Genomic DNA, 72,089 nt, shown 5'->3' on the forward strand with positions numbered 1-72,089 from the left:
TAAATATTTTAGGCTTTTTTGCACCATACAGTTGCTATTGCAACTACTCACCTCTGCTGTTGTAGCATGTAAACAGCCATAGCCCATACATATATAAATGACTGTGGCTGTATTCCAGTGAAACTTTAATTATGAGCTGAAATTTGAATTTTGTGTAATTTTCGTGTCATGAAATATTATTATTCAATTGATTTTTTCCCAGATCATGTAAAAATGTAAAACACATTCTTGTTTCACAGGTTGCACCAAAAGAGGTGGTGAGCTGGATTTGGTGCACAAGCAGTAGTTTACCAAGCCCTGATAGAAGGGACAGGCTCAGGAGTTAAACTTAGATTTTCTACCACAGTCCATGTTCTTTCCACTACACCATATGGATTTGTTTCATAGTTGAGGAGAGGCCCTAGTCAGAGACTTGAAATCTGGAGAGTTTTACTGCTGTTCCTACTTTTAAAATTAAGTATAAGACTCAAACATTTGAAGCTTCTGCATCCAAAAAGAAAGATAGAGTAATCACCGGCAGTAGAGTAATTACCAAAGAGAGAGCCAATAGCAAGCCCAGCGAACACTTCATTGTCGGCTAGAGGGTTTGGCTAAAAGTAAATTTAATACTCATTAAGAAATGAACATTGCTTTAATGCCACTTCAGAGGCTGGTAAATTGTAGCTAGCTCTAAGCAATTCAGGAAGCTGGCCCATTACTTTAAGGCTGACATGCACTTACAAACAAATCCTTCAGAAGGCAAGAAGATCAGGAGAAGCCCCATAGTGGAAAGATGAAGTGTCCCCTGAAACAGCCCAGACCTGGAATTCTACCGCTTACAAAAGCAATAGGCATGGTCATAAGTAGAAGAGGGAGTGGGTGTTGACTGTACTGAAAATATGGCACCCAAACTTCATAAAGTACAGCCCCACAGAGGAAAGATTTTGAGAATTGCACCTGTCTATGAAAATAGTGATTAAAAACACACTCTTATCAAGGTACATTTCATCATTTTTATATTTGTTTTCCTCCTCCCGTATCATGATTTATTACAACCCTCTGAAGCATGAAGCTGAAATTCGTCTCCTTAAACCTCTCTTCCCTGAGTGATTTTGTTGGGATAGAGTGGCTCATAAGAACTTAGCAATTGCTGGTGTGCTATGGAATAAAACTGTCAGTGTGATTTAAAAATACATATTGCAGAAAATAAGAAAACGCTATTTAAAAACCTTGTCATTTCATCTTCTATAGAAGACAAAGGCAATGAGGGAGAGAGTTCAAAATAATAAAAAAACTTTGTTAATTGTGAGGCATTTACAACCTCAAAATCACATCACAGTGCCATGGGAACTAGCAGGTATCCAAGTGTCTCAGATCTAAAATAACAGGAGCTAATTGCCCAAGTGATAGATGACTTTAGAGAAACGTACTTAGATAAGTAAATTAGCGAATGAAAGAAGGCAATGAATGACTAACTACGTATATGTCCTTACATATACTTTTGGGGATACTTTGGATTTTGTTTTTGAATTTTGGAATGCAAGGAGTTAATCATCTTGACTATTCCCCATTTCCTTTTGTTCTGGCTCTTCTGTGACATCATGAAATTAAAATGTAGAAATTAACCCAAAATGCTGGCGTTGTCTTTAAGTTGCTTTTGGTTTTCTGTTTGCCTAAAAGTTATACTTGATGAGCTTCCTCATCTATGGGTTTGGTAGGTGCAACATATGAGCTTGTCGGAAAATATTTCATCAGAATAGCATTAATATATCTTTGCTCAGAATGAATATTCTCTGCTGCACTACCCTTTGAAAGGAAAATGCATATTCATGCAGTATTGTGAATGGATAAAGAGAGGAAGAAGGATTCTAGGCAGAAGAGAGATGATTTTACTCCTGCCACTTAGCTAAATAGGTACAGAGATAGATATTTAAGTGCATCCTTTAAGCATATAGACAGATATTTAAAATTTTATAGACAAGTTCTTGCCAACCTTTTTCTTTTCTTTCTTTTTTTTTTTACAGAGTCTCACTCTGTCACCTATGCTGGAGTGCAGTGGCGCTGTCTTGGCTCACTGCAACCTCTACCTCCCAGGTTCAGGCAATTCCCCTGCCTCAGCACCCCCTAGTAGCTGGGATTACAGGCACACACTACCACTCCTGGCTAATTTTTGTATTTTTAGTAGAGACAGGGTTTCACCATGTTGGCCAGGCTGGTCTCGAACTCCTGACCTCTGACGATCCACCCGCCTCGGCCTCCCAAAGTGCTGGGATTATAGGCGTGAGCCACCACGCCCAGCTGCCAACCTCTTTTTAATGAAACATATAGTAAGTATTTATTTGTGATAACACTGTGGCAAACAGCAAGGAGTGTGAAAACAGTTATTTGGAATTTGCTATAAAATATTATTTTACTGACATTGTAAAATTTTGGCAAGAAAAAGAAAATGCAACGTATTAGGAAAGATATAGATTATTTCTAAAATAAAATTTCAAACACTTAAAGAGAAATTTGAGCTTGCTTTTATAATACTGGGTTTTAAGGTTGAAATGGTTCTACTTGATTCCTAGCCAAGGTGTTACAATGATGATTTCATCAAATTTTCAGTATTTGCTCTCTGAAATATTTCCATGTAAGTAAATAGTGTATATTTTAAACATTTCTGAAACCACTCATTTATAATAATTGTTTTTTTAATCTAATAATTCTTCCTTTTCTTAAATTATCAGCTACATTATTGAAATTTCCTGAGATCATGTATTTGGACTTTAAACCCAGGTGAATTTTTTTTTTCATATTACATGTTTCAGAAATAATGATGAAGTTTCAATCTGCAAAGCGTGCATACATTTGCTAGGACAGCCACCTGGCAGCTAGCTTGTATGCTAAAGAGCAGATCCAGCCAATGAACATCAAGCATATAGTTTATGTAAAGGTAAGGATTCAGGGGCTGTATAGCAATGCATTCACTGTAGCTCCCCTCCTCCCATCCCTGATTTCCCACTCTCTACCTACAGGACACCTTTGGGCTGAGTGCCACGTACTCTGTCTGTGCACTTTGTACATGAAATCTAGAAGGCCTTGTACCCTGGTTAATAGTGGGCTACCACAGACACTGCAGCTGGTATGAATACATATGTCCAGGTGCTTAATCATCTCCTTGTCTTCTCTATAGTGGGGCTTTTCTGGTGGGCCTGTAAAGTGTTCCATTGGAGAGTTCAAGAATACAAGGAAGAGACTGCATGTGCTTACCCAGACCAGACCAAGGCTCCATCTATATCCTCTAGCTTCTTGATTTCCTAACCAAATGGACCAATGTCTAGCTTTAGAACACTGCTTTTCTGTCCACAGATAAACTTGGGACTCTGAGGGTCTAGAAGCCACCTGACAGAATCTCTGTAGAAGAGATGTGCTTCCAGCCAGCGTTAATGGGAGAGGAGGGGTTTTCCGTGCAGCCCGCAGACCAGGACCTTTTTTGTGTGTAGGACAGGTCAACTCCTTTCTAGCAATTACATCTCACACTTACCTCAACTGACCACAACCTCAACCAGGGAAGCTGGTTACTTATTCCTGAGATTTTAGTTACTTATTCCTGTTACTTATTCCTGAGATTTCTCACCTGCCTGTCCCAAGCATAAGGCAATTGTAAAAACAGAAAAACAGAGCTTGATCAACATCAGATATACAACTCAAAGAACCAAATATAGTTTTTGCTTTACAGGTAAATAAATATTAATGTTAAAAAATTCCCTTCTGTAAATCAAAAATTTTTTTAACTTACTGTCATAGAAACTGTGATCTTGGTGAAATCACTGAATGATAAAGAACTTTAAAAATGTTTCTGAAATAAATCACACCTCTTGCCTAGATTTTGCTTTATCCTGAGATTTTTCATAGAAATTTTACTTTGACTTTGGTTAACATGTTAGGATTGGCATTAAAAATACAGGTTTTGCATGAGATAAAATTAGATCACTTGTAATTCCAATTTTTAGTGTTTTCAAAATAATCATTAATATATGTAAATTACTTGTTAAAATGGTCCCCATTCTTTAAGGTATCTAAACACCTAAATAGTCTGGTGGTAGAAAATTTAAGGTCATTTGGAAAGTATAATATTTGAGGTATAATTCTGTGAGACCAGGGCAATTCACAGGCAACAAATCAAGCATTACAAAGTAATATTTAGATAGCTACTTGTCATGTCTGGGTAGACATCACAGGTACCATGAAAAACAGCAGAAAGAGCCAAGACTACAAGGCTACATTCTAGTTATTTGGTTACATAGATGCAGCCATGGTCTACCAATTTAAGCGGTAGTATTTAATAAAAGAGAAAGCAAATTACAAAATGAGTTGTATTGATAAATGTGATTAACTCAATTTAAATTTCAAGGCTTTAATATTTTAATAGGCTTAGTCTTTTGTTCTTAGTCACATGCATAATTACTTTTCCTCATTCTTTTGATTTAGTGACAGAAAAATCTGAATAATCTCTGTAGAAAAATATACAGTGGGAAAAACTGATCTAAATGAGAATAAACGTTGCCAAAGTCTTGTGGTTACGTTGTGTATGACCAAGTGGAAAAACAAACCATTATAATCCCACTGATTGTGGTTAAAAATAAATACCTCATTTCTTCTAAGTGTGATGAAGCAAGAGAAAGTTTATCTAGTTAGTTTTTAACTCTCATAGTTTATGTCAAAATTGAAACAGGAGAAAAAAATTTCCAGCATATAAATCCCAGGACATAGGCTGGTTGCCACACAACTGTTTGTTTTCCCCTGTTTTCTTAAGCACAAGATACACTCAAATTCCAGAGAACAGGCAAAATTCAGTGGCTTCATAAGCAGTCTTTGAGAATATACTTCAATGGTTTATCATTGTCAAATTCAAAGGTTCTCAATAAAAGTATATCAGAATCACCAGGAGATGTCAAATTAAAAGGTTCTCAATAAAAGCACATCAGAATTACCAGGAGAATAGCTTCAAAATACATATTTCACAAAAGATAAATTATGCAAATCAATAAATAGTAAACTTACCTCCAATCCACTCTAGTTTGGTGACCTCTTAAACTCAAAAAGACCAATACAGGAATGCTATTTATGCAGGTGTATTCTGAGATTGTGTGTGTGTGTTTGTGCACGTGTGATGTGACACACATACATATACCAGCTTCTGCAGAGATCCCAGACCCTGCCTTTATGCAGAAGGCATGGTTAGAATGCGGATTTGCCAAGCATACTTTCTTCTGCTTCCTGGTTGTGTGATCATCAGTCTGGCCATGTTTCCCTCTCATTCTGCCATGGAGTTTATAAGAGCCCAGACTGGCAAAGACAGAACCAGTATTTGCCCATAATAATTTGGGAAATTCCTTGGCCTCATTCAACATTCATGGGTTTTGGTAACCCAGAGAGTGGAGTATAGGAAGGGGCCAAGATTTCTCTGAGCTGTTTTCCCAGGAAACATGGGTGTCTAAATATCAGAAATGGCCATACTGTCTTAATAATATCTCCTGTTCGTGGACAAATTCTGTAAATTTTTATTTGTCAGAATAAGTACAGTCTATGAATACTTAATTATTATGCAGTCATACTTTCCTGGTTTTTTTTTTTTTTTCCTTTTTCCTTTTCTTCTAACCTAACACTCTCCTCCAGGGAAATCAATCACCGCACTAAACATTTACTAACAGGATCTCCCACTTTGGCTACACATTGGGATCACCTAGAGAGCTTTTTAATATACTGGTACTTGGGTCCCACTCCCAGAGGTTTTACTTTGATTGGTCTGGGATGGACCTGGGCATCTGGATTTTTTTATATCACCAAGGACCTTTTTTTTTTTTTTTTTTTTACTTTTATTTTAGGTTCAGGCGTATATGTGCAGATTTGAAAGATAGGTAAATTGCATGTCACAGGGCTTTGGTGTACAGATTATTTTGTCACCCCTTGGTAATAAGCGTAATGCCCAATAACCAAGGAGGTGCAAGGCCTCTACAAGGAGATTTACAAGACACTATTCAAAGGAATTAGAGATGGCCGGTAGTTTCTGGATCCTTACCCTCCTCCCACCTTCCACCCTCAAGTAGGCCCCAGTGGATGTAATTCCCTTCTTTGTGTCCATGTGTACTCAAATTTTAGCTCCCACCTATAAGTGAGAACATGCAGTATTTGGTTTTCTGTTCCTGTGTTAGTTTGCTTAGGATCATGGCCTCCAGCTCCATCCATGTTGCTGCCAAGGACATGATCTCGTTCTTTTTTATGGCTGCATAGTATTCCATGGTTTATATGTAACATCTTTTAAAAATCCAGTCTACCGTTGATGGACATTTAGGTTGATTCCATGTCTTTGCTATTGTGAACAGTGCTGCAATGAACATATGTGTGCATGTGTCTTTTTGTGGTAGAATTATTTACATTATTTTAGGTATATACTCAACAATGGGATTCCTGGATCCAGTGGTAATTCTATTTTGAGTTCTTTGAGAAATCAACAAACTGCTTTCACAATGGCTGAACTTTACATTACCACCAGCAGTGTATAAGCATTCCTTTTTCTCTACAACCTTGCCAGGCCAGCATCTGTTATTTTAATAATAGCCATTCTGATTGAGATGAGATTATTTTCATTTCTCTAATAATTGGTGAAGTTGATCATTGTCAACAAACTAGGCATGAAGGAACATACCTCAAAATAATAAAAGTCACCTATGACAAACCCATAGCCAACCTCATACTGAATGGAAAAAAGCTGGAAGCATTTACCCTGAAAACCAGCATGAGACAAGGATGCCCACTCCTACCACTCCTATCCAACACAGTACTGGAAATACTAACCAGAGTATTCAGGCAAGAGAAAGAAAAAAGACATCCAAATAGGAAAAGAGAAAGTCAAACTATCCCTGTTTGCAAACAATATGATTCTATACCTAGAAAACCCCATAGTCTCAGCTCCCTGATCTGATAAACAACTTCAGCAAAGTTTTAGGATATAAAATCAAGGTACAAAAATCAGTAGCATTCCTATACAGCAACGTCCAAGCTGACAGCCAAATCAATAATGCAATCCCATTCACCACAGCCACAAAAAGAATAAAATACCTAGGAATACAGCTATCCAAGGAGGTAAAAGACCTCTACAACAAGAATTATAAAATACTGCTCAAAGGAATCAGAAATGGCACAAATGCAAAAATATTCCATGCTCACAAATAGGAAGGATCAATATTATTAAAATGGCCATACTGCCCAAAGCAGTTTACAAATTCAATGCTATTTCTATAAACTATCAATGACATCCTTCAGATAATTAGAAAAAAAACTATTTTAAAATTCAAATGGAACAACAAAAAAGAAAAGAACCCCCAAAGCCATGGCAATCCTAAGCAAAAAGAACAGAGCTGAAGGCATCACATTATCCCACATCAAACTATACTACAAGACTACAGTAACCAAAACAGCATGGTACTGGTACAAAAACAGACACATAGACCAATGAAATAGAATAGAAAGTTTGGAAACAAAGCCACACACCTATAGCCATCTGATCTTCAACAAAATTGACAAAAATAAACAATGGGGAAAGACTCCCTATTCAAAAAACGGTTCTAGGATAACTGGCTAGCCATATGCAGAAGACTGAAACTGGATTTCTTTCTTATACCATGTACAGAAATCAACTCGAGATGGCTTAAAGACTTAAATATAAAACGTAAAACTATAAAAAAAAAGACCTGAAAGATAACCATTCTGGACATAAGATCAGGCAAAGATTTTATGATGAAGTTGCCAAAGCAATTGCAACAAAAATTGACAAATGGGATCTAATTAAATTATACAGCTTCTGCACAGCAAAAGAGTAAACAGACAACCAAAAAATGAGAGAAAATATTTGCAAGCTATACATCCAACAAAGATTTAGTATCCAGAAGGAACTTAAATTTACAAGCCAAAAAAAAAAAAATCATTAAAATGTGGGCAGGAGACATGAACAGATATTTTTCAAAAGAAACATTTACGTGGCCAACAGCATATTAAAAAAGGCACCTGGATTTTAAAAAGCTTTCTAAGTAATTATAATGCAAAGCCAAGATTGAGAACCACTGCGCTAGAGAGAAATTATTCTGTCTGGGAGTGCAAGTTTTTTTTTTTTTTTTTTTTTTTTAAGTGAGTAAATCAAGATAATCCTGCATTCTATTTCTGAAAGAGAAAGACACCTATTGCTCTAGGGGTAAATGACGGCCTAGTCACCTTAATTTAGAATTTGCAGCTTTGTTCACTGTTTTACAGTCTCCATGTTATTAATTTTCTGTTTCATAAACCTGACAAACATAATTGTTAATTACGTACCACACACTCCACCCTCACAGTAATGGTTTCTCTCAGAACCCTCATCTGATATAAAGCTATAGTACAATGCCCCACTATATTAAATTTCAATTTAATTATCTTTATTACAGCATCACCTCCGTGGAGGAAATATTAACTCTGAGATGGACCTATAATAAGAGAGAAAGGTAATGCAGGGAGCCTTGCCCTAAAGCCTTGTGCTACTATATAGGCTACAGTTACAAGCTCAAGAGCCACAATAAAATGGTTGAAAAAGGAGCTTCTCTGCCATATCCTCGGCTCCTTGTGATGTGATCCCTCAAAGTTCCCTACTGGCACACACAAAGTGAATGGCATAAGAAACAGGTCTTACACACACACACATGCACAAGTCATTGTGCATGTGTGTGTGTGTATGTATATGCACACTTTAGTTGAAAACAGAGAATAATTCACAAATAATTAGCCCAGGTGAGACCAGGAAACTGTCCATGGACAGTACATCGGCATTACACCATAGTTAATCTTTTAAGAGTTAAACTTTACTTAGCACCATGTACTTAAAAAAAAAAAAAAAAGCTTAGGGTATTTTGCCTTAAAACATTACTTGAAGTGACTTTCAATGACTCTCTTGAAACTTGGTTTGAAAGTTAAAAGAGCTAGAAGCCAGCAAGTTCCCCAAAAGTAATTGAGTCCCTAAATTAACATTAAGGGGCTTGAATCCCATGCAACGATGACATTAGGTGACTGAGAAAAAATGAACTAGAAAATTGGATCACAGAGCTTTGAGGCTGTGTTATTAAAGCAAAATAATAAAATAAACTTTATTATCACTTATTCAGCATTTAAATAATAGGTATTTACAAGAAGTATTTTGGGATCAACTGCTATCAGGAGTGAACTGTCACCATCCCACATACATGCCTCACCTCTCCCGTTTTTGTTCTTTTTAAACATGTCAGGAAGTTCAGGCACAGAGAAATTGATTTGTCCAAATTTCAGCCAATGGAGTCCAACATAAACACAGACAATACCAGTGACACTTGAAATATTCGGTGAATTGGGTGATCAGTATATAGCTAGGACACCAGCTTTAGCCTAAGTTGAACTTATCATAGGATATTGACATCTTTTGGGGCACTGGAGACGTGGTGGGGAGAGGGTTCAAACTAAGAATGCTCCTTGATAGAACACATTGAGGGAGAACATATTGAGACGCTTAAGTGAACAGCCAAAGGGGAAAGGGTATTTTGAGTACATGCTGTGCCTTTTATTCACATAACCCCACCCTCTGCTTAGGGAGAGAGGGTTGTAATAAAGAGCAAAACTTCGATTAGATATGATACTAAAATTTCGTGACCAATTGGAGCAAAAGCGCCTTATCTATTGGGGATTCTAACAAAGTGGAAATTAACAGAAAGAACTCTTTCCAGAATTAGTAAATATTGGAAGCTAGAGGAGGTAGGAAGTGGCTTCATGGAGACACTGCAGCTGTGCATTTCATGATCATTAATGAATCTGATGGAATGAGACAGTGGAAAATGGTCAGTATTGGGCAGTAGCTGAGAGTTCTGTATTAATGGGGGAAATGTGAGGGTATGAGATGTGCTTGTTCTTATGATCAAATTGGTGTGAACTGAGTAAGGATAGCTGATTATTTAATATTTAGAATCCAAGGAAGATTCTCCCTGAATTGTAAATTGGCAGCCTCACTGGGCACACTGGCTAATGCCTATAATCCCAGCATTTGGGGAGGCCTAGGTGGGCAGGTGGCTTAAGCTCAAGAATTCAAAACCAGCCTGGGGAACATGGTGAAACCTCATCTCTACAAAAAAATACCAAAAAATACCCAGGCATGGTGGTGCATGTCTGTAGTCCCAGCTACCTAGGAGGCTGAGGTGGGAGGATCACCTGATCCCAGGAGGTTGAGGCTGCAGTGAGCCATGATTGCCCCACTGTATTCCAGCCTGGGCAAGAAAGTAATACCCTGTCTCAAAAAAATGAAATAAAATAAATGAATAAATGAGTAAACTGGCAACCTACTTCGCCAAAATATACAATCTTTCTATTCTTTATTATTATTACAACTTTGTGCAATACGTTGCCTATAGACATTTAATAATATTTGCTCATTAATTAAGACCTATCTGAACAACTACTATCAAGTTCCCATGGTTCCTTATTTGGGCTTTTCTTTGCTGTGTGCAAAGGTTCTATATGGTTTTACTAGATCCATCAGTCAGAGCTCAGTCAGGAAAACTGAAACAACTTGAGGAATTTCTAATGGAGGTAACAATGTAGGAAACTGGTTACTCAATATTGGAAGGCCCAAAAGAGCAAAAAGGAGAGGGTTTGATCAGTAACTGCAAGATGATACTTCTATCCTGTCAGTGACAAGACTAAAGAGGAAAATACTATTCAGGAGCCCATGATCTCTGCCATTAAAGTTGCTGGATAATCTCCTGCTGCGGTCAGAGCCACCACTGCCGCTACTTGGCAAGACCATAGAAGTAACCTGCTTTTTCTGCTACTCTGCTGATATACTGCCTAAAGCCAAGAGAGGAAAAAATGCCCACAATCTCTTTTTAAAAAAGCAACAACTTTATTTTAAGATCAGAGGTACATATGCAGGATGTGTAGGTTTGTTACACAGGTAAACCTGTATCATGAGGGTTTGTTGTACAGATTATTTCATCACCCAGTTATGAAGCCTAATACCCATTTGTCATTTTTCCTGACCTTCTCCCTCCTCCCACCCACCACCCTGAAAGGCCCCAGTGTGTATTGTTCCCCTCTATGTGTCCATGTGTTCTCATCATTTAGCTCTCACTTGTAAGTGAGAACTTGCCATTCCTGTGTTGGCTTGCTGAGGATAATGGCCTCCAGCTCCTTCCATGTCCCTGCAAAAGACATGATTTCGTTCTTTTATATAAAACGCTCTCAATCTTATTCCCACCTTCCAATTTCCTGTTAGGACTTCCCACTAGGAGAGTATAAGAAAGCTGCTTTGTAAGGAGCGAATCTTGTTAAAAATAAAGTTCGCAGACTTTCAGCCTGCTTCTAAGAGAGAAACACAGATGCATGAGCATGGAGCTGACAGCCAACAGACAAGTAACCAGCCCATTGGGTTACCCAACTTAAAGTTAAGCAGGAAGCCAACAATATTGAAATAGTCCTGTTAGATTAAATTCCATTGCCAATGAGAATTTGTTTGATAAAAATTATACATGATTGTCTGCTACATTAGTGTAACAGGCAACCATCAATTTTCTCCTCTTGTTTTGTGATCCATAGATTTAGCTGTAAAAGGCTTGCTTCTATTTACAAAAATTTTAGTTGAAAAACATTTATAAAAACAAGAAAATATACATAGTATATTACAGCTAATAATATACAGTCAATATACATAATATATGTTTTATTAGATTAAGAAAAAGTGCAAGAAAGGAAATCCAATGCTTGTCACAGGGCCAAATACAATATCTGAGGATAAAATTTGATGAAAATAGCATTATGAAAATTCACTCCCATTAGATGATGGCTTTTTTATGTCAGCTTGATAACTTCCAGGAAATAAATGAAGACATTTTAAAAATCAAAGGGATATAATCATATACGTGGTGCCTTATAAAAATTGTTAATGGTATAGTATACCAGCTCCAAACTATGAGAACATTAACCACAGCAGGAGAAAGTAATGAATTCTAATAAGTCTGGAGACAGGCAAAGAAATAATTAATATCTCTGAATCAATTTTGTGGAGCTATTATCTTAATTTTGTGGTATTTTGAATAGAATAAAAATATTGAGTCACAAAAGCAAGATATTAATTAAGCAGGGATGGTTCCTGAGACTTGTTGGTACACAGGCTACATTTTTTTCTTTTTATTGGAGGCTGGAGTGTTACATTTCATTTCTGGAGAAAGTAATCATCTACTTTTCCAAAGCAGGTTAGCAGTCAAGTAGAATCTAAATGACAAATACCATTTCTCCTCAAAGGTGGTATCTACAGACCACACATTTTATAAAAGAAGGATCAGGTCCAAATTATTACAGTTTCTTTATTCACACTGATAGTCTACGCCACACACTAATAGGTGGTTCAAAGCAAAAGCTATATAATTGGTTTTGGATATCCCAACTTCCTTTATTTCTAATAAGTATCTATTGTTCCTAGACCTAGGATCCCGTCATATGAGGAAGCTAGTAGTATCACTCCTCCAAGCCCCAGAGATGACTCTGGTTTGGTGGAGACAGTGGATTAAATATCTGAGCAGACAAGAGAGGCAGCCTCTAGACACACTCCCCCTACAGGAGTTTAAGGGCCTGAGGCTGGGGAACAGCTACCAGCACCAGCAGCGATGCCCTGGAGTCAGTCTCATGAAGCTTAGGAACTTTGAGCAATGTCTATCATTCAGGTGATCCCCTGCAACAAAGAACCATGATGTGCAGAGAGGGAAGGCGCTGTAACTAGAAGAGAATATTGGATACACTTGCCTTATTATGTAGTCTATTAGTAATCCTAGGACAGCCTCTAGCCAAAAAAAAAACAACAAAAAACGAAAAAAACATGTCTTAAAGCTTGGTGTACTTGATTTGGTATTTCACCTTTCCTGTGCCTGCCTCCCCAGTCAATCTAAGTGTTTATCCTGATTTCCCCTTAGAGAAGACATGTGACTACTCTTTGCAACATTTGCTATGTTTATGAAATACAGGGTGCAAATTATATATTTCATAAAGGAGAGATATGTTTGTATTAACAGCATGATCTTATGCTTATAATCTCTTTTTAATCTGGATGTATCTTATTGCCAAAGTGATTTCATAATTTAAGTTGATATTTTCTTTTCTGTCTTATTGGTACACAAAGTGATGGCATATTTTATAATCTTTGGTGTCATAGATTAGATAAAATATGTAATTCACTTAGTAAATGTGAAATATTGGACAAATTTCAGACCCCTACTGCATAAAATGTGAAGGTCAACACTTAACTAAAATGATTTCTTAAAGTTTCTTCCACCTTCAAAAGCCGTCAAACTATTTACTAGATCTTCAGCCAAAAAAAGGCATTTGGTAAAGAAATTGAGATACCAATGACAAATAATCTATCAAGGAAACTTAAATTATTACTCAAAATTAATAGGCAGGAAATAGTTTAGTTGAGGACAAGACGAGTCTGCCAAAGACAGAGAGCGAGCAAGTGAGAGAGAGAGAGAGAGAGAGAGAAAGCTTAAAAGCCCAGAATAAAACTGCATACACAATATTTAACATGTTTTTCTATTTCTTAAAATGCACACGCCATATTACCTGAGCTGCTGAAGTGTGTAGTAGCAAACACAACCCTTCTCCACAGCTCATATTTTAAAGAATTGAGAAGTTACATTCATAATGTATAAATCAAATGAGAAATTTTCTGATTGGAAAAAAGAAGAAATTTGATGCCTCCCCCCCGCCCCCACCAAATGCCTGAGAATGTATCCCTGTGGACATTGACCTGGGGAAAGCCACTTCGTCATTTCGTCTATTGAAGATATAATTATTTTGATCCTCTAAGCTATCTGAAAATTTGAATGTCTTCTGTGTTATGATAAAATGCCCTTTCCCGTTAGCCTTCTGAAACAGAGTGCACGCAGAAGGCCTGCTAGATGCATTATAGGGACACATCAGGCATTCTGCAAGCTGAAGATTCTCCACTTTGATCTCCCAGCAAGCTGACTGTGGCACAGTGTCCCCACAGAGTTGAATGCACCACGGAGGAAGGTCTTTTAACTAAAGTGCACACAGGGAAAATTTCATGAGGTTCTTATGAAGTGGTTTGTTTTAGCTCTGAATGGAGGAAAAGAAGTAGAGAGGAAAAGGGGAAACGGTCTTGTGACATAAAGATCCAGCTGGACCTGGTGTGATTTTTATCATCTTAAAGCCTGTTTGAGAAGACTAACCTCAAAGTGTAAGACTGTCTCAATACAGCACATAAAAAAAAAAATGGAAGGCAAAAAGTAGCTGGTCTGTAAACAACCCACAAAGCAAATCGCCAGTTGATATTTCCTGAACTAGAATTCTTTGAGTTACAATGGGAACAGCTTCTCGGTATATAAAGAGCATGAGTCTTCTCTTTGGTTCCAACGGAGCTTTGTCATGACTTGTAATGAGCTGAACATTGTAATGCATGTTCTAAAAAAAAAATTGACTATGACTGTGTGTGCAAAAATACAATGCACATGCACCAGGATGTTAACAAAACAGCACCTGCACAAACTAAGATTGCAACTCTATTCTCAGCTTATCTTTGCTTTTCACTCACTGGGATCATTTCTGTTTCAATGGGAAGGAAAGCCGCACACGCAAGCAGAATTCATACATTAAACTGGAGCTACCACTTTTATGTGAATCAGAGCTCAGTAAACAAAACAAAAATCTGAAAAATTTTAAGTCCAAATATTATCTGTCACATAAATACAATAAGCTTCCACAATGACAATGTTAATAGCAATAGATGATAAGTAACACAGGCTTTTAAACCTGAGGTTGGAATTTAAGAGAGGTACTACACAATTATAGGCAGTTTAAAATTGTTTTAAGTTGACTATACACATAAGAAGTATTTGTTCAGACTTTAAAACTGTTCTTAAAAATAACATCATTAATAGAGTTATAGAAATTAATGTACAGATGAGTGAAAATACATAAATAGCAAAAAATGATTATATTTATTTGTCCTTTAAAAATGCCAATAGTTAACATAGTTCTCTAAATCTAATCCAACATCTGTTCATGGTTTACAAGTGACAGGTTTGCTGATTAATTGAGAATAGATAACCCAGGTAAACAATAAAAACCACCACAACTAACAAATAGTGAATACTTTTATTTACCAGAAGTACCATGCCTTGTGCTAAATACTTATTTAGTCCTTCAACATTCTGTTAGGTAGGTACTTGTTATGCTTTGAATTTAGCAGATGATCTACCTCGGGGTTCAGGTTTATGAACCTTGCCCCTGTCGCATAGCTAGTAAGCAGCAGAGCTAGGCAGTGTGGTATCGCACTCCTCCCCTAGATCTAGTCATGACACATTTCTCACTCGCTATACCTATAATAGGAAAGAGCAAAACAACACCGAGGATGCTGTTATTTGGGCAAATGTACATTTTTCAATTGTGGGAAGTGAGAGCGCTTTCTATAGTAAGGCCGGTTGAAAGTGAACAGTGAGTATCCCTAATCTGAATCATTACAATATTACAAAATGGAGACTTGAAACAACCAAAGAACTTCATATTGGAAAGAGTATTAGAGGGCATCATATTACCCAACATAGGGGTTCTGTCCAGTGCATTCCTGACAGATGGCTGCATTTGAACACTTCCAGTGATGGGGCGTTCACCACCCACTAGGCAGCTTATTCCAATTTTAAATGACTTGAATTTTTAGAAAGGGCATCACTACATGGAGCCAAAAATCAGAGCTGCTATCACTTCAAGTAATTACTGCATGCTGTATCACTTGATCATTGAAGAAACTACTGTCTCACTGCAAAATATGGGAGCTAAAGTGTATACAAGGGGCAGCATATTTAATTGAAAGAGGCATGTCCAGGTTTGGATCTCTTCCTCAGCTGTGTCAACGTCAGTGAAATCCAACGGCAAGCCTGGATTATACTGCATAAACCTAAATAAAATTTACCAGCAAACCAAGAGCATCCCAGATCACGTAACTATTGCACTTTGTTGTATCAGCTTTATGTCCACTGTGTTGGTAAAGACACACCAAATTTCTGACTGAAGCAAGATTCAGAACTGGGCATGGTAGCAGAAACATGCAGTAGGTCTGTGAACAGGTAATTGCCACTATAAACCCTCTGAGTGAGGCGCGAAGGAGGACATGAGCTGTAATTCATACGTGTAGTGTATAATGGAGGACACACACACAGCTGATGGGTGACTGTGGCTCCTCACACTACCAGCTTGCCTTAGAGGGTAGGGCTGCTGATGGAGCAAGGCATGGTGCCCATTGCACATGCCCACTCCGCACATCCAACCAAAGAGACTAAAATTCAAGGAAAATATTTGCTCTCAAAGCAAACAGAATCAGCATACACTTTAATCTGTTCTATAGATACACAGTGCCGCCTCTTAACCAAATGCCTTACTCTTGAGCAGTTCACTGCACTCTGTAACCGAACATCAGACAGGATAGGAGAATGTAACTCCTTCATTTCTAGAGAGAAGTGCAAAGTTTGCTCATATTGCCTAATGTTTTACATCCATTGTGTCTAAAATTAAAATCCCAACAGTGACCAGGCTTGACTGTATTCTAAACAGAAGCTACATCAAAAGAGCTTATGAATCTGGCTTCCTAAGCCGGGGTCATGAATTGATACTTCACTGCTGACTTCTTCTGCTCCAATCTCTAAGAGAAGCTCTAGCTAGCCTCCAGAATTGGCAAAAATCTGTGATGTCTCTCTAAATTGAAAATCTATTGTTAAAAACAAACTTCTTAACAGGTTGACTGATTTTAATGAGTATCCATAGTTTTTATCAGCATCCATAAACTTCCAATGTCTTCTGACATTAATTTTACTGAGTTTTTAACTCAAAAGTTACGTTACATGCATGTTTGTGTCTTTTTGCATTTCAATCTATTTTTAAAAATATTTGAAAGTATTTGAATTTCAAAATAAGCTGTCACCTATTACAGGTTATCCCAGAAGTCTTAGTGGAGTTTCGAGCTTTCATAACTGAGGCAGAAACAAATGCTACAAACTTCCAAAGAGCACCATTTGTAATATTTATGGTTACCTTTCCTCTAGGCTTATGCAGTTTTGTGAATTTTTCAAAATCTGTTTTTAACTTTTTCCAGTTTCTCTTACAGAAAATGGTACACACTGACTAGAAAAAGAAAAAGAAAAAAATCAGTCAAGAACTACAAAATTGCGTACGTATTAAAAAACATAAATAATTACTATTTTAAGAGACACTTAAACAAGACAGTACATTCATACTTCTGAAATAGTTAAAGCTCAAAAGTGAACTAAGGGTTTTTGAAGACTCTGTAGAATGTTCCGGTTCTGGAGCCCTGCAGAGACAGGCTATGTCAGGCGGGAATATAGCAACCCAAAAGCCATCTCTGTATTTATGCTTCTTTACCCACTGCCTGAAAATGAACAAGCATAATATAGAAAGAGGACCTCTATCTTTAAGACATCATTTCCACTTTGTGAGTGCATAAATTAACGGTGAAGTTTCAAAAAGAGCATCTTCCCCAGGTCAAACCCGGGGCTCTGCCCCGTGGCACATGATTCAAATTTAGAGACTAACATTTCATCCACCATATCGCTGTAGAATCTCATCATAATTAGACAGAAGAGATTTTCTTACTTGAGCACTTAAAGTCAAAGCTTACAAAGAGTCTGCTTGGAGAAATTTGGGCATATACGCAGACTTGATTCATTCTTTCTACTCCTTCTAGAAAAATCTAAGAAAGTTGAGGGTTGCGCTCAAGTTTTTATTCTCCTTCTTTAGGCCCCTTTTCTGCCTCCTGCCTTCCCAAATCCTCAAAGAGACAATGAATGTCACCACCACGGAAAAATCAAACTAGACTGTGAGAAAGCCAAAGAACTCTTTATCACTCAGTTGATATGAAATAGTCAAGCAGAAAATAATCTTCCATCCTAGTCGCACTGACTTATTTTATGAATGAGAAAAATAAAGGGAAGAACATTTTATCATACTGTGTTTTATCAATCTTGGGATAAAAGTCTGAGCTGGAGCTTAAGCTCCCCCTCTCAAAAGGGTACGGTGTCAAAGACACCACAGAGATAGCTCATGTTAACCACATAGACTGTCACCTAGTTTCTGGTAGGGACCATTCTATTCATTGTCCAATCACTACCACAGAGCTGGCACATGGACTACAATCAGCAGATGTTTGTTTCACAAAATGTAGCTATCAGGACAATATAAATTTTTATATTATAAAAAGCTATTAGAGTACATTAACCTTTTCCTTCCTGCCTATTCTGGGTTGGATAAAAAAAACAAGAGTGTTTTTAGAGTAAAGGGATAATACTGTATTCTAGTTTTGATGGAAAGAACAAATTCCAGGAAAGAATTGCAATCATTCTGGTTTGAATTTTTAAAGGAGGAAGATGAAGGGGCACACAGGAAGACAAAGTGTGCTGAAACGAGAAAGAAGCCTAGAAAATAGCACAGAATACTGAAAGACACAGAAGAGAACACGAAGAGATTGCAGTGGGACTGGGACTTGGAACCACTTTCTGTACATGTTGTTTTAAGTATTAATTTTTGTGTAAATGGCATATAAGATCCTCATCCGCCATCTACATAAAAGATTGCGGTGCCAAACAGGACTGCCCTGTGTGGGCTTTGTTTCCAAGTCAGCTTTCTCACAAGCGTCTCTCTGTTTTCTGACAAATGAAAGGAACAAGTTCATTGGAACAAGGAGGGTGTATTGTCTCTATTTGCCGTTGACTTGTTTGCTTCCTTGGGGTACTTAATGAAGGAGCAGCATTTGGGCAGCAGGGAAAGAGCTTTGGAGTTGTCAAAAGCACTAGCTAAAAAGCTTCAAACTGGGTCTTGCCGGTGTGTAACTGCTGTGGAAGAAAACATTTGAAAACAAGACATGCATTTTTAATAAATGGAGACATAAAAGTTATTTTTATTTGATCTGAGCCTGACATTATTCTGTGCTTCTAAATTCCTTTGGAAACACTAGAAGTTTCAGTTCCCATGTCATCTTCAGAGTGCTTTGAGAAATGTGAATATTGTGCAATTATCTGTTGGATGAATGGAAAGAAAAGGTAATCTTTCCTTGAATGATAACCTTTACTCAGCCTTAAATACATAAGAAATGCTTCATTTCTCACTTTCTTTATCTGACACACTGAAACAACACCAATAATTGTTTAGGCCTCTTGCAGAGATTTTCTGCTCCCTATTTTGTATCAGAAGTTTTTATAAATGTTTCTCACGTGAAGTTTAAATTGATCAGCATTTAACTAGGTAAACTAGAGACTTCTTTGTTTGTAATTCTTTCTCAGTCTTTTGCCCATAAATCAAGAAACTGAATGGACTTAAAGACCTCCCATTATTTCATAGGTGATGAAACTGAGACCCAGAATGTCTGATATTTGCGCAAGACCATCTTGTTGGTTCTGCAGACCCAGAACACACCGATTCTTCAAGCCTTCCACTGTTTCTTCTGCTTAATAATAAAACATACACCATAAAAAGCAGCTGCTGCTTTTTGAGGCGCAGTGCTAGATGCTTTAAATATATTAGGATATTTTTCTTCATTATCTCCTTACAAGATAATTATTATTCTCTTCTCTTAGATAAGAAAGCTGAGAAAGAAAGTCGATAAAAATCCAAAAAGGTAACGTAACTCACCCAATGTTACAAAGCTGGACAGTGGCAAAACCTGAACTAGAACACAGCTCAGACTGACCCCAAAACCAGAATAGCTAAGCTAACATATGCCTGAAATTCAAAATAAAATGAAAACCTGAATATGAAAATAGAAATAGAGGCACATGTCTCCTTGGGTACCATAACAACAACAACAACAAAAGTGAAAATCAGGCTGTTTCTTGAAGTAATGGGAAGAAGTCCAATCTAGACATTGGAGTCCTAGCCAGTTCCATGAGTCACCTAACTGAGGAATATTGGTAAAATTCAGCCTCACTGAGCCTTGGAGTCATGCTCTCTAAGGCCAGTGTTAATCCTACCTGCGCCACCTCCTTCACCAGGCCACTGAGAGGATCAAACGAGAAAGATAAATATGATGACACTTCCAAATATTTATCAGAGAATTATAATTTTAAATTCTAAGCCCCACTGGAAAGGGTCTCAAAATTCTGAATTTTTTAATTAATTGCAGAAATAAATAGATAGAAGAATTAATAAAAAAATAAAGAATGAACATTTTCTACCTTGTTGCTTAGGGGAAAAATTACAGAAAAGATTTGCTTCTCTGATTTGAGAATCCTCTTGCTATTTATATGATCTCGAGAAACACTGAAAGCAAATGAGGGTGTACTTGGTTGATTAGTGTGCTTCCCCAATCCTATCTACCCAGAACCTCAGAATGTGACTTTATCGGGAAATAGTACCTTTATAGATGTACTTAGTTAGAGATCTCAAGTTGAAATCATTCTTGGATTTAAGGGGATGATTTTCCTAAAACCAGTGACTGGTGTCCTTATAAGAAGAGGAGCGCACACAGAGAAACACAAAAGAAGGCCATGTGAAGATGGAGGCAGGGATTGGAGTGATGTTGCCACAAGTCAGGGAACACCAAGAGCCACCAGGAGCTGGAAGAGGCAAAAGATTCTCTCCTGGAAACCTCAGAATGCCCGTGGCTCTGCTACCACCTTGATTTCAGACTTCTGGCCTCTAGAACTGTGAGAGAACAAATTTCTGTTGTCTTAAGCCACCTAGATTGTAGCTATTTGTTCCAGCCCTGGGAAACATATAGAAAAGGTAATGCACTTTCATCAATTATGTTCTCGTCACCAGGGAGGTGGCTTCTCCTCCACACCCATCCTCGGATGCTCCCCTGAATGGGTGAGGCTCTTTGGACAGTACTATACCAGTTGTTCATAGGCAATTTCCACTCCAATTGATCAGGGCTCAACTACTAAATAGGATAAATATCTTAAATATGCCCCCAGCTCACAGGTATTATAGGGAAGCAGTATTCAGTTGTAAATATATGATTCACTCTAGCTGCTTATCTATTATTATGTTTGATATAATTTTGTGTTCAGAGCTCTTCATGAATAGACTGATGCTGGATGGAACTAGAAGCTCATCTGAGTCAAGAATGAAAATGCTGGTGATAAAAATTGCACATTATAGATTTGGGCACATCTTATGGTCTCAACAGAAAAGGTCCTCAGGGAAGATAATTACTTTTACTTTCCACCTTTGTTACAAAAATAATATAAAAGACAGGAAATGGGAAAGAGCTGCTTCAGCTTATTAAAAAAGAGGCAGTGGGCATACTTTTTAAACTCTGTTTACATGTTAAGGGGCTTGAGATTACCACCGTGGTCAAAGGATACTGGGACTCTGCACAGAAGACCCTCAATTAATATTTGATGGAAGGACAAACAATAAGTGATTTTTACATATAGCTTACTTTAGTAAAATTACTATAGCACATGCTACAGTATGTGATCATACAGACTGAAATATTTGGCAAATTATAAAACATTTATCTGTATATAGGGCAGTAGGAGGTGGGCATTTCTTAGGCAGGGTCAGCTCCGGGAATACCCTGCTCTTCTTCCCTTTTCTTCCTAAACAAGAATGAGCTCATGTCCTTTGCAGGGACACGGATGAAGCTGGAAACCATCATTCTCAGCAAACTAACACAGGAACAGAAAACCAAACACCGCATGTTCTCACTCATACGTAGGAGTTGAACAATGAGAACACATGGACACAGGGAGGGGAACATCACACACCGGGGCCTGTCAGGGGGTGGAGGGCTAGGGGAGGGATAGCATTAGGAGAAATTCCTAATGTAGGTGACGGGTTGATGCGTGCAGCAAATCACCATGGCTGGTGTATACCTATGTAACAAACCTGCACATTCTGTACATGTAGCCTAGAACTTAAAGTACAATTTTTTTTAAAGGCATGTGTTTGTATATAGGGCAGTGGGAGGTGGACATTTCTTAGGCAGGGTCAGCTCCAGGAATACTCTGCTCTTTTTCCCTTTGCTTCCTAATTCCTCCTATATCACCAGTATTAACAATATCTTAACCAGACAGACTAAAAGGCTAAATAACCATGAGGGGCTGTTGAGGAGAAGCATACAGCTTAACTGTAATGAAATTATAATGTTTAACACTCTTCACCTCACTGATCCTGTGAATATACCCTAAGGCCCCACCCCACATATGTCTTTCCCAGCAATAATGAAGGCAAAAGAATAGAAACAGGTGTTCCCCATGAATGCCTGGACCCCGAGGGCACCACCTGTGTCCACATAAATCCAACACAAACAGTATCTAGCACAGTCGTGAGCAAGGTTATAGGACTCATCACACTCCGCTGCCAAGGCAGGAAAATGAGGACAGGTAATTTGGCTCTTTTAAGCATCAGAGATACACTGCCAAATACATGGAAGGGGACAAAATTCTCTTCCTTCTTGAAATTCTTAGGGAAAGAAGTAGAACTCAGCCAATACAAAATGAAACTTCTAAAAGTGCATTAACAATATCTGGCTGCAGCTACTTGGGAGGCTGAGGCAGGAGAATGGTGTGAACCCGGGAGGTGGAGCTTGCAGTGAACCGAGATCGCACCACTGCACTCCAGTCTGGGTGACAGAGCAAAACTCCGTAAAAAAAAAAAAAAAAAAAAAAAAAAAAAAAAATTGGCTGGGCACGTGGCTCATGCCTGTAGTCCCAGCACTTCGGGAGGTCGAGGCAGTAGGATCACTTGAGCCCTGGGCAACATAGTGAGACTCCTTCTCCACAAAAAATAAAAAATATTAGCTGGGTGTGGTGGTACACGCCTGTTGTCCCACCTCCTCAAGAGGCTGAGGTAGGAGGATGACTTGATCCTGGGAGGTTGAGGCTACAGTGAGCCGTGATGGTGCCATTGCATTACCTGGGTGACAGGGCAAGACCCTGTCTCAAATATACATGTATCAAACAGTTCTCAGAGTACACATGGCTTTATTTTACCATGTGGCTCATTCACAAGTATATGCCAAATTATACTCACCAGGAATTGAGGACACTATCAGCTCCAGAAATGGACATAGCAAGTTGCTAGTTGGGAGTCCTGTATTTCACAGGGCCCTTTTGTCCCCAGGGTTAGTGGTAAAGCTCCCTTTCCTTGGCAACAGAACTACAGGAGAAGTGGCTGGACAAGTGTAGGTTGTTTCTACCTTCAGTAAGGGAACGCCATATGAAGATGTGCCAAATCTCCTCTTTTTAACACAGCTGGCAGCCCAAAGCAGTAATGCACGTGGATATCTAAGAGCGGGGAGACATTCAGGGAAGACAGGGCTAATGGAGCCACAGGGTGAAGTGGCTGATCTGCTCTAACAACCTTCTCAGTACCAACCGAAGCTATTTCTCCTCCCAAAGCTATCGCACGTGATTAAAATGCCACGTTCTTCACAATGTTCTGGGGAGTCACATTTACTGTGACTCAGAAATTTTGCGTTTATTGGGCAAAAGTGAGACCTATTGTATCCCAGGCTGCCTGTTGAGTGGATGCTTGGGGGCTGCAAATCTGATAGCCTACTGGGGGGATGGTTACCATACTTTCACATGTTGAAAGTACACTGCCAAGCTAGATGTGCCGAAAGAGGCATTTGGAAATGATGCACTAAGAACCAGAGAGCCTCCTTGATAACAGTCAGTCTCAGAATTGCCGGTTTCAGGCTACTGTGAGTTACAGTTACAGTTTCCCCAGGACAATGTTTCTTAGGAAATGTGTCAGATCTTTGGTATTTTTGCATGATGAATTTTATTGACATAATGCTGGGCCCAATACCTGACCCTCGTCAGCCCCATTGTTAATGATTTGTGAATGCTTTGTGGTCTTTGGGCATATAAAGGTGCGCCCTCAGGTACACTGTCTCTGTACACATCACGACCTCAGTGCACAATCGTCAGAGTGTGTGGGAAGTTCCTGGGGCCTCTCCCCCAAATGCCGTATGAGAAAACAAGATCCGGTATCATAAAAAAATTTTTAAAAGAACTCCCAAACTGTAGATCCCTTTTAAAACTTCATTGTAGTGGTTCAAATCTGTGCTAGTATATATAATACTTAATATACTTTGTTCATTAAATTGGCTTAATTGAAAAATATTTAATTCATTTAGATACTGGCAAAGATCCATTTTTTAAAATTTACAAAATCCCCTTAAAATATAGTCTCAGTCTGTTTTGTGCCTACAGGTTTACCTTAACAGCTAAAATATCTTTTGTCATTTCCCCTGGTTTTCAGATATCTCTTTCCCATAACCAGGGTGTCAACACACAGAACAAGCAGGTCAATGGTTTTCAAAATGACTTCTAGCTGCACATTTTTTGTTGTTGTTGAGGCGGAGTTTCGCTCTTGTCACCCAGGCTGGAGTGCAATAGTGTGATCTCGGCTCACTGCAACCTCTGCCTCCCGGGTTCAAGCGATTCTCCTGCTTCAGACTCTCAAGTAGCTGAGATTACAGGCACCCGCCACCACACCCGGTTAATTTTTTTTTATATTTATAGTAGAGACAGAGTTTCACCATGTTGGCCAGCCTGGTTTTGAACTCCTGAACTCAAGTGATCTGCCCGCCTCAGCCTCCCAAAGTGATAGGATTACAGGCGTGAGCCACCGGGCCCAACCTAGCTGCACTTTTATAGCAAATAGGATGCTTGGATGATAATTCCAATTGCACAGGAATGTTACTTTGCAAAATGTGTGCAGATTGAAAAACTAAAAGGGAAAAAAATGCTTGCCAAACGGTCATTGAAAATTGCAGAAATTAAAGGCACAAGACAAAATTCCAAGCATTTAATATAGTCAAGTGGCAGTGGGGTTTGTCTACCGCACTGCCACAGACTAATGGCTCAAGTTCCTGCTTTGCAAATCTGATTTCTTGCTCAGAATGTTGCTCATAATTGGCTTCTGGGCCAGGATGCCCATTGAGATGTAGGAAATAGCTGTTGTTGATATTTTGATGCGGAAAAGGGTCTGTCAGATTTTTCTTTCCTGTAACCACTCACTTTCTCTTTGCCTGTTGTCACATTTCCCCCCGTCTCCTGCTCATTTTACCCACATTAAAGCTGTAAGTAAATAAATGACAGGCTGTGGCCTATCATCAGGTGACAGATCATCCTGCCTGGGCTCTGAAGAACGGAGACGTTGTCATCTGTCTGGTCCCCCTCACATTCCCTGTCAGCCTCACCGCATCCGGGTGGCATGTCACAGTCATCGGAGCAAGATGAATACAGCCGTGTAAACATCAGCTTGGGAGCCGAGTCAATCAAACATGGGGCTCTAACTGCACAGAAGCCCTTCGCTGCCAGAAAAGAAAAGCACTCAGAGAGAAAGAAATGCCTTTCAGTGGCCTGTTTCTGCTTCCACTGCTGCTACTTCTTTCTTAATTGAATTTAACAGGTTGTGGGTTTTGTTGTTTGTTCTTTTCCAAGTTGAAAGGGAAAAGTCATAATTTTTCCCCATCAAGAGTAGGGGGCTTAATACGAATCTCGCTGTTTTAGAGCTGATCAATAGTTATTGGATTTGCCTAATCAGCCACAGCAGAGGCAAATCAAAGCCATAGCCCACAAGGACTCTTACAGAGCTTTATAGCCTCCACCAAGATGAAAGTTAGGCAAGTTGCAAGAAATGACAACAAAGGAGATGATGAAGCATCTCCTCGGCTAAGCTCAAGTGGCATTTGGAAGAATAATTTGGAGGGTTGTTCCAAAACAAACAACGAACCATGTATTAAAATAAACAAAGTCAGAAAAATGTCAGGAGGAATGCCAGCATAATAATGACTTCCCGGTGCGAGAGAAAAGTCAAAGGAGGATAATGCAACTTCTTCCTGAATGAAAACAGCCAGTGCTCTCTGTCCCCATGGACTTTCCATCTCCTTCTGGATACGGCTTAAGAAGCTTTTGGAGCTGCCATTTTAGAAACTGTCTTTCATGGTACTTAAGGAGAAAAACTGAATGGATCCTTCCTTTGTTCTGTTAAAAAAGTAACTGTCAACCACCACATAGCCTTCTCATGTATTTGCAGTTCATGTGGAAAGACTCCTATGAGGAGGGTACCTTCTGCTGAGATTTCCTGAACACCCTGACGCTCACCTTGGGAGCAGCCATTGACAAAACTTGTACCACAGGAGGCCCTTTGGCTAAGCATTGATCATTTCTGAAAACGGGGTAGTTTTGGTGTTTCTCTGTCAAAAAAGAACTTATGTAGCTATCCAGCAGTATAAAGCACCAGAGTAATAGTGCCGATGACTCCAGAATTATCCCAAACCGTAGGGATTCTGAGGCAACGACACTTGCAGAGTCTGTATGTAGCATCAAACTAAAAGCCATTGAACACTGCGTTGATATCCTGTTCCTATATTCCTTGATTTACCACTGAAGACCCTGAAAGTCCTGGTCCCAGCCTAAATTTTCAGCCATATTTCTTTTTCTTTTATTACTTCCCTTTTGCCCTATTCTTTTTCTTTTGTTTTTTGTTTTGTTTTTTTTTTTTTAGATGAAGTTTCACTCTTGTTGCCCAGGCTGGAGTACAGTGGTGCAATCTGGTCTCACTGCAACCTCCACCTCCGAGGTTCAAACGCTTCTTCTGTCTCAGCCTCTCAAGTAGCTGGGATGCTAGGCACCCACCACCATGCCTAGCTAATTTTTGTATTTTTGGTAGAGACAGGGTTTCACCATGTTGGACAGGCTGGTCTTGAACCCCTGGCCTCAGGTGATCCGCCCATCTCGGCCTCCCAAAGTACTGGGATTGCAGGCCTGAGCCACCACAGCCGGCCTACACTATTTTTAGGAAACTATATTACTTTCCCACATTTGGGGTATTGCTTTTATTACCCCCACCCCTGGAATATGTCTCATCCTTTCATGTATCCAACAAACATACACACTGGCCTAGAAATTCCATTTGTAGACATTCATCTACAAGAAAACAAATTTCCTTCAAGATTCTCTTTTCAGTATGCTTACAATAAAAAACAGATAGCAACCCCAAATTCCCAACATTATATAATACTTAAATAAGTTATAATATATCCATATGTAATAATGTAGTATTCAGGCAATAAAAAAATGATACCACAGATTAATACTGATTCTCATGGAATAATATTCATGATATATATTTTTGATGGAGAAAAATAAGCTACAAAGCCAACCTGTACAAATAGTTCTGCTTTTATAAAAAGCAACATATTTAAATATGTATATATTCATTTATATCCATATTCATAATTTTATTGAGCGTGTAGAAATACACACCAATGTATGCATATGTTATTTATGGATCAAGAAATTGTTTTGTATGTATGCATGTCATTCATCTGTATTCTACAACCTTTCAGAAGTAAAAATGAATGGCCTCGATATAGAAAATAATTGTAATGTAAACTACACTTCAAACTCTAGCTCAAATGGCTTTCTTCCCACACAAAGCTTTTCCTAAAACTTCATCAGTAAGCTCTTCTTTTTCTGAACTCTATCTGTATCTATTTTATGTCGTTTAAATTTCGTCTTGGGTTAAATACATTTGTGTATTATTAAAATATAAACTGCATGAGAGTAGGAGTCCTTTCTAATTTATTCTTGCATGTAAACTTGTAGCAGATGTTTACAAATATCCATTGTGTGAATAAATATTGTGTGCCTAATCAGTAATTCTAAAATGTAGCTGCATATCAGAATTACTTTGAAAGTGTTTTAAAAGCACAGAGTCCTGGGCCTATCAATGCTTTTAGGTCTTATGTGGACCTAAAGGGGTGGAGAATTATGGTCCTACTGTTCCTCCTAGACAATTCCAGTTTAATCTAGGAAATTATCCTTCCCCCTGGCATGCTCATACTACCTGTCCACATACTTGGGCTTTGGGTCGTTAATGCCGTGAATTAATTCCTGCCCTTGCAAAAAGTATATAAGCAATTATTAACTGATCAGACTTAATAATCAAAGTGCCTGGAATATTACAAATGTTTTAACAAATGTTTGTGAAATGAATGGTTATATTCTCCTGTCATGTTCCTAAGAGCTTGTACTTGTGACTTCCACCAGAGTTCTCTCTCTAATTCCCTTGATTTTCTCCTTTTCTGTCTCCATGATACTCACCTAATTGTCTTCTTGAGAGCTGATTCACCTCTTAGCCTGATCATAATATTTTTGTAAGTACAGATTTTTCAGCCAGGTTGGCACAGGAAAATTAGCTGTGCACAAGAAGGAAGCTTCAAGATCAACATCAAAAGTTCTTGGGTGGGTAACGGGATCTGGGGTTGAGTATTTAGTAATGGGATTAATCCATGATCTGAGAGGTGAGCCGGAGCAGTTAGGAGCAGTGAAAATCATTGTCTGGTGGTAGAGAGATGGGAAGAGAAGGAAATCTAAACAAGGATATTCCAACAGCATTAACTCGGAGAGAGAGCTGCACATTGGGTACACAGCAATTCCATCCAGAAAATTTAAGTAGGGAGATGGTTCAAAGAATTCATCCACATACTTTCTCTGCCCGTTTGTCACTGTCACTTATTGTCACTGTTGCTTATAAGCTTTGTTCTTCACTCATCATTTCTCCTAACCTCTCACTTGCCTGGTCCTAAGTCCCAGGCTCCCTTAAATCTTCTGGCATTTCTTAGTCAGTCCAGTCCTAGGAGTCATTGTATGTATCTGACCATAGAAAAGATTGAGGTAGAAGGTGCTGATGGGAAGAGAAACAAAATATGAAATTGAAGATGAGTAGGCCCTTTAGACCATTGCATTGCTATAAACCACCATTCACCTGTGCAATCATTATACTGAAACAATATAGCACATACAGTGTCATGTATCGCAATGTTATCAAACTGGAAATCCTCCATAGAGGTCAAATTTACCCTTTCTGGGTACTCATGAATTGTAGGTTTTTAAAAACCCATTAGCAAGCACTAAGATCTGTTGTCTCAAGTTTTCTGTTTCAAACCAATATACGTGGCAAACATACGTTCCAATTTTTATTTTTAGTAACAATGAATAAGATAATTTGGTAGTTAGAATGTGTGTGGATGTGCGTTAATATCATTACTGCACTTTTGACTTTCCAAATGTGCCCTGTTTTTAATAGAAATAAAACCACTACGAGACACTTCAGAAATCACTTTCGAATAATTTTGAAGACATTTGTTCATAGAAAAAAAATGAGTCTCATTATCATATGATTTAAGTATTTAAAAACAAAGTCTAGTAACTTTTAGGGAAATTAAGTAATTTTAGCTTTGAGAGCCTCTTTCTCCATAAGCTAGTTATCTGGGAAATAAAATTGCATAAACCACCATTCTGTATACTTTTTCTTTTGCATGCTTAATTGACTGAAGGATGTAAGTTTTTCCCTAAAAAATCTGTATATTTACCTTGAATTATCATTTGATGCCTCTTACTCCAGACCTCTGTCTTTTTGAGCATCTGGTCTGTGGTCTTCGGTCTCAGTTTTGTTTCTGGATTCTCTGTGGAGATCTGTCTGTCATTCAGATTTTCACAGTAAACATACTAATACCTTTTTTTCCTCTTTATGAATTGTATTTTATAAAAATCTTGAGTTTTCTCAAATTTGTCTACCACCCTTCCCTTTCCCTTACCGAGATACAAAATATGATGAATCCATGGAAACAACATCCACATTAATTATAAATTTGTAATTTTCCTGCTTCTCAGGTGAAAAGACAGGCACATAGAAAAGCATCCGTTTTAACCTTTACTGCATGCATGGAGAGGGTCAAGTGCAGAGGTACTGTGTACACACAACCAAGGCAATGAGGGGGAGTGTGAGAGGGATATGGAGACAGAGAAGGGAGAGAGAGAGAGACGGAAGAGAGAAAGAGAATGAGAACAACGAAGAAAAAGAATGTAGCGTACATATGAACTCTAAAACAGGAGTGAACAAATATGCCATTTAAGAGTGTACACTCTGAAGTCTGAAGTTCAAAAGAAGGAAGTCCAAGGGACTTTGATGGTCAGTGAGATCATATCTGTGCTATTACAGAGGGTCCACCTCTAATCTTTTTACAAATGTTTTTATTTCTCCTGCCTACTCCTGCCCATTCACACACACACACACTCCCACAGACACACACAGACTCACACATACACACAAACACACACTCATACACACATAGGTGCATACAGTCACACACACGCACACATTCACACACACAATCACACACATACACACATTCACACACTCACACATACACACCCTCACACACACATTGGCACATTCACACATGCACATTCACACACTAACACATACACATACACACACACGTTCACACACATACACACATATGCATTCACACAGTCACACATATGTACACACACATAGACACACACACACGTTCACACACATTCACACACACAGTCACACATACGGGCACACACACAGACTCACACATACACATTCACATTCTCACACATATATACACGTTCACACACACACACACACAGACTCATACAGCCACACATTCCCACACACATACATGCATACACACATTCACACATATGCACACATTTACACACACACATGCACACTCACACATTCAGTTCACTCACACACATATATGCATACACACACTCATACACACACGCTCACAAACAGAGGTGACCATTTCAGAAGAACAGAGTGCACCCCTGCGCCTGGCCCACTTCTCCCAAGATGGAGAACAATTTGGCATGAGGAAACGTTTAGGTCTAAGAGTCTCCTGCTTTGAGAAAATCTATTATACAAAAATACAACCACACAGCACATATACATGGGAGTATCTGATGACTTAACCCAAGAATTCTTCATATTTTAGAAGGATCTGTTGCAAGATTTTTTTAAGTAGCAAATACCATTAAATCATTTACTTAAAAATAACATGTAATCCATAAATAAACGTTACAAAAGCAATTCCAACATCATAAATTCAGGCATGGCTCTCCAGATTTTGGGGGCACCTTCACTTTCAAACCATATTTCTTTGTAATTTTATACAAAACTATGAAAAAAAAACTCCCATGGGAGTCCCACGTAGCCTTATAAAGATTCTCAAATGTTGGTTCTGGATAAGTACTTTGGCTCTAATCTGTTATATTTCTCTTCCACTTTCAGCTAATGTAAAGTTATAAAAGTTTACTCTAAAAATTAAAATAGTTAATAGAGAAAATTTCAAGGAAATTTGCTAAGGAACAGCATATGTATCTCTACAATAAAGCCTTTAATGAATAACGTTATCAGAGTTATTTGGTCTAAAATTAATTAACCCAAATTTTCAAATTGAATCCCAAAAACTGTGGATGCTGCCTTTTGTGTTGGCGTGCAAAATTGAGCCTGCATCTGTTTCCATTCAAAAGTTCCATCAATGGGCACTTTCCGTTGGCTTGCTCCGTAAGTAATTCAGAAGGTGGAACAGCAAAAAGATAAGAGGGTTCATTAAGTGATTAAAGTCACTGGAATTGATAAAGTTTTATATCAAAAGATTTCACACAGAAAATGCAACTGTAGGAAAGTTTGAATTAATTTCTTTTATTTTTTTTTACTTTGGGGGAAAGGGAGATAGTAAAATTAAATTAAGGGAGGTTCACAAATAGTGTGGGAAGTCAAGATTCTAATTTATATGAAGCTCTTCAAGTCCTCATAGGGGTCATAATAACTATGATTTGGTGGATAATCATTTGATTTGAGTTGACCAGAATTAACTTGCTAGAATAAAGGGAGACTGAGGCTTTCTCAGCTTCCGCTTGGGTGGGGAGCTTGTGCCATGATTTGAATGAGTTATGCATAGCCTGAGAGTGCTTTTTGAATTTGACAAAAGGCGTCTTCACAAAAGTGCCCACCCAGTCAACGTATCCATGCTTCCAAAATCTTATCATCTCTGGTGAAAGAGAACCCTTCTGCACCAGCACTGCAAGGGATGAGGACAGCATGTGTTCAGGGGAGAGAAGCAGTCGGTGGCTCCTGCAACAAGAGGCAAAGGACAAACACTCACCTCAGCATCTCAATCTTCACCAAACCATGAGAAAATTCTCAGCGCCTCAGAGCTTCCACTTTCTTTTCTTAAAGAAGCCTATCGCTTTACAGATATTTCCTAATGTATTTCTAGGAACCCTTCGTGGGTTAGGAGGGGGGGGTCTATGAGTCATGCATCAGGCCTATCTTTTACACAAATCTGTGGTTGGCCAAGTCAGGGCTCTGCTGCGGTAGAATGCTAGAGTTTCCCAAGGAAGCTGGGCTGCACTGGAATTCTTCCCTCACTGCCTGAGGCATTGTCATCACCTTTGAGTAAGTAAAGAGAGACTAGAACGTTATTATCTCTGTATGCGATGAACCTCACCTCCTAATACACTCCATGGCCATGGTGAGTCAGAACGCCATTGCAGCTTGGCACTAGTGAGTTTAATGATACAGATCCATATCACTACTTTTGTAAAATAAGAAATACATTTCCTCCATTGCAATTAGGAATTAGGATAAGGGAACCAGAAAACACTGGTTTGGGGACTCAAGCTCCCAAACTTTATCGAAAACTTACTAATAAAATAATTTTGTCCCTAGGGTATAAAATGCTGTTAGAATGACTGATCCAGAAAAATTTTATTTTTCAGTCACCACACTGTACCTAGTACTATCACATTCCTCCAATTGGTGGGGTGGTGAGATATATATATATATTTTTCCATATTTCCATCCCTGGGGATAAACTCAGTAGGCTAGAGTATAGAAATAATATTCAATATTTACATTGATACACATTTTTTAAAAATAATATCAACCACACTGAAAAATTATCCAAAAAGAGTTTGGGCAGAGAAGTGACACAACAGACATGGTTTGACTCAGGCTTTGTTTTTAATCCAGCCCTACAGTTCCCAAACTGTGTGCTGAGGGCACCCTGGTGCTGTGGTAATTCATATGGGCACTGCAGCATGGACATGACATTTGTCAAATGCCACATGAGCTATTATTACCATGACTTTTCTTGGACCTAACTCAACTTAATAAGCAAGCTTGGACCTAAACTCAATTAATAAATGAAACTATTATGTTTAGGGTGTTTTTGGTTTTGTTTTGTTTTACTTTAGCTAGAAGCACTTTGAAAAAGAGCTAAAGTACTAAAGATGCTGTGAATGGAGTAAGTTTGGGAATCCATAGTCTAGCCAAGTGATGATGGCTGGCATTCCTGTGCTCAATGTCTGGCAAGAAAGACAAATATGGCCAAGTCCTATTGTTTGGAATGGTTTGGAAATAAGGTGATACTTTTGCAAAAACGAATTTTCCTAAAATATGGGAAATTTTGACTTACTTGCATATTGATATGGTTAGGCTTTGTCTCCCCACCCAAATCTCATCTTGAACTATAATTCTCATGATCCCCGTAATCCCCATGAGTCAAGGGAGAGACCAGGTGGAGATAATTGAATCATGGGGGTGGTTTCCCCCATGCTGTTCTCATCATAGTGAATTATCACGAGATCTGATGGTTTTATAAGGGGCTTTTCTCCATTTGCTGGGCACTTCTCCTTCCTGCCACCTTGTGAAGAAGGTGCCTTGCTTCTCCTTCGCCTTCTGCCATGATTATAAGTTTCCTGAGGCCTCCCCAGCCATGCCGAACTGTGAGTCAATTAAACCTCCTTCCTTTATAAATTACCCAGTCTCAGGCAGTTCTTTATAGTGGTATGAAAACAGACTAATACACATACAGACATTGTAAAGGTAGTTTAATATAGATGAAAAATATAGTCAGCCAGCACATCTTCCTTTTTTCTTATTCAATAAGTTAGAACTTAGAAAAAGTTTTGAGTTCACAGATTGCCTAAATATCTTCTTCACGCATCATTCAAAAACTGGTGGTTCATGAAAATGGTAGTATGAACGAGACACGTACACTCATGAGAAATCATGTTTCTTTGTATAATAGGTCATGATAGGAAACTAATCCTAAGTAGGAAGACATGTTCCTGGATATATAATACAGGCTTCTCAGAACCATTCACACGAAATTTGACCCTAAAGCAGCAGTCCTCAAACTTTTTGGCACAGAGCTTGGTTTTGTGAAAGACAATTCTTCTATGAACCAGGGTGGGTGGGGGTATTAGTCTATTTTCATGCTGCTGATAAAGACATACCCAAAACTGGGAAGAAAAAGAGGTTTAATTGGACGTACAGTTCCACATGCCTGAGGAGGCCTCAGAATCATGGCAGGAGGTGAAAGGCACTTCTTACATGACAAGAGAAAAAAATGAGGAAGATGCAAAAGCAGAAACCCCTGATAAACCCATCAGATCTCATGAGACTTGTTCACTATCACAAGAATAGCACAGGAAAAACAGACCCCTGACCCCCATCATTCGATTTACCTCCCCGTGGTTCCTCCCACAACACATGGGAATTCTGGGAGATATAATTCAAGTTGAGATTTTGGTGGGGACACAGCCAAATCATATCATTATGTCTCTGGCCCCTCCAAATCTCATGTCCTCACATTTCAAAACCAATCATGCCTTCCCAACAGTCCCCCAAACTCTGAACTCATTTCAGATTAACCCAAAAAAGTCCACAGTCCAAACTATCACCTGAGACAAGGCAAGTCCCTTGCGTCTATGAGCCTGTAAAATCAAAAGCAAGCTAGTTACTTCCTAAACACAGTGGGGGTCCAGGTGTTGGGTAAATACAGCCACTCCAAATGGGAGAAATTGGCCAAAACAAAGGGGTTAGAGGGCCCATGCAAGTCCCAAATCCAGCAGGGCAGTCAAATTTTAATGCTCCAAAATGATCTCCTTTGACTTCAGGTCTCACATCCAGGTCACACTGATGCAAGAGGGTGGGTTCCCATGGTCTTGGACAGCTCCACCTCTGTGGCTTTGCAGGGTACAGCCTCCCTCTCAGTTTCTTTTGTGGGCTGGCATTGAGTGTCTGTGGCTTTTCCAGGTGCACTGTGCAAGGCATCGGTGGATCTGCCATTCTAGGGTCTGGAGGACGGTGGCCCTCTTCTCATAGCTTCCATTAAGTGATGTCCCATTAGGGACTCTGTGTGGGGGCTGTGAATCCACATTTCCCTTCTGCACTGCCCTAGCAGAGATTCTCCATGAGGTCCCAGCACCTGCAGCAAACTTTTGCCCAGGTATCCGGTGTTTCCATACATCTTCCCAAATCTAGGTGGAAGTTCCCAAACCTCAATTCTTGACTTCTGCATACCTGCAGGCTCAATACCACGTGGAAGTTGCCAAGATTTGGGCCTTGCATCCTCTGAAACCATGGGCCAAGCTGTACCTTGGCCCCTTTTAGCAATGGCTAGAGCAGCTGGTATGCAGGGCACAAAGTCCCTAGACTGTGCACAGCATGAGGACCCTGGGCTCAGCCCATGAAACCATTTTTTCCTCCTAGACTTCCAGGTCTGTGATGGGATAGGCTGCCATGAGACCTATGACATGCCCTGGAGACATTTTCCCCATTGTCCTGAGGATTAACATTAGGCTTCTTGTTACTTATGCAAATTTCTGCAGCCAGCTTAAACTTCTCCTCAAAAAATGGGTTTTTCTTTTCTACTGTATTGTCAGGCTGCAAATTTTTTGAACTTTTATGTTCTGTTTCCCTTTTAAAATGGAATGCTTTTAACAGCACCCAAGTCACCTTGGACAGGAAAATGTGGGATAGTTTGAAACCTCCTAGAGACTTGCTGAATGGCTTTGACAAAAATGCTGATAGTGATATTAACAATAAGGTCCAGGCTGAGGTGGTCCCAGATGGAGATGAGGAATTTGTTGGGAACTGGACAAAGGTGACTTGTTATGTTTTCGCAAAGAGACTGGCTGCATTTTGCCCCTGCCCTAGAGATTTGTGGAACTTTGAACTTGAGGGCGATGATTCAGGGTATCTGGTGGAAGAAATTCTTAAGCAGAAAAGCATAATGAAATAATTATACAACTCACCATAATGCAGAATCCTTGGGATCCCTGGGCTTGTTTTCCTGCAACTAGAAAGTCTCATCTGGGGGTGATGGGAGACAGTGACGGACCATCAGGCATTAGATTCTCGTAAGGAGTGCACAACATAGATCCCTCCCATGCACAGTTCACAGTAAGGTTTATGCTTCTATGAGAATCTACATAGCAGTTCTACAAGGCAGTTCTACATGGCAGTTCGTACTTTATTGAACCTAAGCATAAAAATGGACAGTTTCCCCTGCACCTTTGTGTATTCATTCTGAAGGCTCTCATGTCATGTAAAACTATGACCAAGAAAATTTCTATGCCTTTGCTCCTATTAATATGCCTTTTGTCAATTGATTTTTAGAGAACCTTTAGAGGTTGAAGTGGAAGATTTCCCTTGGCTCCTTTAATACTTTGAGTGTCGTTTGTCAAAAAGGTAAATACTATATAATATTGTGAGCTATGGGGTTTCTGTGAAGACACTATTTAAAGACTATTGAAAATATCTAAAACCTTACCATTATTTTTTCCTAAGACAAATCTTTCCAAGGCATTTTTTTGCAGGGAGGAGTTAATAATACAGAGTGGAAATAACCCTTTTCTCTAGGATGTCTCTGTTGTCTCAGTTAAGTTCTGCTGGAGTTTGTGGTGGGTGAACTTGAATAAGATAACACCACAAAGCCTTGAATCCCCTTCCCTGTATAATTCCAGTTTCAAACTGACTCCAAGGAGGAATTTGCATGAGATACAGAGCAGAAGTGAGGCAGCGGCTAGTACACTCTGAATGAAATGGTGAGAAGTAGTGACAAGATCGCAGATGCTAGTGTTCCCAGCTCATCTTCACTCTTCTCTATTCTGTGTCCAGCTCCTCTGTCCCAATGGGCACTGTTGACCAACAGCAGCGTTGGGCCCACCAGCAAATGCTTGGCAGCAAACTCACAGAGGCAGCTGCCACACAGAGGCAAGCTCCCCAAGGCCTTCCATGACCTCCCCTTCCCAACCACCTTGGATGGGCTTTGCTCAGCTTATGACTTCCTGACAGCTGACTCTTCTGATGCCCCCACTCCTGCCTACCCCCACTCCCCCAGCTCCTTCTACACTGGAAAAGCTCTCATTCCTGTAATAAACCCCTGGTCCTGTGGCTCACAGTGGTTCCCTGACTGATACAAGTATGTACTGCAGACATCCCAAGTGACGAAGAAAACTTGAAAAATGATTCTCCAGTAAATGTGATTTTTCTTGTAAGTAATTTCCTTTTGGGGACATTGAACTGGAATACAAAGTATCTGTCATTAATCAGTTCTGTTTTTAAAAAACATCCTAGACCCTTGCTCCTTAAATCCTTTTATTAATACCAAAGACGACTTGGGGGTGGGGAAACAACACATAGATGCATAGATTGTCTAAAACGCATTAAAGTTACTCAAATTTCTTATGGACTTTTCCCCCTGAGGAAGAAGAAAATGTTTCTACAGTCAGGGAAATAGTCCTATTTGGTGTAGCTTTCTCTTTCAGTCAAGCAGTTTCTTTCCAGATTTAATAAACAGCTTTCAAAAGGGGTATAAAAGTGTCTGCTCAAAAGCCTGCAGTCTTATTTGTGGAAGTGCCTGTGGATTCACAGACCTGTTTCCAGAGGAGTGGATTATCATCTTGTGATAACTCATTGCTCAGCACTGAGTAATACAGTTCTGTGGGCAAACAAAAAAGCCATTCTTTTTTGGTGACAAAAGATGAAGCTAGTTATTAACAATTTGATACAAAAGAAGTAAAAAGGACTGGAAATGAGGAGTCAAGCCAGGTTTGGCATCTATTATTCACACAAAACCTTCTAGTAATGACAACTACCCCAATCATAGAAAACTCCTATTCAGAGGCCTCATTATCTTGCTTCACTGTCAAAAGTATAGATGATAGATAACATCCAATGACTGTCAAAATTAAAATCAAATCAATTTTAATGAAAGAAAATAGACCATTTCTGTTTGTTGATTCCAGGGAAAATGTAGGAAGATTAATTTCTGAAACCTTTAGTTTATCATTTCACCCTGAAAAGTACCTGTTTTTGCAAATACTTTCTATATTGTCAACATCCTTCCTTTCTTTTTTAAAAAAAAAAAAATAAAGAAATATATCTGGTTAAATGCTGAGCACTATTTCTCTGAATTCCAGTCTACTGAGTTTATGCCCAGAGATATATTTTTTTCTATATTATCTCAGAGTTGCAGGCTTCATCAAAGGTCATCAGATCTACTGATTTTTGTCAAATATCCCCATGTTATTTCATCTGATAAACTATAATTTGTTATTGGCCTTTTGAAATTTTAAAGAATGGGAAACAATAGCTGGGTTTTTTTTCTAAAATAAGCAACAATGTCCGCTAAAAATTAAACTGAAAAGTCAAATAAAAATCAAAGGAAAAAATATGAGAAGGCTCACAATTCAGAAGGCTTAATCTCATTTAATAGTTCATCTGTATTTCTTTTTATTTATTTTCCACATGAATATGGGGCCAAATTCTCCATAAATGTTAACATAATGAGAACAAAGGAATACATGTGACAATTTCCTTCTGAAGTTAATATTTTTAAAATGAATTTATCTCCTATCACAAAGATCACACGCTATTTACAAACACTGGAAGGCTGAAGCCAACCATGTCTATTAGTCGGATGTTATTTCAGTGTTCTTTTAAAGCAATACTTAATCTTATGACACCACTGTGGCCCTTCAGAATTGTGGAGGACATGAACATATTAATATAATGCATTTTTCTGTTTCTTGAAATATGTAGAAAACAAAACACCAAAATAAGTGAGTATCAGATGGCTGGGCCTGCGGTTCCATGTGCCTTACCACAGCTGATCTGAACCCTAAGCAGCATTTTATTGATTAGTATCATTACGTTATTTATCCCTAGTACAGCTCAGGAACCAATACTTTGATGCTTTCACATTTCCACTGGCATGGTTCTTATCAAATGAAAGGCAGTCAGTATATATTGGCCAAAAAGAATGGATCTGAGAGAGAAAGCAACCAAAATAAACTAATTTGAATAACACCCTACATTGCTCCCAGCCATCTCAATGTCTTCGTTTTTAAAAGGGCTAGTACCCCATGTTTGGTAACTGCAGCCTATGTCTCGATATCCTCCATCCCTGAAGCTTCAGACAACCTTTGAAGCTACTATTTACTGCGAGCACTTTGCATACATTAAAGATGTAGCAAAAGGTTTGGCTAAAAGTTTATCTGAATCAGCTATTTTAGAAATAATTTATGAGTAAATGCCTACTCTAATGTTTGTGTAATAAAATGTATATATATATATATTTTTTACATGTTAGAAGCCTACCAAGGGCATCAATGCTAGTGATTTAGAGACCTTGAGCTTCAGGAAGCTCCTATAAATCGGCTACCGTGACACTAGGACTTCAGTGGGAAAATGAGGCAAGGGCATTGACGGACTGGTTACTGAGCGTGAAAAAGTACAGTGTAGTTTCCATATTACTTTTCTGTGCAAACGCTACATATAAAAGGAAATAGTTTGATCAGTAATAAAATCATAAATAAAAGCAAAATGCAATTCTTGAATAACAGAATAGCAAAGTGTTTCTTTTCTCTTTCCCTTCTTTTTCCTCCTTCCTTCCTTCCTTTTTTCCTTCTAGATTTTTCTTTCTTTCTTTTTTGTTGGTAGATGGAAACTAAGTTGGTTCAAATTTTCTGAATAGTCATTTAACATCTTCCAAAACCTTATAAATGTTCATCATTATAGGTGAAAATGGGCATTCTAATACCCTATTCATTGGAGAATAATGTAAAAAAAAAATTCACAAATGAAAATTTAGAAATATATTTTAGTATTTCAAATGTTTACATCTATTGAACATTTCCACTTATATTAGTTTTTCTGAAAGAAAATAGTCTCACGAATGTGCAAGGGTACATAATGGAGAGAATTTGATAACAATTCCAACATTGATCAGTAAAGGAAGTGTTAAATGAAACTTGAGTTCATCCATATAATGTAATAGTAGGCAGGGATTATTAAACTAGACACATCTGACTATATTGATGGGAGCATTGTTCAATATATAATGGCAAGTTGAAAAATAAAAAGCAAATTGCAGAACAGTATACTAAATGTAGTCTAATTTTTAAATTTTAATATTAATAATATATAGTATCATGTCTATTTCTGAAACTTTTAAATTTTTAGAAATTTATATTTAATTTATTATTGGGGGAAATGTGTGTTTCTGTGTGTATGTGCTGAAGAATTTGACTCAGAAATTCCATTTCCAGAATTTTTTTCCTAATAATGAATAATATGCTTCTTACAACAAATTATTTAAGTTGAGAATGAGTTGAATATTGCATGCATATACTCAAATTCTATTCAGTAAATTTCAGTGATGTTTTAAGGTTTTTTTTGAAATTAAAAATAAATTTGAAATTAAAATGTTATTTTATATATGTGTGTGTGTGTGTGTGTGTGTGTGTGTATATATATACATATATATATATATATATATATATTTTTTTTTTTTAAGATGGAGCCTCTCTCTGTAGCCAGGCTGGAGTGCAGTGGTGCGATATCGGCTCACTGCAACCTCCCGGGTTCAAGTGATTCTCCTGCTTCAGCCTCCCGAATAACTGGGACTACAGGCACGCACCACGATGCCCAGCTAATTTTTGTATTTTTAGTAGAGACAGGGTTTCACCATGTTGGCCAGGATGGTCTCTATCTTCTGACCTCATGATGCACCTGCCTCAACCTCCCAAAGTGCTGGGATTACAAGCGTGAGCCACCATGCCCGGCCTAATATATTTTTAATTTAGATGGGTTATAAAGTTTACATATACTGTGACCTCGTTTTTTGCAGACAACTTCTATAAATGTTCCTTATGTTTGTGAGCAAAATACATAGGTGAACATAGACAAATGTACATACACATGCAAATAAAAACATCTGGCAGAATATGAATGGTGCTTAATTTTTTTGTTGTTCCAATTACGAGTACTTTTTCCTCTCTTTGTTTAATGATAATTCCATTTTTTCCTCAGAAGGCATAATTAAAAATATTTAAAAATATTTTTTAAACACACAGATAGAAACTGACAAAGACAGTAATAGAAATACATGTCTAATAAAGAAATAAGGTATATTTATTAGGATAATTAAAGAAATTAAATTAAAGCAATAATGACATGCAAATTTTCACTATGAAATTGGCAAAGATTTCTGAGAGGACTCACTGGTGGCAAGAGTTGAGAGACTGCCCTTGCATTGCTCGTGAAGGATAGATTGCTCTGACCTTCTGGAAAGCAATTCAGCAATAGTTAGAAACCTTCAAAATGCTCATAAGTTGGGCCACTAACTTTGCTTCTAAGAATGTATCCTAAGAAAGTAATCAGAGTTAAGGGTAAAGAGGTGTGACATTTGGCCATTTAAAATTGTGAAAAATAAGAAATAAATAAAGTATTCAATCATGGGGGACACAATTAAACCATATTCATAATTATATCTGACATATTTATAATTAAGAGAATAATTATATATGTATGTGTGTTAAACTACTTACCACGATTTCAAATAAGTTGGATAATGATCATGTTACAATAATGCGAAGTGGGAAAAAAAGGGCCAGGACTCCAAATTATACACACAGCATCATTTTTTTTAAATGCAAGAAAATACATTAACATGTACTATTTTTCTCACTCACTATTTGTGGAATAATTGAAAGTAGTTTGCATGTCTATCTTTTTACTCTTTATGTTTTTAAAAACCGTGTTGTTAAAAATTACTTGAAAATTCATTGAGTGAAAGGCATGGGCAAACACAAAAATTTGTACACGATGCAGGGTCCAAGAAACATATGGGCCAGAGGTTTTCATGACACACACTGGGCTAGGCTCTCGCCATTCCACGTAGAGCAGCCCTGGGCCAGGTATGGCTGCATACACCACACTTTGTGCTCCTCTAGAGCAACCCTAAACCCTTGCGTGATATAGAGAAACAGATATTTCATCTTCATTTCTTGGCCCACAATGCCTAAAATCCTTGGAATATTCCAAGCGACAAGGGGCTTTTTGTGTACTAGTGAGTTGACCAGTGGCTAGAAGCCCCTAGATATCTCCAGGATGGTGGCTTTTCACTGGAAAGACCACGACAGGATTAGAGGGTTGGGACTTTCAGCCCCACTCCCCAACTTCTGGGATGATCACCAATGGTTTGATCACCAGTGGTTTAATCAATCATGCCTGCATAATGAAGCTTCCACAAAAACACAAAAGGACTATTCAGAGAGCTTCCAGACAGCTGAACACATGGAGGGTCCTGGAGCAGGGAGCCTGGGGAGGACACAGAAGCTCTTCTTCCCTTCTGTATACCTCACCCTATGCATCTCTTCATCCGTATCCTTTGTAATATGCTCCATAATAAAGCGGTAAATGTAAGCAAGTATTCACCTGAGGTCTATGAGCCACTCTAGCAAATTAATCAAACCCTGGGAGGCATTATGGGAATCCCAATTTATACCTGGTCAGTCAGAAAAACAGGTAAAACAACCTGAGGCTTTTGATGGGCAGCAGAAGTGGGGGTTAGTCTTGTGAGACTGAAGCCTCGACCTGTGGGGTCTGAATGCTGTCTCTATTGGAATTGAACTGGAGGATACCCAGCTGGTGACTACTGCAGAAATTGATTGCTTACTTGATATAGAGGGTGAAAATCCCCACACATTTGGTCGCAGAAGTCTTCTGTGTTGATTATTAAGTAAGGGTATAGGAGAAACTGAGTTTTGTTTTTTCCCTGTATCCTCAGCCCTTGCCACCTCACATGTCTGTACAGGAGTTGTAAGGCGCAGCCACAACCAATCAATGAAGAAGAACTGGAGGTTTACTATTAAGGTTTCTGTGATCAGAAGTGTGGTCCCTGGATCAATAGCATCAGAATCACCTAAGGACTTATACATGTAAATTCTCAGGCCCCACCCCAGACCTATGGAATCAGCCACTCTGGAGGTGGGACCCAGCAATCTGTGTTTTGAAAAGTCTCATGGAGATTTGGTGCATACTGAAGGCTGGGAATCCCTGGCCTTGCTAATGTGAGAAACCTCTGTCCTCAGGAGGATAGGGCTGAAATTATGCATATCTGTGCTGGTTTTGGCTGCAAGCATTGAAGCTAGAGGATCTGAAGGAGAGTCGGGGATCTTTCACTGAGCAAATTGCTGGTCTTGCCACAAACGTCATGGATTCAGATGGCTTTAAAACCAAAGGTGGAAAGTTGCTTATTGTGTTTGCAGAGCTTTGGTTCTGAAAAGGAATTGGGAAATGGTCTGATTTCTACATTTTTAAAGAAGAGAAAAAGACATTCAGCAAGGTGAAGTGATTTGATGGGGACTCATCATCAGACAGAATCTGTACTGAAGTCAGCTATCAGTTTTAAATCACACTGTTGTCTACCAAGCAAAAAATCATAATGGGAGTCTTTCACATTTTTTTCTTCTAAAAAGTCAATATTCTTTTATATCCCAAACAAATGAATAGAAACATTTATTTTATTTAATAATATCCCCAATGTATCTTCCAGTCATGCTGTCAAACATCTGTCTATTTTGAATGGCCCTGGGATATTATCTATTCAAAACATAGCTAAAGAGATGCTGTGAGTTGGAAAAAAAAAAAAAACTGGGAGGCCAAATAATTCATAGTTGAGAAAGCTAAAATACACAGAGATTATTAAATTATGTTAATATTTTTAAATTGTGAATCCACTAGGATCTTGTTATTCCTAGTATGGTCACTGGTGCAGGTAGCATTGACATCCTGTTTAGGATGGTAAAAAGACAAGAAATAGCCATTGTGTATGCAACTGACAGTGTTGATTTTTTGTGTTTTTGTGTTTGTTTGTTTTTTGTTTTTTTGAGACGGAGTCTCACTCTGTCGCCCAGGCTGGAGTGCAGTGGCTCTCGATCTCGGCTCACTGCAAGCTTCGCCTCCCGGGTGACAGTGTTGACTTTAAGAGGCATTGGTAGAAGTTACCAGCCCTGCAGGTCCGGGGAGTGCTGATGAGTAGTAACCACAGTCCCTAAGCCAGGAACTCTCAGCCACATGATGAAGACCCAGGTTCACGATTAACACCTCGGTAACCTCTGATGCTTTAGCAAATACAATTGTTCAGTGTCAAAATGGCTTTTCTTCTTAAAATGATGGTGATAGTAGATAATAGATGCAGCTTTCCTCCATTCCTTGGAAATGTAAAAGCTAGCCACCCAGTGTCAGCCCCTCATATTTTCATTAATAATTTCACTGGCCAGTGAAATTTCAAAATCAGGGCACAATTTTGTAAGTCTCAGTTATGACATTGACTGTCTCTCAACTAAAGTGTTTATTATTAACATGATTATGAAACTTTCAGAATGGAGGGAAAAGTTTTGAGAGCAATAGTAAGGAGGTTTTAAAGGTGAAAAACAAATCATGTCAACTTTCTGCATCTAACATAATAAATAATTTCATATGGATATTCCTTTCCAGTCTTTGTTCACATGATTACATATTTTAACACAGATATAATCATGGCATAACTGTAATTTTGAGTCCTGTTTTATTACTTTAGCACCATATTGTAAACATTCTCATTAGAATGCCATTCATACAAGAAGTGTTCAGGTGAAAGATATTAAAGCAATGAACCCCCTGAAAAACTGACAACCACATGAAAATTTTCTGTTCAAGTACATATATTTTAAATCACTCAGGAATTGGAGAAATTGTTTCTTTTGCTTTAAATTTAGCTTTTATTGACAATCCAAAATCAGTAATCATGCATTAAAGCCCCTAAAAAATATGGCGCTGATTTTCAAAGAGAAGATATGCATTGCAAGAGGCAAATGGGCCTTTTGGCTAAAGAAGAAATTCTCTTCATTCTTTGCTCTTATTAGGGATTTTGTGATTATGCACATTCTGGTATTTGATGATGTTTCATGGATCTGTAGTATTAAAAAATTAAAATGGAGACAACAGTTTAAATGTACCCCAAGTCCAACCACCCACAACCAGTAACTACATAGGCAAAACTTGTCATCCTGAAAAGCCAACTCTAATTATAAACAAAACACAAAACATAAGCTTTACACCCTTGTCAGAATGATTCAGTGAAATGAAACCAATCAGTTAGAGACAAATCAGCTTAAACAGCTCTGCTTGCCTTACAAAGAATGTTAATGTATAACAGCCAATTGCAAAAAAGGTCAAAACACTTCCTCCTTTATGCTTTATAAACTGTGCTGTAACTGCCATAAGCAGAGCTTCTAACCATCTTCACTTCAAAGTCTCCCAGTTGGCAAACATCCCTTTTGACTACACAATAACATTTTCTAACTTGATCAGGTTTTATTTTTGACAGTAGAAATATTTGACACATTAGGCTAAAATGAGATGTGTGTCTGTGTTCTAAATGCAAGAAATACTAACTATATCCAGTCATTCCAACTGATGGTCACGAGTGAGAAAGATAAACAGATAACAAGAAACTTGTGGCAAATGACATTTCCCTTTCTTTCCGTGCTCAGAAGTGCACAGGGCATGGTTCCACCAGGATGCTGTATGTGGAGGAAAGAACCTCACATATGCAGTACCGATTCTGCTGCCCAGTTCCTGAGCTTCCTCAGGCTATCATCCTTAACATCTTATTCCCCAACTAGACCGTGAGCTCCTAAATCACATGTGAGTGCTTTACTCTTCCTTGTACTCTAAGCTCTAACCATAGTTGTGAACAGTGTGGTGCTCACTAGATACTGACTGAATTTCTAAATTAATCATGAAACAAATTCCATGATATATTTTAAGACAGCAATACAGATGGCCCTCTGTATTTGTGGGTTCCACATGCATGGATTCAACCAACTGCAGATTGAAAATATTTGGGAAAGACAATAAAAAATAATATAACATTTTTAAAAATACAAATAAAAATAAAGTATGACAACTATTTACATAGCAATTTCATTGTATTAGGTGCTGAGTATAATCTAGAGATGATTTCAAGTATATGAGAACATATGTGTACATTATTTGCAAATACTACACCATTTTATGTAAGGGACTAGAACATTCATAGATTTTGGTATCCTTGGGGTCCTGGAACCGATCTTCCATGGATACCAAGGAACCACAGTATTCACTGAATGTTTTTTAAACCTGTGTTTTCTACCTACGGACCCTCTCGGAGATGCTGCCTTCATCAAAGGGCATATCTAATAAATTGCCTCTCTGATTCAATGGGGCAATTTGTTAAAGCAGAAGAACACTTTGAGACCACGAGGGCACCATTTCATCAATTACCCCTCTGCTTCCACTGTGAAAGCTTCAATGAGCATACTTACAGGCGTCATAAAACACCAAGTGTGTGGCTTCACTGGGGAGCTGTGCCATTGTCTCAAAACTAACTAGTCTAGATTAATTGTTGTGTGATAGGAACGGAGGAAACATTTTCAGAGGAGCAGTCACTCACAAACACCAATGATGAGAGTACTGACTGACACAACCTTTCTGGGGGAGCTGGCAATATGTCAGAAAACATCTTGGCGTGCACACACACGCACAAAAACGTACTTCCAGGAATTTGGTCTCAAGGAGTATTTGGGGAAATACATAAAATATTTTAAGTAATATTTACAGTAGTAAAATTTACAAATCTTTTATGAGAATGCTGATCATTTTAATATGTGCATGACACTGAGCTTCCTATAATCATAGAAACTCAGTGGGGTGGAGCGTGTACCTTTTCCATCCTAAAGACGTGTTTTCTATGCAAAGGGGGAATCTGATAGATGACAGAGCCCTCATGAACCAGGATGTATCAAATGCTGCATTTGGGAAATATGAGGGAACACTGGGGTTTTCAATTACCAAAGCAACAACTTTTTCTCCTCTAAATTTCCAGACATCTACTTTTACCTAATAGCCAGGAAGTTACATGTTAACAGGATATTTGTTTGTTGCCATTAGACAAATACATACTATGCATTATAAATCAACATAAATATATATGTGTGTGTGCATGTGTTACTGTGTGTGTGTGTGTGTGTGTGTGTGTGTGTGTGTGTATATATATATATATATATATATAATATAAAACTTCTTTTTTTTTTCTTTGTTTTTGAGATGGAGTCTCACTCTGTGACCAGGCTGGAGTGCAGCGGCATGATCTCGGCTCACTGCAACCTCTACCTCCCAGGCTCAAGCAATTCTCCTGCCTCAACCTCCCAAGGAGCTGGGATTACAGGTGTGCACCACCACACCTGGGTAATTTTTGTATTTTTTGTATTTTGTAAATTTTGTATTTTTAGTAGAGATAGGGTTTCACCATGTTGGCCAGACTGGTCTCGTACTCTTGACTTTAGGTGATCTGCCCACCTCGGCCTCCCAATGTGCTGGGATTATGGGTGTGAGTCACAGCGTTCACCCTATATATAGTACTTCTGCAGGCAATTAAAAATAACTTTAAAAAGAAATAAGAAATGTATCTCTTTCGCATTATTTAAAGTTCTATGAGAATGGAACGTCTCTGACAGTCCAAACATTTTAACACCATTTTAAAACTAGCATCATCTTCTTTTATGTTTCTCTTTAAAATATTAGTTATACTATTACTTTCAACTCCTCTAATTGCTGTATTCAAGCTATGTTCGTGGTAACTATGATCTATAAAGCACTATATATGTAAGATGTTTTCCTGAATATATAAAAAGACCTGATTTCCATATCGAGGATTTTGCCATCTAATTTGCACAAATAAAACACTAGAAGAGTTTAAACCATACCTCCCCTACCCCAAAAGGAAAAATCAAATCGTAGACATCAACTTGTTTATTGTGAAACCCAAGATTTAAAGAAAAACACAAAGCAAAAACAACAGAAAAGCTGAAATAAATTTTGTTAGATGTTAGACATAATACGTGGGACTCTATCAACAATTCCATTGCAAGAGGAAAATCAAATTGGATGTATTTTTGATAAGATTTTTTCATTCTTAAAAGGCTTATAGTCACTTCACCCTATGAAGGTCTCAATGTACTTAATGAACATAAAACACATTTAATCATTCTTCCTATCTACTTCCAACAGTAAGGCATTACCTCCTCCAGCCATCAGGCCCAGAGTGCTTTCTCTCCACGATATTTTCCCTCTAATGTGGATACAGAATAGTCCAGCAAATTCCCCATTTTTCAGCCTAAGACAACTTAAAACAATTGACAAACCAATATTTTGTTTCATGGTCCCTAGTAGCCACAGAAAGCACCCATTGTTCAGATTGACTTTTCCTTCTGCTTTAGCCACGGTTGATCCTCTGCAGGGGGCAGTGAATGATGGTCCTCAGGCCAAATCTGGGGAATAACCTGCTTTTAATAAATATTTTGCTAAGAAAGCACATAACATAAATTCTACCATCTAACAATTAAGGATATAGTTCAGCAGTGTGAAGTATATTCACACTGTTGTGGAACACATTTCCAGGCATTTTTCATCTCGCAAAGTGGAAACTCTATGTCCATTAAACAACTCCCTGAAAAACTGAAACTCTGTATCAATTAAACAACTCCCCGTTTCTTCATTGCTCCAGCCCCTGGAAACCACAATTCTACTTTCTGTTCCTGTGAATTTAACTAGTTTCAGTGCCTTGTATGAGTGGAATCATACAGTATCTGTCTTCTTGTGACTGGCTTATTTTCAAGGTTAACTCAGGTTAGAGCATGTGACAAGATTCCTTCTTTTTAAAAGATGAATAATGCTCCATTCTATATATATGCCCCATTTTCTTTACTCTTCTGCCCATGAACATTTGGGTTGCTTCCACTCTTAGCTATTGTGAATCATACTACAATACACATGGCTATACAAATATCTGAAATCCTGCTTTCAGTTCTCTTGGATATATATCCAGAAGCAGGATTGCTGAATTATATGATAATTCTACTTTTTGTTTTTTGAGGAATCTCCATAATATTTTCCATAGTGGCTGCGTCATTATACATTCCCTCCAACAGTGCACAGAAGTCCCAATTTCTGCCCATCTTCTCCAACATTTGTTATTTTCCATTTTTTTCTTTGTGGGTTTCTTAGTTTTTAAATAGTGGACATCTGAATAGATGGAAGATGATACCTCATTGTGGCTTTGTTTTGCATTTCTCTAATGATTTATAATGTTGAGAGCATAATTTCATATGCTTGTTGACAATTTCTTTGGAGAAATATCTCCCAAGTCTCTCACTCAAATTTTCAATTGGGTTCCTTTTTTGGTTGTTCTTGAGTTGTAGGAGTTTTAATATATTCCAGATACTAACCCCTTATCAAACATAATTTACAAGTATTTTCTCTCTTTTTATAGGTTGCCTTTCCCTCTGAAAATCTAAATTTAATGCCATGAAACTTCTCTACTGTTTTCTTCCAGGAGTTTTATATTTTTAGGTTAAACATTTAGGTCTTTAATCCATTTTTAGCTAATTCTTAAACATAATGAAATATAAAGTCCAACTTCATTCTTCATTATTTTGCATGTGGCTATCCAGTTTCCCAACAAAATTTTTTTAAAGAGACTGTACTTTCCCTACTGAGTAGTCTTAGTGCCCTTGAAGAAAATCATTTGAACATATATATGAGATTTTATTTTTGGACTGTCTATTCCATTAGTCTACATGCCTGTCTTTATGCCAATACCATATCATTTTAATTACTATAGCTTTATAATATGTTTTGAAATCAGAGAGTGTAAGGTCTCCTACTTTGCTCTCTTTTCTTTCAAGATTGTTTTTGTTATTTGTGGTTCCTTATGATTCTATATAAATTTTATAATTTTTTTCTATTTCTACAAAAAATGCCATTGGGATTTCATTAGGGACCATACTGAAACTGCAGATTACTTTGGGTAGTGTGGAAATTTTCACAACATTAAGCCTTTCAATCCATGAACACAGGATATCTTTCCATTTATTTGTGTCTTCTTTAATTTCTTTCAGTAAAATTTTGTAATTTTTATGTATAAGCCTTTCATCTCCTTGGTTAAGTTTATATTTAATTATTTTATTCTTTTTTATGCTATTGTAAATAAAATTGCTTTCTTAATTTCCTTTTTGTATACATTGTTGTTAGCATGTAGAAACAAATGATTTTTATATGTTGGTTTGTACCGTGCAACTTTGCTGGACATGTTTGTTCATTCTGACAGGTGTGTGTGTGTGTGTGTGTGTAATCTTCAGGGCTTTCTATATATAAGATCATGTGACCTGTGAACAAAGACACTTACATCTTCCTCTTTCATTTGAACTACTTTTATTTCTTTTTCTACCCTAATTTCTCTGGCTAGGACTTTAAATACTATGAGTATCATTGACTTGTTCCTGATTTTAGAGAAAAAACTTTCAATTTTGCATCACTGAGTTTCACCACTGAGTTAGCAGTTGGCTTTTCACATACTATCTTTATAATGCTGAGGCTGTTTCCCTGTATTGTTAGTTTGTTGAGTGAGTTTATCATGAAGAGTGTTACATTTTGTTAATGCCTCTTCTGCATCAATTGAAGTGATATTAGGTTTTTATTATTCATTCTGTTAAGGCGATGTATTACTTTGATTTCCATATGTTGAATCATTCTTGCATTCTAGGAATAAATCTACTTAATCATGGTGTATAATCCTTTTAATGTGGTGCTGAATTTGGATTGCTATTATTTGGCTGAGAATTCTTATATCAGTATTTATTAGAGGTATTGGTCAGTACTTTCTTTTTCTTGTACTATGTTTGGCTCTAATGTCAGTGTAATACTGGTCTCATATAATGAGTTTGGAAATGCTTCCTCCTCTTCAATTTTTTTTAAAGAGTTCCAGGAAAATCGGTATTAATATTTTTAAAATACGTGATAGAATTCTCCAGTGAAGCCATCTGATCTTGGGTTTTGTTGTTGTTGTTGTTGTTGTTGTTGTTGTTGCTTTGTTTTGTTTTGCCAGGGGGAGGCTTTTGATTACTGATTCAGTCGCCCTACTAGTTATAAATCTATTCAAATTTTTTATTTATTCATGATTCAATCTTGGTAAGCTGTGTTTATAGGAATTTGCTACATTTCTTCTGGGTTATCCAATTTATTAGCATGTAATTATTCATATGTTCTCTTATAATTCTTTTGAATGCTGAGGCATCAGTAGAAGTGTGTCCCTTCATTTGTTTTAGATTTCAGTCTTTTGAGTCTTCTTTCTTTTTTCTTTGTTAATCTAAGGGTTTGTCAGTTTTGTTCTTTTTGAATAAACAATTCTTTGTTTTGTTGATTATTTTCTATTGTTTTTCCATTATTTCTTTTATTGTCTATGCTCTAATTATTTTTCCTTTCCTTCTGCTAGCTTTGGGTTCCATTTGTTTGTATTTTTGTGAATTCTTTTTCAGAGTTCTCTCTTCTTTTTTATGTGAGCATCTATGGCTATAAACTTCCTTCTCAAAAGTGTTTTCACTGTCTCTGATAAGTTGTGGTATGTTGTGTTTTCATTTCACTTATCTCAAGATCTTTTCTTTTTTAACTTTTATTTTCAGTTCAGGGGTACATGTGCAGGTTTGTTATATAACTAAACTCATGTTATAGGGGTTTGTCGTGCAGATTACTTTGTCACCCAGAGTACCCATTAATTATTTTTCCTGACCCTCTCTCTCCTTCCACTTTCCATAATCAAGGTCAGTCCAGTGTCTATTGTTATCCTCTATGTGTCCATGTGTTCTCATCATTTAGCTCCCACTTATAAGTAAGACCATGCAGTATTTGGTTTTCTATTCCTGTGTTAGTTTGCTAAGGATAATGGCCTCCAGCTCCCTCCATGTTTCTGCAAAGTACACAATCTCATTTTTATATGGCTGCATAGTAGTCCATGATATATATGTACCACATTTTCTTTATCCAGTCTACCATTGATGGGCATTTAGGTGGAACCCATGTCTGCTATTGTGAATAGTGCTGCAATAAGCATACACATGCAAGTGTCTTTGTGACAGACTGATTTATATTACCTTAGGTATATACCCAGTAATGGGATTGCTGGGTCAAATGGTAGTTGTGTTTTTAGCTCTTCAAGGAATCACCATATTGTTTTTCACAATGGTTGAAAGCATTTACCCTTCCACCAGCAGTGTATAGGCATTCCTTTTTCTCCACATTCTCCCCAGTACTTATTATTTTTTGACTTTTTAATGGTAGCCATTCTGACTGGTGTGAGATGGTATCTCATTGTGGTTTTGATTTGCATTTCTCAATCAGTGACGTTGAGCTTTTCTTCATATGATTGCTGGCTGCATGTATGTCTTCTTTTGGAAAATGTCTGTTCATGACCTTTACCCACTTTTTAATGGAGTTTTTTTTTTTATATAAATATAAGTTTCTTTATAGATGCTGGATATTAGACCTTTGTCAGATGCATAATTTGAAAACATTTTCTCCCATTCAGTAGGTTGTCTGCTTACTCTGTTGGTAGTTTATTTTGCTGTGCTGAAGCTCTTTAGTTTAATTAGATCCCATTTGTCAAGTTTTGTTTTTGTTGCAATTGCTTTTGCCTCCTCATTCATAAAATCTTTGCCTATTCCAATGTCCAGAATAATATAATTTAGGATGTCTTCCAGGTTTTTTATAGTTTTTGGTTTTACATTTTAGACTTTATCTTGAGTTAATTTTTGCCTAGTGTAAGGAGGGGTCCAGTTTCAATTTTCTGCATTTGGCTAGCCAGTTACCCCAGCAACATTTATTGAATAGGGAGTCCTTTCCCCATTGCTTTTGTAAGGCTCATTGAAAATCGATAGTTGTAGGTGTGCAGTCTTATTTCTGGATTCTCCATTCTGTTCCATTGGTCTATGTGTCTGTTTTCATACCAGTACCATGCTGTTTGGGTTATTGTAACTCTGTATTATAGTTTGATGTCAGGAAGTGTGATGCTCCCAGCTTTGTTCTTTTTGCTTAGGACTGCCTTGGATATTTAGGCTCTTTTTTGGTCTGAAGAATGTCAATGGTAGTTGGATAGGAATAGCATTAAATCGTAAATTTCTTTGGGCAGTATGGCCATTTTAATGACATTCATTTTTCCTATTCATGAGCATAAAATGTTTTTCCATTTGTGTCATCTCTGATTTCTTTGGACAGTGTTTTGCAGTTTTCCTTGCACAGATCTTTCACATCCCTGGTTAGCTGTATCCATTGGTAGTTTATTCTTTTTATGGTAATGGTAAATGGGATTTCATTTCTGACTTCACTCTCGGCTTGATTGTTGTTGGTGTATAGGAATGCTAGTGATTTTTATATGTTGATTTTGTATACTGAAACTTGGCTAAGGTTGTTTATCAGATCAAAGGACTTTTCGGCCAAGACTATGGGGTTGTTTCAATACATAATCATGTCATCTGCAAACAAGGATAGTTTGACTTCCTCTTTTCCTATTTGCATTTGCATGCCCTTTTTTCCTTTCTTTTGTCTGATTGCTCTGGCCAGGACTTCCAATATTATGTTGAATAGGAGCAGTGAGAGAGGGCATCCTTATTTTGTGCTGGGTTTTCTTTTCACCTTTCTTTTTTTTTTTTTTTTTTTTTTTTTTTTTGAGACAGAGTCTTGCTCTGTCACCCAGGCTGGGGTGCAGTGGCGTGATCTTGGCTCACTGCAAGCTCCACCTCCCGGGTTCATGCCATTCTCCTGCCTTGGTCTCTAGAGTAGCTGGGACTACAGGCGCCTGCCACCATGCCTGGCTAATTTTTTGTATTTTTAGTAGAGATGGGGTTTCACCATGTTAGCCAGGATGGTCTCATTCTCCTGGCCTCAAAATGCTTCCAGCTTTTGCCCATTCAGTATGAAGTTGTCTCTGGGTTTGTCATAGACAGCTTGTATTAGTCAAGGTTCTCTACAGGGACAGAATTAATGAATATATATATATATATGTGTGTGTATTAAGTTTTAACTCACATGATCACAAGGTCCCACAATAGGCTGTCTGCAGGCTGAGGAACTAGGATTTCCAAATCCAGTCTAATTTCCAAAACTGAAGAACTTGGAGTCTGATGCTCGAGGGCAGAAAGCATCCAGCACAGGAGAAAGATGTAGGCTGGGAGGCTTGGCCTATCTTGTCTTTTTCACATTTTTCTGCCTGCTTTTTCTATTCTAGCCAGCTGGCAGCTGATCAGATGGTGTCCACCCAGATTAAAGGTGGGTCTGCCTTTCCAAGCCCACTGACTCAAATATTAATCTCCTTTGGCAACTCCCTCACAGACACATCCAGGATGAATACTTTGTATTCTTAAATCCAATGAAGTTGACACTCAGTATTAACCATTACACAGCTCTTATTGTTTTGAGGTATATTCCTTCAATACCTAGTTTATTGAGAGTTTTTAACTTGAAGTGGTGTTAAAATTTATCAAATGCCTTTTCTGCATCTACTGAAATAATCATGTGGTTTCTGTCTTTAGTTTCATTGATGTGCTGAATTATATTAACTGATTTCCATGTATTCAACCAACCTTGCATCCCGGGAATAAAGCCTACTTGACTGTGGTAGGTAAGCTTGTGATATATGGCTGGATTTGGTTTGCCAGTATTTTCTTGAGGATTTTTGCATTAATGTTTATCACAAATATTGGCCTGAATTTTTTTGTTGTTGTTGTGTCTCTGTTGTTGTGTCTCATTTTTTGAAATCATTTCAGTAGGAATGATACTAGCTTTTCTTCATACATCTGATAGAATTTGGCTATGAATCCATCTGGTCCTGGGATTTTTGTTTGTTTGTTTTTGTTTTTGTTTTGTTTTTGGTTGGTAGGCTATGTATTACCGAGTCAATTTCAGAGCTCATTGTTGAATTGTTCAAGGATTCAATTTCTTCCTGGCTCAGTCTTGAGAGGGTATATGTGTCCATGATTTCATCCATGTCTTCTAGATTTTCTAGTTTATGTGTATAGAGGTGTTCAGAATATGCTCTGATAGTTATTTGTGTTTCTCTGGGGTCAGTGGTAATATCCCCTTTGTCATTTCTAATTTTGTTTAGTTGGATCTTCTTTTCTTCTTAATTAGTCTACCCATTTTATTAATTTTTTCAGAAAATCAACTCCTGGATTTGTTGACCTTTGGAAATGTTTTTCATGTCTCCATCTCCTTCAATTCAACTCTGATTTTGAATATTTATTTTCTTCTGCTAGCTTTAGGATTTGTTTTCTCTTGGTTCTCTAGTTCTTTTAGTTATAATGCTAAGTTGTGAATTTGAGATCTTTCTAACTTTTTGGTGTGGGCATTTAGTGCTGTAAGTTCTCATCTTAATATTGCCTTAGCTGTGTCCCAAAGATTCTGGTATGTTGTGTCTTTGTTCTTATTAGTTTGAAAGAACTTCTTGATTTCTGCCTTAATTTCATTATTTACTCAAAAGTCATTTGGGGCAGGTTATTTGATTTCCATGGAATTGTATGGCTTTGAGTGAATTTCTTAATCTTGATTTCTAATTTCATTCCACTGTGGTCTGACAGAGTGGTTTTTATAATTTCAGTGTTTTGCATTTGCTAAGGAGTGCTTTGTATGCAATAATGTGATCAATTTTAGAGTATGTGCCATGTGGTGATGAGAAGAATTCTGTTGCTTTTGAGTGAAGAGTTCTGCAGATGTCTATCAAGTCTATTTGATACAGTGCTAGGTTCAGGTTTTGAATATGTTTATTAATTTTATGCCTTGATTATCTGTCTAATAATATCACTGGGGTGTTCAAGTCTCCCACTATCAATATGTGGGAGTCTAAGTCCCTGAAGGTCTCTGAGAACTTGCTCTATGAATCTGTGTGGTCTTGTGTTGGGTGCATATATATTTAGAATAGTTAGATCTTCTTGTTGAATTGAACTCTTTACCATTATGTAATGCCTTTCTTTCTGTTTTTTGACTTTTGTTGGTTTAAAGTCTGTTTTGTCTGAAATTAGAATTGCAATCTCTGCTTTTTTCTGTTTTCCATTTGCATGGTAAATTTTTCTCCACCTTTTTATTTTGAGCCTATAACTGTCCTTGCATATGAAATGGGTCTCTTGAAGACAACATATCAATGGATCTTGTTTCTTTACCCAGCTTGGCACTCTGTGCCTTTTAATTGGGGCATTTTTTGCCATTTTGCCATTTAAGGTTACTATTGATAACGTGTGGATTTTATCCTGTCATCATAATGTTAACTGGTTATTATTCAGACTTGTTTATGTGGTTGCTTTATAATGTCACTATTCTTTGTATTTAAGTGTGTTTTTGTAGTGGCTGCTAATGGTCTTTCCTTTCTGTATTTAGTGCTTCCTTCAAATGCTCTTGTAAGGCCCATCTGGTGGTAACAAATTCTCTCAGTATTTTCTTGCCTCAAAAGTATCTTATTTCTTCTTCATTTATGAAGCTTACTATGGCTGGATATGAAATTCTTGGTTGGAATTTGTTTTTTGTTAGAAGGTTGAACATTAGCTGGCAATATTTTCTGGCTTGTAGGATTTCTGGTGAGATGTCTGCTGTTAGTCTAATGGGCTTCCCTTTGTAGATGACCTGACCTTTCTCTCTAGCTGTCTTTAACATTTTTTCCTTCATTTCAGCCTTGGAGAATGTGTTAATTATGTGTCTTGCAGATAATCTTCTTGTGAAGTATGTTACTGAGGCATTCTGCATTTCCTGAATTTGAACGTGGGCCTCTCTAGCTAGGTTGGGGAAGTTCTCATGGATGACATCCACAAACATGTTTTCCAAGTTGCTTGCACTCTTTCATCTCCTTCAGGGACATCAATTAGATTTGGTATCTTTAAATAATCCCATATTTCTCAGAGGTTTTATTTGTTCCTTTTCATTCTTTATTCTCTATTCTTGTCTGCCTATCTTATTTCAGAAAGCTAGTCTTCCAACTCTGAGATTCTTTCCTCAGCTTGGTCTATTCTTCTATTAATACTTTTGATTGCATTATGAAATTCTTGTAGTGTGCTATTCAGCTATATTAGGTCAGTTACATTATTTTCTATACTGGCTATTTTGTCTGTCCACTTCTGTATCATTTAATTGTGACTTTTAGCTTCCTTCAGTTGGGTTTCAACATACTCCTGCATCTTAATGATTTCCATTTTTATCCATACTCTGAATTCTATTTCTGCCATTTCAGTCATCTCAGCCTGGTTCAGAACCTTTGCTGAAGAGGTGGTGCAGTCATCAGGGGGAAAGAAATCACTCTGGCTTTTTGAGTTCTCAAAGTTCTTGCACTTGTTCTTTCTCATGTTTTGGGGCTGATGTTTCTCTAACCTTTGAAGTTGCTAATTTTGGAAGGATTTTTCTTCATTTTATCCTATTTAATAAACTTGAAGGTTTGATTGTGGTACAAAGTGGATTCAGCCAACTGGCTTTGTTTCTGGAAGACTTTAGGGGGCCAGTGCTCAGCTCCCAAGTCCTGGACTACATGCTTGAACTCTGGGAGACTTGTATAAGGCCCCAATTTTGTTGTCAGGCTCCTATAGGTTAAGAATCCACTGTGCTGGGGAAGGGGGCCGCTGACAAGGTGCTCCTGGACCAGTGGTCACTACTGTCCAATGAGTGGTGTCAGCCAAAGCATTTCAGAGTGCAGTAGCAGAAGGATACATCCTTGTTTGCATGTGCCAGCAGCAGCAGCAGCATGAAGAGGTACATACTCATTGGCTGCAGCAGAGTGCTCGTCAGTGCTGGAGTGCCTGCCTCTGTGTGGTCATTCACCACAGTGGAGTGGGCAGCAAGGTTGCAGGGTCCAGGGGGCTCCTGTCAGGGACCGTGCACTCGATTAGACTGATAGTGGTGTTAGCACAGGAGTAGTGGGGTGTTCAATATTTCCCAATTTATCTTGTGATTTCTTTTTTGACCCATTGTTTTTCAAAGAATGTGTTTTACAATTTTTTCATATTTGTAGACTTTCCAGTATTCCTTCAACTAGTAATTTCTAGTTGCATTGCATTGTAGTTGGAAAAGACACCTTGCATGATTTCAGCTTTCTTAATTTGTTAAGATTTGTTTTGTGACCTAAAATGTAGTCTATCCTGGAGACTGTCCCACATGTGCTTGACAAGAATGTGTATTCTGTTGTTGGAAGAAATGTTCTGTACATGCCTGCTGGGTACAATTGGTCCACATACTAATACTCTTCCACTTTACATCTCTGCCTTCCCACCCTACACACTTTATGTTATTAATGTCACAAATTGCATCTTTTTATACTCTGCATTCATTAACATCAATTTAGAGTTATTTATGCTTGTCATTTAAATTTTATATAAGAATTAAAAGTGTCTTATGCACCAACATTATGATACTACATGAGTGAATATTTGCCTGTATATTTATCTTTACCAGAGAGCTTTATATATTTGTGTGGTCTTGTGTTGCTATCTTATATCCTTTCTTTTCAACTTGAAGGACTCTCTTTAGAATTTATTGCATGCCAGGTCTACTGGTGATGAACACTCTCAGCTTTTGTTTATCTGGGAAAGTCTTAATTTATTCTTCATTTTTTGAAGGATAGTTTTGTATGATGTAGTATTCTTGGTTGGCAGGGTTTTTTCTTTCTCTGTTTCTTTCTTTCTTTCTTTCTTTCTTTCTTTCTTTCTTTCTTTCTTTCTTTCTTTCTTTCTTTCTTTCTTTCAGCACTTTAAAAAATTCATTGGCAATCTTGTAGAAGCTCCTTTGTGCAAGATAGTCATTTTTCTCTTGTTGATTTCAGTATTCTTTCTTTGTGATCTTTGGGAGTTTGATTATAATGTGTCTTCGTGTGGATCTTTTGAATTTTTTGAGTTAGAGTTTGTTGAGCTCCTTGAATTTCTATGTTCATTCCTTTCCTCAGATTTGGGAAGGTTTTGGCCATTGTTTTTTCAAATAGTTATCCATTTCTCTCCCTCTTGCTTCTCCTCTGGGATGCTCATACTACTTGACAACATCCCTTAAGCCTTTTAGGCTCTTTACTTTTCTTCATTTTGTTTTCTTTATGCTCCTTTGACTTGGTACTTTGACCTCTTTGATAGATGCCCTGCTTTTGTAAATTAAAACTTTCTTAGAACACAGCTGCACCCATTCATTTATGTTTTGCAAACCTTTTTGTACCTTTTGTGCTACATTGCCAAACTGTATCATTGCAATGATATATTGGCCCACAAATTTAAGTATGGCCCACAAGCATAAAATATTCTGGCCTTTTTCAGAAAAAAACTATCCTGATTCCAGCCTAGAAGAGTATATCTTGTCTACAAAATGACAGAGTATCTTTTGTAGAGAGTAAGCATTATAAGGATTCTGCTTCTTTCATCCCCAACCCATAGGCCATGGACCAGTACCAGTCTGTGGTCTGATAGTAACTGGGCCACACAGCAGGAGGTGAGTGGCAGGTGACTGAGTGAAGCTTCATCTGTATTTACAGCCACTCACCATCTTACATGATTTGGCCATGTCCCCACCCACATCTCACCTTGAGTTATAATAACTCCCACATATCAAGGGCAGTTCCCCCATATTGTTCTCATGGTAGTGAATAAGTCTCACAAGATCTGATGGGGAGTTCCCCTGCACAAGCTCTCTTGCCTGCCACCATGTAAGACATGGCTTTGGTCTTCACCACCTTCTACCATGATTATGAGGTCTCCCCAGCCATGTGGTACTGTGAGTCAATTAAACCTCTTTCCTTTATAAATTACCCAGTCTCTCAGGTTTGTCTTTATTAGAAGCATGAGAACAGACTAATACAGTAAATTGGTACTGGTAGATTGGGGTGCTGCCGTAAATGTACCTGAAAATGTGGAAGTGACTTTGGAACTGGGTAATAGGTAGAGGTTGGAACAGTTTGGAGGGCTCAGAAGAAGATAGGAAAATGTAGGACAATTTGGAACTTCCTAGAGACTTGTTGAATGGCTTTGACAAAAATGCTGATAGTTATTTGAACAATAAAGTCCAGGCTGAAGTAGTCTCAGATGGAGATGAGGATCTTGTTGGGAACTGCAGTAAAGGTCACTCTTGCTATGCAAAGAAACTGGTGGCATTTTGCCCCTGCCCTAGAGGTCTGTGGAAAGTTGAACTTTAGACAGATGATTTAGGGTATCTGGTAGAAGAAATTTCTAAGCAGCAAAGTGCTTACGATGTAACTTGGGTGCTGTTAAAAGCATTCAGTTTTATGTATTCACAAAGATATGGTTTAGAATTGGAACTGATGTTTAAAAGGGAAGCAGAGCAGAAAAGTTTGCAGGCTGATGATGCAATAGAAAAGAAAAACCCATTTTCTGAGGAGAAATTCTAGCTGGATACAGAAGTTTGCATAAGTAACAAGGAGCCAAATGTTAATCGCCAAGGCAATGGGGAAAATGTCTCCCAGGGCATGTCAAAGTCCTTGGCAGCAGCCTCTCCTATCACAGGCCCAGAGGCCTAGGTAGAAAAAATGGTTTCATGGGCCAGGCCCAGAGCACCCCCTACTCTGTGCAGCCTAGGGATTTGGTGCCCTGCGTCTCAGCTACTCTAGACATGGGTAAAAGGGAACAAGCTACAGCTCAGCTGATGGCTTCAGAGGGTGCAAGCCCCAAGCTTTCATGTGGTGTTGAGTCTTTGGGTGCATAGAATTAAAGAACTGAGGTTTGAAAACCTCTGCCTAGATTTCAGAGGATGTATGGAAATGCCTGGATGTCCAGGCAGAAGTTTGCTGCAGGGTCGGGGCCCTCATGGAGAACCTCTGTTAGGGCAGTGCAGAAGGGAAATGTGGGGTTGGAGCCCACACACAGAGTCCCCACTGGTGCACTGCCTAGTGGAGTTGTCAGAAGAGGGTCACCATTCTCCAGGTATGATCCACCACCAATGGTAGATCCACCATGAGTTTACACCATGCACCTGGAAAAGCCACAGACACTGAACTCCAGCCTGTGAAAACAGCCAGGAGGGAGGCTGTACCCTGCAAAGCCAAGGGGTGAAGCTGCCCAAGACCACAGGAACCCACCTCTCCCATTAGCATGACCTGGATGTGAGACATGGAGTCAAAGGAGATCATTTTAGAGCTTTAAGATTTGGCTACCCATCTAGATTTTGGACTTGTTTGGGGCCTTTATCCCTTTTGTTTTGGCCCATTTCTCCCCTTTGCAATGGGAGCATTTACCCAATGCCTGTACCTCCAGTGTATCTTGGTAGTAACTAACTTACTTTTGATTTTACAGGCTTATAGGCAGAAGTGACTTGCCTTGTCTCCGATGAGACTTTGGACTGTGGACATTTTAGTTAATGCTGAAATGAGTTAAGACTTTAGGGGACTGTTGGGAAGGTATGATTGGATTTTGAAATGTGAGGACATGAGATTTGGGAGGGGCCAGCAGTAGAATGATGAGGTTTGGCTGTGTCCCCATCCAAATCCCACCTCATATTGTAATAATCCCCATGAGGAGATTATTGAATCATGGGGGCAGTTTCCCCCATACTGTTCTCATCATAAAGAATGAGTCTCACAAGATGTCCTGGTTTTATAAATGGGAGTTCCCCTGCACAAGTTCTCTTGCTTGCTGCCATGTAAGATGTGACTGTACTCCTTATTCACCTTCTTCCATGAATGTCAGACCTCCCCAAACATGTGGAACTGTGAGTCAATTAAACCTCTTTATAAATTACCCAGTCTCAGGCATGTCTTTATTAGCAGCATGAGAACACACTAATATGCCATTGCTCACATTACTGCCTAAGCTCCACTTTCTCTCAGATCAGGGGTGGCATTAGATTCTCAAAAGAGCACAAACTCTATTGTGAACTGTGCATGTGAGGGATCTAGGTTGTGCACTCCTTATGAGAATCTAATGCCTGATGAGCTGTCACTGTCTCACATCACCCCCAGAAAAGAGTGACTAGCTGCAGGAAAACAAGCTCAGGGCTCCCACTGATTCTATATTATGGTGAGTTGTATAAATATTTCATTATATATTACAATATAATAATAATAGAAATAAAGTGCACAATAAATATAACGCAATTGAATCATTCTAAAACCATCCCTTCCTCCATGGGCTGTGGAAAATTGCCTTCCATGAAACCAGTCCCTGGTACCAAAAAGGTTGGGGACTGCTGCCCTAAGAGGAAATGAACAAAACACAGTGAAAACAAAGAAGAATTTGCAGGTAAATGCTGAGCTTCAATCATCCCACAGGATTTGGACAAAAACTGGTTCAAGGGTGTAGCTCTTCTGGTTAATAAATGTGTTTTACTCTTTACTCATCATATTTTGGAAACTTTCAGATAATGATAGATTAATTGACCCCATGGCATTTAAGTTAGATATGGAACCACAGTAAAGAAAATTCTTAATGTAATATATGTAAGTTTTTACACAGTATATTTGTATATAATTACTTCTAAGTTTCATGACAGAAGTCCTTCAAAGAAATCAAGCTAGTTGAAACATTGCATGGAAAAATTCTCTTGAAGCCTAATGGGTTTTCATTGACTTCAAAATGATTTACAGATCAAATTGTCTACTTTTCAATATTGGATACTTCCCTTTTATTACACTCACTTTTCGCATTTCCATACCTTTATCTCTTTTCTTCTCAATGTGTTATTCTTCTGTTAATTATCCTTAGCATCAATTCTTCTCAAATGATGCTATTTCTACACTTGTTTTCCTATATGCTGCATTAATTTATTTTTTCCCATTCACTTCCCCGTCTCCAGACATGATGTATATAAATCACTGAATGGATAATGAAAGCCCAGGTTCTATTCTTGTTTTTGCCACCATCTATCTTGGTAACTTAAGGATATCTTATTATTCCACGAGTGTTAGATTCACCTGAAGCAGAGGAGATTGACTCAGTATCTCTAAAATATGTCAAAAATGTGTGGATAAGATAAACTTTAAACTATTTGCTTCTCAGCAAGGAATGTAACAAGTAATAGGTGTTTTAGAAGCTATGAGTGCAATGCTTCACAGCAATATACCAGATGTATATGGGCAGATTATCTTCAGAGCTGCCAAGAAGATGCACAGAGGCATTTCCATCAAGGACTACAAACTGTGCACTAAGCTCTTCCAGCCATATTGCCAGACATGCCTCTAGAGCCAACAAAACTGGGTCTGATTTAACATAATTCATCATCCCTGTTTTCTAAGAAAATATATGCTGTAGACTATAAAAGTAAATATATGGAATTTATATAAAATATAATTTTATTAATTTTGTATAGAATTATATAGAATTTATATAAAATATAAATCTTGATTTTTGATTATTAAATACATTATATGATAATGATAATTATGTAATGTCATATACAATAATTGTATGTGTTTTACTTCAATTACTTACAATTGGTTTGTAGTTTAATTTTAAGAATACAGAAGAACTGCAGGCACATCACTCTCCAGTTCCTGCCTCTGCCCTCTCTAATTGATATGTCCTTGTCCTGAGCTTCTAGCTCATAGAACCAACTAATTTTCCTCTTCACAGATATGGCTACTAATTATACCAATACTTAACACTGAATCCAGGAAGGCCCATCCACATTTCATCCAGCAACTCATAGGGTAGCCTGATTAAAGGTAATTCGTTAGCTAGTCGATTTACTTGCATTGCTCTAGAACTTCAAGTAGAGAATACAGCCATTCTCAAAGAAGAAGGAAACAGAGAAGATGAACAGCAAGAGTCACTGTTGCTGTCAGTGGGGCCCTATGAGTCATGAAAGGAGGTAAAATAATTAGTGTGTACTACTTCTCTACAACCCTTCAATGATTTCCCACAGCTTCTTAGAAAACTCAAGCATCTTTCCTCTGACAAAAGGCTGCAATACACTTGACATTTGTCTATCTCCCACATCTCATCTCTGTCTATTCTTTCCATTGCTCCTTACACTCCAATCATACTGTTTTCTGATTTTTTTGTTGTTATTGTCTTTCTTGTCTTGGATAACTGTGTTTGTTATAACTTCTACCTGGAATAAATCTCCTTGCATGGTTGACTCCTTCTCATTATTCAGAACTTAGCTTATATGGCACTTGTTCTCTTACTATCCAAGCTACATTAGAATCTTCCTAGTCATTCTGTAACCCATTGGCCTGTGCTTCCCTTCTGCTAAATTAGATTTTTTCCTTTTTTATTGTCTATCTTCTCCTACCAAAATAAAGTACAAGAGAGATGAAGGGCCCTTAATTGTCTTATTTTTTGTTGCATCTTCATTGACTAGAACAGAGAATGGCATTAGTATTCATGAATTACTAATAGAATAAATACATGAGTGAAAATATAATAAGATAATGAGACCCTAATACTGCCATGTATCTGATGGATTTCTGATTTCAGTTCCAGGTTACATGTATTCTTACAATAGATTCACATTTTTTTAAAGTGACTTCCATTTCTGCTCCTTGCAACCAAAACCCATCATACACATGACACTCTGTATGACTTTGAGTGACAGGTCATCCACCACCAAACCCCCACACTGGAGCCTTCTCCCACACTGGGCACATTCCCAAAACAGCCCTGTAGATTCTCCATATGTTTCTATAACTGGTCATACAGGATTTCTAATTAATTTGCACAGACTTTGATTTCATACAATTTTTGGAGGACAGAAAATATGCTTTTTATAATCACATTTTATTTTTGCAGTTGGCTGAGTTTATATCCTGACATTCTTGGTTTTCTAATTTCATTAATTTGTATTCTACCACAGCTGGTAGTCTACTGGGAAGTTTGTTTTTTAACTTTACGAACTTTGTTAAGGCAGAGAGATTTTAAATATGGCAAAAAAATTACTTTTCAAACTAAATGTATTCATTAGTAACTTAAAGTACATAGTAGTACAAATAACGAGTTTCAATATCCAATTGTAACTCCCTGTGACAATGAAAGTTGTGACTAATTGAAGATATACAATGAGGTGTTGATTATCTTGAAGATGCCCTTATGGGAGGAATAAGGGCTAGAGGCATATTTTTTATTTCTAAGCCCTCATAACCTCAACTATTTTTAGGTTTTAATACTGTGATCCCAAAGGGTTCCGTTCCCATCTAGATGTGCTCAGCATCTTTAACTACACTGCCCTCCACCTGCATAGAGGTGAGGCAACCAATACCTAGAAAAGTTCCCTTCTCTTCATGTGCTAATAATTTCCAGGAATTTCTCCAGAATCTGGTTACTCTACCCTCAACTACTCTAGTTGCTTAGGATCTGGTTCTTGCTGGTTTTTCACTTTTGGCCTGCCCCTTCAGACTTAATTGGTTCCACACCTTGTGTTCACCCAAATTTTTATTTTTAGTTTGTTCTATACCTTGCAGCTAAGAGTCATCCCTCTCCACTTCCACACAAAACCCAGCTTCCTGAAGCCCAGCAGGGACCCAAGGCAAGGCCCACCAATTACTTGGGAGAGGAGTTCAGATAAACGTTCCTGTATCCCATTACAAATCATTATCAGATGTAATTGCTTCAAAGTAATAGAACAATTGTGTAATACTAAAAAATTTACAGTGAAACACTACTCTCACCAAATTTCCAGGGTCCATTCCATTTATTCACTACTGGGAGGATAGAAAACATTTTATTCATGTCTCTATGGGTAACTAGATAAGTAGAAAATAATACAGGAACGGACTAGGGGGCTGGCAATGGAAATGTAAAGGAAAAGATAGACGTGAGGCATGCTAGAAATGAAAATGTGATAAGGACCTGGCTGTTGTATATACATTAGGCACAAAGGAGACAAAAGTTTCTACAATAATGACAATTTTTCCAACTTGAATGACTGAATGCTTCATATCGGTGGCAAATAGGCAAGTGAAAAGGAGAACAAGAGCAGAAGGAGTTGGGCAATTATTTAAAAAGTAAAACACATAGTCAAAAATATACTTAGTTGCATATTTTTAACTAATGTGGCAATGGTCAGAGACAATGATTAAATCAACTCATTTATCCCTGAATGAATGAGTTGTATATGAAAGAGACAAATGAGAGATAATCTCTCTCTCTCTCTCTGCTGGCTCTGCGACCCTGCACCTCCTATGAGCTTTCCTTTCCCAGAGTACAACTCATATTTTAACGTATACCTTGGGCTCTGTTAACTAAGATGAGCACAAGGAAAAAGAACCCAGAAATTAAAGAGAAAAGAAGTGCTCAATGAGTTAAAAGAATCAAGCGAGTGCAAGGTTACCCCAAGCCAAAATGTAAAGGAACTTCAAGAAAAAGAGAGTATAAAACAATTTGAAATGCTAGAGATTTCAAAGCAAATGCATTTGCAGCTTGAAGATTACCAGATAGTCAATAACTAGCTATAGCAGGAAAGGGGGGAAGTATTGCTATATAACCAAGAACTGACTGCATTTGCTTTTTCATTCTGTGGTGATAGTGTTCATTTTGGGAAAAGGTTCTACATATAAGAAAGTACTTCAGAGATCATTTTGAGTGCATGTGTGAACAAAAAGGGCACTTTCCACCCTTAAAAGAGGGTTAAAAAAAACAAAAAACAAAAAACTTAATTTCTATGCAAAACAGAGTGGAAAAAAAATATTGTTGAAAGAGGATCGGCCAGGCACAGTGGCTCACACCTGTAATCCCAGCACTTTGGGAGGCCGAGGCAAGCAGATCACTTGAGGTCAGGAGTTTGAGACCAGCCTCGCCAATATGGTGAAACCCCGTTTCTACTAAAAATACAAAAATTAGTCGGGCGTGGTGGTATTTGCCTGCAATCCCACCTGTTTGGGAAGCTGAGGCAGGAAAATCAACTGAACCTGAGAGACGGAGGTTGCAGTGAGCCAAGATCAAGCCACTGCACTCCAGTCTGGGCAACAGAGTGAGACTCTATCTCAAAACAAAAACAAACAAACAAACAAACAAAAAAACAGAAAGAAAGAGAGGATCAGGAGCCTAGAGATAAAATAAATAAATAAATAATAATAAATCTGAAGATGAGCTAGGTAAAGAAAGAGCCCTAATGCCAAGTTAAAGGCCTTAAGAAGAGAGGAAGCTAATGTCCTATTTTCAGCAATGGCTGATAAATTTTTGAGACTGTAATGTGTGATAATAAATTAATGTCCACATGGATTTTACTGTAGCTATTCACAAGAGAATGAAGAAATTAGGGTGGTGTCCACCATAGGGAAGAGTCAGACAGCAAGAGAAAGAATCTCCAAGTACTGAGAGTGATGATTAAGAAGAAAATTACTGTGTGGTCCAATAAACAGGTATCAATCTCCCTGAAATCCACAAGAATATCAGGGATAGTTTCAAAACTTTGTACAGTGTTGCTATAGACGGAATGTTTGTATACCCTCCAAAATTCATATGTTGGAGACTTGATCTTCAATGTGATGGTATTTGGAGGTGGGGCTTTGGGGGATAATGAATGGAATTAATGCTCTTATAGGAAAGAGACAAGAGCGAGATGGTCTGTCCACCATGTGAGGGCATGGAGAGAAGGTGGAGGTCTGCAAACCAGGAAAAGGGCCTTCCCCAGACACTAAGACCATGCTGGTCACCTGATTTTGGACTTTCATCTTTCAGAACTGTGAGCAATAAATGTTTGTGGTTTAAGTCACCTAGTCTATGACATTTATTATAGCAGCTGAAGCTCACTAAGACAGGGATAGAGTCTTGTGCCAACATATTTGGATATTAAAATAAAAGGTGATCTTCAAAGTGTAGAGAACTTGATGACACCAAGTCAGCTGACTCTTGGGCTATAATAGTTTCACCATTTGCACTTTTGTTTTTGTAATCAGTGTTGCCAGCAGATGCCCGTACTGAGCAGGTAATGGCTTACTTGGTGTCATTTAAGGAATTACTCTCTGCTTCAAGTTATCTCCCTACACTTTCTGAGTGTTGCAAGTTATAGATTAATGTGTATAGGAAAATATCAGTTATTTTCACATTGGTCTAAAAATCAGTTAAAACAAACTCTCCTTCCTCTAGAGGCTGGCTAAGATTATCTGAAAGTTTTCATGAGAAGAAAGAAGGGAAAGAAACAAGACACTGGGAGATGGAAACCCAGTCCCTGGCAAGGAGAAACTTTCAGGGCCCAACAAGTGGCACTAATGCCTTGGATGCTGGAACTGATGAGGTAGAGTGAGAGGAGATGGGTGTAATGGTGCCAAAGATAATTCCAACTGTTTAGAAATTTTACAGAGCATTGCATTTTTAAAAAATAATAATTCAAATTGTCATTTTCCCCATCATTTGTTTTTTCTTAACCGTTTCTGCCTCTTCACATTCTGTTCTCCCAAAGTGATCTTTAATTATTTGTTTTAGCTCTCTCCCCTTTGTTTTCTTCCTCAAGATGTCTGAACAAGCTGAGAAATGGTTAAATTCAAACTACAGGAAAAGGAGGTGAGATTAACAGAGTGACTTGTCAGCTAGTTGGCATTGAGACGCCTCAAATCCCTGAATCTGACAGTTTTCCTGGATTTTGACCATAGTGTCTGTTTAGTTCACGGACAATCTATCCATATATAGTCAACTCTTCAGTAATTACACTCAGAAGATAGACTTTGAGACTCATCCAAGAAGTAAAGGGTCACATTGTCTTCTGAGTTTAATTTCTCACCTCAGATGTTTATTTGCTCTGAATAAAGCCTGTGGGATTAGAAAGGGAATCAGTTACATATCCCAAAGCAGCTCTTTTAGCTATAGCAATCAGTCTGAGCTCCTATCTTGCGTTTTAATGATGATTAACATCTCTATGATCTTTTGTGTTGGACTGAATTCTCTCTATCTAAGGAGAAAACTTGGTAAAATATTTTAAAGCAATCACAAAGCTATTGCTTAGAACAGGTGTGAGTAAATTATAGCCCAAAGGCCAAATCTGCCCTGTTGCCTGTTCTTATAAAGTTTCATTGGAACACAGCCACATTTATGTGTTCATATATTGTCTGCTGCTGCTTTTGCACAACTGCAGCAGAACTGAATAGCTGCAACAGAGATCATCTGATCTTTAAAGCCAAGAATATTTATTATCTGGCCCTTTATAGAAAAAAGTTTGCCAAGCCCTGACTACAGCATTACATCTTCCAGTATAGGCCTCCTTAAATTTGTATGGTTCTTGTTCATTAATCATGCTTAACTGATTTACTACTAAAAGGATATGAATAGCATGGGAACTAGCAAAATCATGTATTAAAAATAAATATTTGAAGTATCCCCAAAGCTGCATGTGCCACAGTCAGTTTGGTGATTCTCTAACTCTCTTTGACCATTGCGAACAGAACACAGGGCTTCCAGAAATCTGCACATCTCCAGCGAAGCATTTTCCAACCCTTATACAAGTTCTTCAAAGATTTTCAGCTATTACTTAGCAAGCTTGAAGCAACATACTGTTATCAGGAGGTAGAATTTTGATTTATGAAATAGTACAGCAGAGCAAAAGGTATTAGTCACATCTGTACTAGATGAGATATTTATAACACAACTGCTATCAGTTCTCAAATTTCAAAACCTTTTAAACCACTTTAGCTTACAGTACATTTCAAACACATTTTCAACTAAAGATCAACATTCAAAAGTACTTTAAAAAATACAAGTTAGAGAAAATATTCAAACTCTTTAGTATAAATATAGCATCTTAATATCTCTAATTATACTTGGTAGTGTGAGATTTTCTCATTATTTAATATTTCCTAGAAGCAAATCCCCTGACCAAAATCTCTAAAACCTGCCCATAAAGTAAAAAAGAATAACATTCTTAAAAGAAGTATTCTTCTTTTATGGAAAATACCAATGGTGTGAGCTTGGGAAATGTGTGATTTTACAAAACAAAAACATAGTTGGACCATTTTGTATATAAAACAAATAAAATTTGAAAAATATTTTCATATCCCAATTGGCATATTTCTCTCAGGTTTTAAGACCTGTTTGTCTGAAATTTTAATATCTTTTTTTTTTTTTTTTTAACTCAAAATAGGCACTGCTGTGTCTGCCTTTTTCTTAAGTTCTCTTTGTTTTTAAGCTGTTTCCAAAGGCTGTTTCAGACCAATATTAATGGGTAAGACAATCCTTAGTTTGTAACTTTTGCACTCATTACATGTTGTAACAAATATATTGCCAGGCTTCAACAATCCAGAATTGCTTAAAATTCTAAGAAACTGATTTTAAAATAATTTCCAAACACTAAGTTTACAGAACATTCAGGCTTTAATTTGATGCGTCTCACATATCTAAATTTAGCAAACTATAAAACAGCAGTTCTAACTGGTTCCAAAGATGATCTAGTTCAGAGTTGGCTATCTAACTAAGATGATATGCCAAATCCTAATGTTTTCACTTCTTGCTTGAGGAGAGTGTTGTCATTGTGGTTTAAGGAGGATTTTTTTGTGTTTAAGAATCTACTTTTGACTGGTGCAAAGCAGTGATATCCTGTTAATTTTTTTTTATTTTTCCATAAGTTATTGGGGGTACAAGTGGTGTTTAATTACATGAGTAGGGTATTTAGTGGTGATTTGTGAGATTTTGGTGCACCCATCATCTGAGCAATATACACTGCACCCTATTTGTATCCCTCGTCCTGCCCCACCCTTCCCCAGAAGTCTTCAAAGTCCATTGTATCATTCTTATGCTTTTGTGTCCTCATAGCTTAGCTCCCACATATCAGTGAGAACATACAATGTTTGGTTTTCCATTCCTGAGTTACTTCACTTAGAATGATAGTCTCGAATCTCATTCAAGTCACTGCAAATGCCGTTAATTCATTCCTTTTTATGGCTGAGTAGTATTCCATTACAGTTTCTTTATCCACTCAGTGATTGATGGGCATTTGGGTTGCTTCCACGATTTCACAATTGTAAACTGTGCTGCTATAAATATGCATGTGCAAGTATCTTTTTCATATAATGACTTCTTTTCCTCTGCGTAGATACCCAAGAGTGGGACTGTTAGATCAAATAGTAGTTCTACTTTAATTCTTTGAGGAATCTCCACACTATTTTCCATAGTAATTGTACTGGTTTACATTCCCACCAGCAGTATAGATGTGTGCCTTGATCACTGCATCCACGCCATTATCTACTGTTTTTTTAAATTTTTTTTGATTATGGCCATTCTTGCAGGAGTAAGGTGGTATTGCATTGTGGTTTTGATTTGCATTTCCCTGATCATTAGTGATGCTGAGCATTTTTTCATATGTTTATTGGCCATTTGTACATCTTCTTTTGAGAGTTGTCTGTTCATGTCCTTAGCCCTCTTTTGATGGGACTGTTTGTTTTTTAATTGCTGATTTGTTTGAGTTCATTGTAGATTCTGGATATTAGTCCTTTGTCAGATGTACAGATTGTGAAGATTGCCTCCCACTCTGTGGGTTGTCTGTTCTTACTCTACTGCCTGTTCCTTTTGCCATGCAAAAGCTCTTTAGTTTAATTAAGACCCAGCTATTTATCTCTGTTCTTGTTGCATTTGCTTTTGGAATCTTGGTCATGAAATCCTTGCCTAAGCCAATGTCTAGAAGGGTTTTTCCAATGTTATCTTCTAGATATATATATATTTTTTATATTTTTTTATTTTTTATTTTTTATTTTTTTCCTGAGATGGAGTCTCACTCTGTCGCCTAGGCTGGAGTACAATGGTGCAGTCTTGGCTTACTGTGACCTCTGCCTTCCGGGTTCAAGCGATTCTCCTGCCTCAGTCTCCTGAGTAGCTGGGATTACAGGTGCCTGCCACTACACCTGGCTAATTTTGTACTTTTGGTAGAGACAGGGTTTCACCATATTGGCCAGGCTGGTCTCGATCTCCTGACCTCGTGATCACCCACCTCGGCCTCCCAAAGTTCTGGGATTACAGGTGTGAACCACTGTGCCAGAATTTTTATAGTTTCAGGTCTTAGATTTAAGTTCTTAATCCATCTTAAGTTGATTTTTGTTCCCATTAATTTTAAATGTAGCAGAAGCAGCTTAGTGTTGATTTGCAAAATTCTCCTACGTATATTATCTCATTCATTCCTGGGAAGAGGATATTGTTATTACCTGCTTTTCACAAATGTGGAATGTGAGCTCAAAGAGGCTAAATTTTACTGGTCATGAAGCTAGATGGATTCAGAATTCGGATTCAGACCTGTGTCTTCTAACTCCAAGATCAGATCTTGCAAAAAGAACAAAGGTAATTAGAGTTTGGACA

At 37.9% G+C, this 72,089-nt stretch overlaps 1 long non-coding RNA gene across 1 annotated transcript; it reads left to right on the forward strand.

Moving 5' to 3' along the window:
• Positions 1-9,758: 9,758 nt before the first annotated feature.
• Positions 9,759-18,982, forward strand: LOC112622145. The gene is made up of 2 exons (XR_003118949.1): positions 9,759-9,854; positions 18,449-18,982. It is a non-coding gene; the product is annotated as an uncharacterized LOC112622145 (long non-coding RNA).
• The last annotated feature ends 53,107 nt before the right edge of the window (positions 18,983-72,089 follow it).

The sequence above is a fragment of the Theropithecus gelada genome, chromosome 4 (genome assembly GCF_003255815.1).
Source record: "Theropithecus gelada isolate Dixy chromosome 4, Tgel_1.0, whole genome shotgun sequence".
In the NCBI taxonomy this organism is placed as follows: domain Eukaryota; kingdom Metazoa; phylum Chordata; class Mammalia; order Primates; family Cercopithecidae; genus Theropithecus; species Theropithecus gelada.